This window comes from Cryptomeria japonica, chromosome 2 (assembly GCF_030272615.1).
Source record: "Cryptomeria japonica chromosome 2, Sugi_1.0, whole genome shotgun sequence".
In the NCBI taxonomy this organism is placed as follows: domain Eukaryota; kingdom Viridiplantae; phylum Streptophyta; class Pinopsida; order Cupressales; family Cupressaceae; genus Cryptomeria; species Cryptomeria japonica.
Window position 1 is genome coordinate 544,498,574 of NC_081406.1, and position 72,089 is coordinate 544,570,662.

The 72,089-nt window shown below is 38.8% G+C and overlaps 1 protein-coding gene across 2 annotated transcripts; it reads right to left on the minus strand.

Moving 5' to 3' along the window:
* Positions 1-1,985: 1,985 nt before the first annotated feature.
* Positions 1,986-45,160, minus strand: LOC131052332 (trihelix transcription factor ENAP2). 2 transcript variants are annotated; one of them, XM_057986970.2, is made up of 3 exons: positions 44,171-45,160; positions 6,120-6,198; positions 1,986-3,091 (listed from the first exon to the last, which is right to left on the minus strand). In XM_057986970.2, exons 1-2 carry the CDS (start codon positions 45,078-45,080, stop codon positions 6,137-6,139), a joined length of 972 nt encoding a protein of 323 aa, XP_057842953.1. In that variant the 5' UTR covers positions 45,081-45,160; the 3' UTR covers positions 1,986-3,091; positions 6,120-6,136. The 2 variants fall into 2 exon arrangements, with proteins under 2 accessions (XP_057842953.1, XP_057842954.1); XM_057986971.2 differs by lacking the exon at positions 6,120-6,198 and having other exon boundaries at positions 44,171-45,152.
* Between the last annotated feature and the right edge of the window lie 26,929 nt (positions 45,161-72,089).

Below are 72,089 nucleotides of genomic sequence, written 5' to 3' on the forward strand. Positions count from 1 at the left end.
TTTCTAATACCCTTTCAATAAAGTCGTTGGTCTTTCAACTCCTAAGGTTGGATGTTGTGAATCTTATCATTTTGCCCACCAACAATATCACCTAGTGGCTAACCAATGTAGCCTCCTAAATATGCTATCCCTACTTTTCTTTACCCACTTAGCTCTAAGGATTAATATAAAAAGATCAAATGCATTTTCAAAAGTACCCACTATCACGATTAGAGTCCATACTATCACGATTGGAGTCCATACGCAAGACAAAAAAAAAAATCTACATATGATTATGTTCTCTATCGTAATATTAGAATGTATCATAAATCTTATCTAAATTATATGCTAATGTGTTGAAATAGAGAACCAAGATAATAGTTTTATTTCATTTACACAAACTATTAACATTAAGATTTCTAAAATTGACCCTTCACCCACAAGATTGAATCGCTCAAAATTTTAATTTCCTAAATGTGCTCCTCTATATCTAAGCTTTGAATCTAGAAGATGGTATTTACTCCTCGATCAAGCCTTTAGGAGGACCAACCAATTCAACAACTTCAAAACAATAATCAAAGACGAAGCAAACATATAAGAATGCCCAAGTGTAATGGTGGCAAACAATTGTTAACGAAGTTTACAATTCACAAAGAAAAGAATCATCTTTAAAAATCACTTGGGAGAAGCTAAATTGATTTATCATTATGCCTTTATGCATATTCAAATGCTCCATAGGCTTAATACTATTGAAAGTACACAAATAGGAAATGGAAAAAGTTAATCAAAGATATAGAAGTCAACTCAAAAATAATAAGCAGTTCCCTCACTTAAAACCAGGGTCAGAATTTAAAATCAATAATGATAATATGATATATAGAGCATTAGGCTTCTATGAGTTATTATATTAGACACAGAGATCGTGACTCTACAACTAAACCACACATAACAAAAACAATTATGAAGACAAGAACGATCTAGAATGCATGAATCCAAAAGGGATGATAAAAACATAGACATCAAGGCAACACAAACATAATGGTCAACTTTTCAACATGAGATTAATCTCTTTGCACCTAACTCACGCATGCAAAACCATCAAAAAGAAATTGCAGAGTAAGAAAATGGTCAAAATGTCAACAAGAGAGCATTTTGACAAACATGAGTGCCACATGAGGGCTCACTAAGTTGAGTAGCATTGTCACAATGACCTAAAAGATCTATATTGAAAATCCAAATGCAAAAGTAACGACACTACATAATTATTTGCCTGCAAAACACAAGATAGCACTGTGCAAACCCAAAGCAAGATATTGCTTCAAAGACTTGCATGTAACATGTGTGTTCTAATGAGAAGCAATAACTAAAGCATCTTCATAAAAATGAGGCAAGGAAATGGGGTGTGCAATTTGCAGTTTACTTTCCCCTCACAATTCATGGATGCTATAATTATAGTGTATGACAGACTAGTTTCCCTGATAAACATTTAAATACCTCTATATAACTCAATCAAAAAATGAGTCATTCCCAAAGTGATTGAATTTCAGAATATGTAATATAAAAAGAGGAATATCAACTAGCATGCACTCATAAAAGTCGGACAATTCACATAAATCTAAAAGTAGATATTGCATGCTACATTGGGTATATCTACTTATTTAGCTAAAGGAAAACGGAACTCGTTAAAAATAGAATAGGACTTGCTACCAAAACTATATTAAATAATCTTTCAATCAGCTCATAAAAAAGTTTCAAGGAAAACCAATACAGTTACGTAAAGAATCTACTGCATCTATAAACTAAAATTTGTTAAACATACGAAACCTTAATTAGAATCCCGGACTCTTTTAGTTATTGAACTTTCATACGCTACCTACGGCACTATTTTTTGAAGAATTACTGATGTTATAAACAATGACAAAAGTTAAACCTTGATTATTTTTATGATCCCGTTGAGTTAGACAAGCCAAAGAACTAGTTTTCAGAGAATTGGAAATCATAAACAATGACAAAAAAAATTCATTAGTCACTTCATGATTCGATCAAGGATGTGAAAATTTTATAATACATAATCCACATGCCATGAAAGAGGACTTACAGATTAGCATTACAAAAATCAGAACATCTAGACTTCTTATCTTGTTGCTCCCGACTTCATCATACAGCTTTGCTAGAATTATCATCTCACAGCCTTTTAAGTCTTATCAACACAGGAAAGTTGTCTCCTGGAAGAGTTCAAAAATACCATTTACTGCCTCCAATCGGGATATGAAAGCCATTTTTTAGATGAGATGAAAAACTCTTCTTGCTGACAGAATAGAAAGCCTCGAGAATGATACATTATTTGCATAAGCCTTACCAAAAAGGCTTGGCCTAATGGCTAGCGCATGGCACAGTGCATAACTACTATCACGTATAGTACAATGAGCTTCCAATTTTCATGAATAATCTTTTACACAGAATGTTGCACCTATAAAGCTTCTATATTGCACAGTGGATGACGAATTCATGCTAACCAAGTACTTAACGATGAATCTTCTCCAAGATAAATTTGTAATACAGAAATTCACATGGATCATAGTCTGGATCAAAGTTTTCAATGTCCACCCATTTAACAACATCCTCTCCACTAAGCGAGGTCCTGCTGAGACCAGGGAAAGTGAACTGAAAATACCAAGAAGAGAAGACTCTGTAAAATGGAAAGATCGGGTCACAGCAACCACCATGGATTACAATTACAACAAAGCAAATTCCTTAGGTGCCAACGTGAAGATTCAGCTATACTTGGGCAATAACAAATGACATGTATATGAAGGCAATGTAATGTACAGACTTCTGTAGGCCGGAGCATTTTGAATTCTCAATCACTGCCTTGCATAGGCAGGTGATGTTTCTAGCTTTAAAGATTGCGCATCCACGGGCTGGATGGTACCCAAATGGGCAAGGAAGAGTGGATGAAAATATTTAGGAAAAATTGTCAAAATCATGAGAATTTCAGAGCTATGCATCCTCGCTACCAGTGCACAGGCATCATGTTTGCCTTTGATTAAAACCATTCAAGACAGTTCACAACGAAGCAGATTTTTGATGTGGCACACTTACAAATAGTGCTCTGCAAAACAAGACAATAATCAGATTACTTGTGCCTCATCAAGTGTATATATCAGTTTGAAATATATTAAGAAAGAAATAACATTAGCATAGATATCTTAAATACATCCATCTAAAAGATGCAGAAATTAACCATGACGCACCTATCTCTCAGCATCTTTTAGATGGATCTAGCATACATTTTCAGTTTCAATATTCAAATAATTAAAATAGTACAGCAACCTACATCACAAATACTAATAAAGTTAAGAAATAAAAATTTACACTACTACAATACCCACTAATTAGTAACCAAGCCCTTAATCAATTAACTATCCATTAACTCCCACAAAAACTTTCGCAAGGAAGTCTGTTCCATAAAATAGGCGATTATCTAAGGTCCCTTAAAGTTAATAGTTTAGTCTTTCGTCCATGTACACTCTTCCCATATAAAATATACACTGGTTTTTGCCAACATTGATCTTGTAGCTGCAGTCTCTTCGCTAAACATAAGAATCCTATCTGCACCACTTCCTTGTGCCTATCTTGTCTCCTCTGAGCTTTGTACTTCCAGGGTTTGTTTATTGCTATAAACTTATAAAGTACAATTTATTATTCAACGTATTTTGTAAGATCGGTTGCAAGGTTCCTCTCTTAACTAATCAGCTACTTATCTATAATAAATGTTTCAAGATGAAGTTAATCACAACCCTGTCACTTGCAGCCTCTTCACTAAATATCAGAATCCCCTCTGCACCACTTCCTCCCGCCTATCTTGTCTCCTCTGAAGCTTATATTTCCAAGGGCTTGTCTATTGCTATGAACTAATGAAGTATAATCCTAACAATTCAATGTAGTTTGGAAGAACGGTTCAAAGGTTTTATCTCATCTCAATAATCAGCTATTTTACCATACCGTGGTAAAATGTCCTTGTTTTCAGCCTGATTAGAGACATTAAAAGATCTTTAGAAGAGTTGAATGTGCAGATTGTGGCAGACATGTTAGTCAACTCATGGTTGGATGATTGACCTAGCACTCCCAGACATTGCCAAACTCTAAATGTCTTAAAATGAAGTTAATCATGGACCTGTCACCCACACTCGGCTTCCTGCTTATTTTTCCATTTCATCAACCAAGGATTTTTGTGTAATCTGATAGGCATCTTTAAGTGGCATTCCCATCCTTAATATTGAAGAAAGTATCATCTTCCCTACAAAATGTTATATCATCCACATAACAGCTGAATGTGGATGTGCATACAACCAATAAATGTACAAACTCAAACCAATACAGAAACAACTAACATGAAGAATTTCCCAACCTGGTTTGTGGCCCAAGGGATCCCATGTGGTAAAAACCCTCGAAACAGATTCAATTATGTTATGAACAAAAGCAAATGGAAGAATGACAGTGCAAATAACAACAATCAAAGCGCTTAGAAAAGAATGATTAATAACAATAGGATACCATGGTAAACCGTAATGGAAAGTTCTATAAGACAAGTTCTATTTTTAAATATTCAAGTGGTCACATGTATGCTGCATTTCATCCTCATTCAAAAATAGCTATGATGCATTAATATATTAGTATGGAAGACAAAGAGACATGACAACATTTATAAGAAACGCAACCACCCACCTACTGGCGTTTTGTATGCTCTAGAGTCTATACTTCCATTTTCTGGAAATTCTACAAAATAGTTAAAACAGAATAAGGCTAACATAAACTTTGTGCTTTGACCATGAGTGCTTGGGAAGGTCCTGAAACTAATGGAGAAGACAGCACGTGGCACCAAGCACTGCAATTGTACTGTGAGGTTAGCACTGCCATTGTACTGTAAGATTGTCAAATTAACAAATCATCCTAGATCAGTCATCTCTCTTTGATAAGCAAGTTGTTAAAAAAATGTGAATGATGTTGGCAAACTTAACTTTTTGACAACCATTTCTCTTTGTTCCATGTGCATTTGACTTGACCCGATTCACTTATGTTTGTTAGTATCAAGATTGATCTCCACTAATTGAATTTCTTCTTCATCATCACGTCTGCCCAACAAAGGTGAACAGTACTGGCACGAGTTCTGCATTCAAGACTAGATATAGACCAAGCTAAGCTAGAAGATTGGGCTCAAAGACATTGTCTCCAACCTTCTTACTGATAAAATATTGGCTATACATTAGAAAACAGACCCTCTGGTACCAACCTGTGGGCCTTTCCTTCTACAGACGAAGCCATATTCTGTTATCAACTATGAAGGCATGTAATGTGCAATGCTGATTGATCGTGACACTACTTGTCATATTTTGTAATCAACTTTGAAGATATGCAATGCCCGATGACGATCACGGCACTACTTGTGCTTAGCATTCAATTTCTTCATAGTACTTTGCAATTATTGCTCTCTGTGCTCAACAAATTTCACAGCTTTATCAAGTTACTTTATAATGGAGGAATCATTGTAGATGGCAGCGTAGAATAAGCTCCATCAATAGGTGCCAATGGTTACCAAAGAAAACATTAAGGGGTTATGTTGACTAGAACTGTGAAGAGCTCTATTATAGTTGTATTGAATGGAATGAAGAGTTTTAACCCAAGTTCAATGATTTGTAAAGTTTTACATATTGAGAAGATACATGATCATCTTATAGACCACTTTTGTTTGTCCATCAGTCCAAGGATGGAATGCAATATACTTTGCGCACTTGGTGTGTCCACTCAAAAATCTTCTCTGTCGATGGTAACCCGAAGTGAACTCATACATATTAAAAGAGCAATTCAGTTGTTTCTAGAGCTAAGATAAACTTTTTATGAGATAAGAAAACTGCCATCTTTAAAAATCTATCCACTAATAAATAAACACAATCATGACAATGATTGAGAGCACATGAACAAAAAACAAATCCATGGAACGCAACTACCAAGGTTTGTTGAGCATCAACAAAGGAGCATAGATTAGTGCTTTTTGGCCGCCAGCTTGGCTATAGTACAAGGAAGAATCTAGCATATTTTGGCAACATTTAACAAAAGCTGTGGTCAAAAGAAATACTTACTCAAGGCAAGAAGTCTCTTACACTCCAAAATGACCTTCAACCTTGTTAAAAAAAGCCTCCAATGTCAACTTCTGGCATTCTGCTTCATGCCAAACACAACCATCCCAAATGATACAATTATTTGGAATTGAATTACCATGTGTAATATCTCATAGATATCTGTAAAGTTTGAATCTAATTTATACAATCTAAGTGAAAGTTAATCTAATATCAATCAGCATATATCAAGCACAAAGATGAGAACTTGGACAAAGAATCTGCTCAAACAATCTACAAGGTTGGCATTTCCCTTCTCATACATGATGTTCAAGTACAGCTATTAAGATATGAAGACTGCTTTTTATGACACTTGTCTGCAAGAATTACAATGATTTGAGATCCATGTAAATTTGGTATCCTTTCCAAGTATCTAGTGTTTGCAATGCTTACATGCCTAGACAATGGCATGAACCTCTTGAATGAATGAAGGATATACTGTACAAAGTGTGTATTCAATTCTTTAATGTCTTATTACTGATTGACTAGCTGAAAATTTTGAGGCCACCTTCGTAACTTCATTCAATGACCAGGTTATATCAGAAAAAAAAGCACATAGTTCCAATAGAAAATTACAAACCCCAAGAAATTAAAAATTTCTGAGGGTCTTTGGTCTTTCCTGAATGATGTGGAAATTAGCCAAATCCACAAGTACTCCATGTACGTCAACAATATACCAAAAACATTATATCTCATGCACAACAAATGATAATTTTTCTATGTTTATATACAACTTGTGTGCCACCAAGTGTTGAGCAGTTGTCAAGTGTGATGTAGATGTCCCTTCAACATCTTGTTAAATAAATAGGAACTGTCATCAAGATAAACAAAAAATGAAGTAGTGAATGGCCATAGCATACCATTCAATATCCACATGAGCGTTTTTGAATTGCAAATAGTAAATAATGATATTTGAATCTTTGATAGTATGATACTTCACTATTGACTAATGATATTAGAGTAAATAATGATATTCGAATCTTTGATAGCATGATACTTCATCATTGATTAATGATAGTTATTAGCGAATCAGCGATAAACATAATTATCAATTGATAGTTCAAAATTTCAATACTATGTCATATATCAGATATGTTCAACATCATTCAAAAATTTGAAAATAATACAATCAAAAATTTGTATCTTGGTCTTCAAATTTCATCAAAAGCATCTAGATCAAGGTCCTCGCTTGGTTCAATACCATTTGAACCACAAGCAAATGGAGTGCCACTCCCACTAGGTACATCATGAGTTAAGAGCCTTGTGATTATCTACATTGACTCTAGCAAGCTCTACAATAGATGCATCCAAGTTGGTACACTCGGGGGCTATATCCTAATTCTTCATTGCCCTTTCCTTGTAGTCATCTTCCTTATGTAATAGGAGACACAAGTTGGAATGGATATAAACCAAGTCTTCTGATTTTTTTGCAGCCAACCAGTTACACTTCACTTTGTGGATAAAGGATAATGTATTCCAATCCTCTTCAACCAAAGAACTTGCCTTAGTTGCAACCTATTGAGTTTGGAGAGAAAACCAACACAAGTTAAAAATAAAAAATGCTTATTTTGTGATAAAATTTTGATTGCAAGGGACTGCAGAAACAAACAATCTTGCTCATGGAGGCATCATTACAAGCATCTTCACTGTATTGGTCTTAAAGACCACAAATACTATGATCTCATCCTGAGATAAACTTGCCAAACGCTTTCCTAACATTATCCACCACTTCAAGATCTAAGAATATTCTTTGGAATGCCCAATTGTACCCATTAGAAACTTCACTATCTTTATATGGTGCAATTCTCCCTCACAAAAAACGTACCTCTAGGCTATAATATTTGGGAGATAATGCATAAGCAAGGAGATGTAATGGTCTGTTCATTTTGTTCCATCGATGATAAATGATTATTTCCACACTTCACAAAAATGTTTCTTTGGTGTCATTCTCCTTCTGTGTTATTATAACCTTTATTTAATTATTTTTTCTATCATTAATTTCCCCCAAGCATGGCCGATGTATATCAGTAAAATCATACTAATGATAGGCTCAGTGAAACTCGAGACACAGTCCACATGAACCCACCAATCATCATCTAAGATCAATGACTCGACCTTTTGGGTCTTCTCTGAATTTGACTTCTTTCAAATACTATATTGGTGGTCAATGACCATAGTGTCCAATGTTATGATATTTCTTGGAAATCAATGCAAAAATAAAAAATAATGCAATAATCAAATAATAATATATGAATTCAATATTTGATGATATGATGGTTTGTAAGAAACGTCTCCTTATTTATATGCTTAACTATGTAGGGACATACCCCTTCATCCTAATTAAGAGTGTTTAAGGTACTAATTAAAACTAATGTTAAGGTTAAGCATGCCACAAGCGCTTATCCTTTTCATATTTAGGAATATATGATATTAGGGTCATACCATCCAATGCCTCTCACACTTGCACAAGTCGTCTCAAAACAATTGTGTGTGATGCAAATCGAGTCTCAACAGTAAAAGAATTAGTTAATAACATCAAAATGTAAGTAATTAAATTTAAAATAGATTAAATTTACCTTCAACAACTCCAAATTCGAGAAATTCTTGAAGATGCCTTGTGGCATACGATGGTTTGTCACAAACATTTGGATCCCCTCATCCTCAATGTATATATAGCTTCCACACACTCTATTTGAGCGCCAATTGCTTGCATCACCAAGTTAAGGGAGTATCAGTACATGGTGTCCAAAAAATGCCTCAACCAAGCACCTATTGCCCTACAATTTGTCACATTGTACATAATGACTAGGACAACATTATCAAACGCTGCATTAACGTTTATTAATGGTTGAATTTTCCAATATCTCCATCCATCAAAAACAATGAGGTTGATTTTTGCAATATTTCCATCCATCAAAAACAATGAAGGCTCCTTTTTCAATCCATGAATCCCTAATTGGTTTGAGTGATGACACTACAAAACAAAACTTTTTTCAATAACTTGGCGCACACCTTTTCATACCCAAGACCCACGTAACTTAAAAGTGCATTATCGATTGTAGCCACCATTTCCTGTCAATATGGTGATCTCACCAAGTTGAAAGAAAGACCATTGGAATAGATGCCACATGCAATTTTTCATCTGCAATGTCTCTTATTTCATTTTGAAATGCCTTGACCAATGGGCCTCTTTTGTGGAAGACGAGGGATCTTCTTGTATAGAGAGCATCTCCAAGAAAGGATTTTACGAGGCTATTATTTAAGGAGAATCTGTAGGTGGCTTCGATGATGTTTTTTCTACTAAAGGATGATATTTTAACTTTCTCTTTCACTCATAGCATCAACCTCCCGTTCTCTAAGAAGTGTCATAGTTTGTTCTTTTGACAACCCCTTCTTGTTTTGCCCTTCACATATTCTAATTCCACATGCACCTATAGCACATAAGTGAGCTTCCACTCGACCATATAAACTTTTAAATTGGACTCCCAATTGATTACAACTCCAAATAAAAGCCCCACCTCTTAGAAGTTGTTCAAGCATTGTAACGTATTTCCATAGAGGAGATTCTTGTGTACATATTTAAGTTGTTTATTTCCTTAAAGTCCCACTAAACTTGAACTAGAGGTCATTCCAAATAGAATGTTGTTATAAGAAATTACAAAATTTTAAATAAATAAAAAATGCTACCCTACAATATGTATAAACCAATAAATATTCAAAACAAATCCCAAAACATATTTTGGGAAAAAAATTGAACTTTTTTATTTAACTCTTTAAAAACACTCGAAAATTTTGTTAAAAAACCTAGAAGAATGAGTTAAAACTACTTGCCTTCGATCAATAGATATCTCCTTTGTGCAAGCTACATACTTCCCTCTAGCACTTTTAAATCCTTCTCCTTTGAAAATACAATCAGTCTTCCAAAATGCAAAAATAGCAAAACAAGAATGAGTTTGTATGAAAATATGTTTGTTTTTGTTTGTTTTTGTCAAACAACAAATATAGTGGGTGTTAATTTTAAGCAATCAGATGTAAATTTAAGCTATTGGATTATAATCACTGTGAATAAACAGTAACAGTAATAAAACACTAGACACCAATACCCTGGGAAAACCTCCCTCTTGGAGGTGAAAAACCCAGCCTTAAATATGATATGTATTATCTCAATTGTAGGCAATTACAACATAGCAAACTTATCTCAAATCGCTGTTCAAACAGCAAGATGGCGAGGTAATGAAGGATGCAGCCCTAATCAATAGCAAATGACCAAAAGAGGAGATCAGCAAATGTCTACGATAGGCTGGAGCAGAAGTGTTGAAGATCTTGACAACTTCGCCTAACAATATCCTTGACTGAATTCGCACAAGTGAAGAAGAGTTCGCTAATGTAGGAGAGCAGATTGTTTTTGCTAAGAATGATTGTATGAGAATGACTTCATCTTGAAGTGGTTTATATATCACCCTTTTGGCGCTAAACATCCTCAAGTCGGCTTACATGATAATTAATTAATGTTGTATTATCATTATACATTTCTCACATTAGATATTTGGGTCCAGCCCAATAGTCATTGAATTGCCTTTCCACGTTACATTTGGGCCCAGCCCAATAACATAATTAATTGCTTCCCACATTACATTTGGGTCCAGCCCAATAACAAATTAATTGAGGTAATACATATGAATTTTAATTGTCATTTGACAACATTAAAATTCGATTAATCAGGTATCCGAACTAGCTAACATTTTCAACACTCCCTCTTATCTAGGGAGGATATCTGCCATATGTCATGATCCATTCATGACTTTCATCTTGCATTGCCCGCAAGGATGAATGTATAAGCCCTATAGAGTATGTCTGAAATACAAACACATAAATATCATGAACTCATTTCATGATGTCCATCTTGCATTGCACGCAGAGGATGCATCCACCTTGCATTGCCCGCAGAGGGTGGAAGAGGTCTTACACCTCAGCCTTCTCCCAGAGAAGGACACGTTGTCGCCTTGCATTGCCCGCAGAGGGTGACTCCGAAGACACAAACAGAATTGCATCACATTGATTGAGACTCCCTCTCAATCAATGTTGTGTTCTCCACCATTCCAAGCTTCTCTCTGAAGTACTCAAACTTCACCCAAACTAGAGGCTTGGTGAGAACATCATAAAACTATTCATCAGTGCTGATATATTTCAGCGGAATGGCACCTCTTTGTGCCATATCACGAATATAGTGATAATGAGTTTCCACATGTTTTGACCTGTCATGAAACACGGGATTATTAGACATTTTAATACAACTCTGATTATCACAATAAATAATAGTGGATTCCCAAGGTTGTCCAAACAACCCAGCAAGAAGCTTGCAAAGCCAAACTACTTCTCTAGTTGCCACACTTGAACAATGTATTCAGCGTCTGCAGTACTTAATGCAACTGAGGACTGTTTCCTACTGGCACAAGAGATCATAGTGGAACCCAAGCTGAAACAAATTCCTGAAGTGTTTTTCCTATCGGTAACACTTCCAGCCCAATCAGAATCAGAGTAGCCTTCCAAATTGATTGTTGAGTTGATTGGTTACTTCAGCCCATAGCCAATTGTTCCACGCAAGTATCTTGGGATGTGTTTTGCTGCCACCAAGTGAACATGCTTTGGCTGGTTCATGAATTGGCTAAGTGAACTCATTGCATAGCAAATATTTGGTCTAGTGTTGACTAAATACATCAAGGATCTAATCAACTGCCTGTACTCTTAAGGATCTGCAAAATCAAAGTTAGCTACAGAAATACTCAACTTCTTCAAGTTAGTTTCCATAGGAGTAGACATAGGTTTACAATCCATCATACCAAATCTTTTCAATATATCAATAGTATATTTACCTTGACTTAGAATAATTTCATTAGGTCTTTGCCACACTTCTAACCCTAGAAAGTAATGCATTAGACCTAGATCCTTCATTTCAAATTCAGTAGCTAATTCTTGCTTACACCTAATTATGAGACTATCTTCACCAGTTAGAAATAAATCATAAACATATAGAACTAGAATTAGCATTTCACCACTAAATATTTTAAAGTAAATGTTAGGGTCAGCATCATTCTTATAAAATCCTAAACTGACTAAGTACTTATCAATTCTTTCATACCAAGCTCTAGGGACTTGCTTGAGGCCGTAGAGAGCTTTCTTCAATCTACACACAAGTCTCTCTATTATGAATCTCATAACCTTTAGGTTGTTCAACATAGACTTTTTCCTCAATAACACCATTAAGGAAGGCAGTCTTTACATCCATTTGATGTAATTTCCAACCTTTGGCTGCAGCAATAGCTATAATAGTTTTAATAGAAGTATATCTAGCAACAGGAGCAAATGTTTCTTCATAATCTATGCCTTCCTTTTGAGAAAAACCACGAGCTACAAATCTAGCTTTATATTTCTCTATACTACCATCAGCAGCATGTTTAATTTTAAACAACCATTTGGAAGAAACAACAGACTTACCTTTAGGTCTAGGCACAACATCTCGAACATCATTCTTGATGATAGATTGATACTCTTCGTCCATAGCTAACTTCCAAGCTTGCCGGTTCATAGCTTCTTCTGTGCTAGATGGTTCAGCCTCAATGATGTTGCACATCATTGCAACATAGTTAGAGAGTTTTTGAAGTCTCTTACTTTCTCTGAAAGTGCCACTAGGAGCTGCAAACTTTTCTGCATCTTGAATTGTGCTTCTCACCCAAAGTGGTCTTTTCTTGCTAACTACAATATCTCTAGGTCCATCAGTTGGAACCAGAGGCTCAAGAGGATCATCATGCTCAATAGGTTCAGGAGGCTCAATAGGCTCCCTCTGAATCTCAGGGTTAGTATCAATATCCATATCTTGATTATCATTAACTTCCTTATCATTATCAATAATAGAACCTTTAGATTTCTTGAAAGCAATATTTTCTTCAAAGGTGACATCCCTACTTACCTCAATGTACCTTTGACCAGGAATGTAGATGCGAAATGCCTTGGAAGATTCAATATATCCAACAAGGATACCCTTCTTCCCGGAAGGCTCGAACTTAGTCCTCTTTTCCTTTGGCACATGAACATAGACAGGAATTCCAAAGATCCTTAGGTGGTTGATATCTGGTTTGACTCCTGTGAAAGCTTCCTCGGGAGTTATGTTCTCGAGGACATGGTGAGGACATCTATTGTAAATGTACACAGCAGTCTTGGATGCTTCAGCCCATAAGACGGTCTGCAGGTCCTGATCGTGAATCATAGCTTTGGCAGCTTCAACAATGGTTCTATCCTTTCGTTTAGCTACACCATTTTGCTGAGGATTGTATGGAACGCAGAACTCCCTCTTAATTCCTGTTTCTACACAAAAGTCATTAAAGCTACTTGAGATGCATTCACCTCCATTGTCAGATCTTAACACTTTAATCCTATTACCAGACATATTTTCAGCTAGAGCTTTCAATTCTTTAAACCTACTTAACACTTCATCAGATTCTTTAGATTTTAGAAAGAAAATCCAAGTCTTTCTAGAAAAATCATCTATAAATGTAACATAGTATAGAAATCTGCTAGGTGAAAGAACAAACATGGGTCCACATAGATCAGAATGAACAAGTGCTAATTTTTCTTTAGCTCTACTTTCATTTTTGTGAAATGGACTTTTAGTGTTCTTACCTAATGCACAACCTTTGCAAGCATCATCATGAGATTGATTAAGTTTAGGCATACCTTTAACCATCTTTTCAAGTGAAAGAAGTGCCTGATAGTGAAGATGGCCGAGCCTTTTATGCCATAGTTCGCAAGAATCGGGGGCTTCATGAATGAGTGCTCGAATGGGGTTAGCTGAAAGCTTATACAAACTGTCATATCTATTTCCAATAACACGAGCAGATTTAATTCTAGATTTCTTAGGCCATGTAAGTACTTTACCCTCAGAAAATGCTACTTGATAACCTTTATCTTCTAGGGCAGAAATAGAAATTAAATTCTTCTTAATTCCAGGGACAAATAAAATATCACTAAGATGCAAGGACATACCAAATTCTAAATTTAAAGAAGTGCTACCAAAGCCTCTTACCGAATACTGAGCATCATCACCAATTAGCACATGAAGGTTGGACTCTTTCTCCATCAAGTCTGAGAGATGCTCTCGATATCCTCTGATGTGTCTAGATGCACCATTGTCTATCAACCAAGTGTTACTATCAGTTGGCACATTGCTGGACAAGGCAAAAATGAAGAGATAGTCTTCATTATCCTCTGAGTTTGCAACTTCATTCAGGTTGGCCTCCCCTTGCATGGGCGGATTCTGACATTCTTTGGCATAATGTCCAAACTTGTCGCATCTGAAGCAACGGACACGTGAAAGATCCCTTGGCTTCTTCTTTGAATTGAAAGCAGGAGGTCTGAAGTCTCTATCTCTTTTGAGGTTCTTCTTCTTCTCTTTTGAGGTTGTTCTTATTCCAATGGCCTCCCTTTCTTCTAACATGTTGAGATGCAAGCACATGTTGATCTCCTCCACGAGAGCCTTTATGCATTTCTCTGGCAGCAAGGCGTGACTCCTCTTGAATGCAATCTGACCGAAGGTGATCGAAGGAAGGGAATTCAGCTCTTCCACTTATGCTTTGAATGAAGGGATCCCAAGAATCAGGAGGACCATTCAAAGCAATCATGACAATATCCTTGTCCACAACCTCGCTTCCAATGGCGCTGAGTTGGTCCGTCAATTCTGAAATCTTCATGAAGAAGGGCATGACTGATTCTCCTTTGCACATTTTGACTTGAAGAAGTTGTTACCTCAATGTAAGTGTCCGGCTGATGTTGTTGATCTCATATATCCCTTCTAGATGTTTAAACATCTCTCGAGCTATCTTCAATTTGGAGATGACTGGAACAAGATGATCATTTACAGAATCAATAAGGAACTTCTTTGCTTTGAGAGCATTCTTGAATTGCTTTAGCTCTTCCGGATCCGAAGGTCCAATCAGATTCATATCTTCCACAAACTGTAACAGCTCTAATTCTTCAAGAGCAAGGAGGACACGAACCTTCCATGATGTAAAATTGAGTGCACCTTCAAGTCTATCCTCTACTTTCAGACATGTAACCATCTTCCAAAACGCAAAACTAAAACAGCAAACTGAAAGTGAAGGGCAACTAATAATCTGATTATTTGAATGAACCTAAAGCTCTGATACCATGTTAATTTTAAGCAATCAGATGTAAATTTTAGCTATTAGAATATAATCAAACTGAATAAACAATAACAGTAATAAAACACAAGACACAAGACACAAGACACAAGACACAAGACACCAATACTTTGGGAAAACCTCCCTCTTGGAGGTGAAAAACCCAGCCTTAATATGATATGTATTATCTCGATTGTAGGCAATTACAATATAGCAAACTTATCTCAGATCGCTGTTCAAACAGCAAGATGGCAAGGTAATGAAGGATGCAGCCCTAATCAACAGCAGATGACCAAAAGAGGAGATCAGCAGATGTCTAAGATAGGCTGGAGCAGAATTGCTGAAGATCTTGACAACTTTGCCTAACAATATCCTTGACTGAATTCGCACAAGTGAAGAAGAGTTCGCTAATGTAGGAGAGCAGATTGCTTTTGCTAAGAATGATTGTATGAGAATGACTTCATCTTGAAGTGGTTTATATATCACCCTTTTGGCACTAAACATCCTCAAGTCGGCTTACATGATAATTAATTAATGTTGTATTATCATTATACATTTCTCACGTTAGATATTTGGGTCCAGCCCAATAGTCATTGAATTGCCTTTCCACGTTACATTTGGGCCCAGCCCAATAACATAATTAATTGCTTCCCACGTTACATTTGGGTCCAGCCCAATAACAAATTAATTGAGGTAATACATATGAATTTTAATTGTCATTTGACAACATTAAAATTCGATTAATCAAGTATCTGAACTAGCTAACATTTTCAACAGTGGGCACATTTTAGAGTTGGAGACACTTTTTAAGTTTTGATTTTATGTTTAAATATTTAAAAAATAAAAAGTATTTTCATTTTGGCATTTTTTTAAATTATGCGTCTAGAGGTCATAGGAGCGCTGTAATGTCCCCGCTTTGAAATATAATTTAGTAACAAATAATAATAATAAAATTAAAACACAAGCATAAAAATTAAATTAAATTAAAATATAAAAGAATATAATTAAAATTTGATTAAAGTTAATGAATGGTCAAAAGGCACGAAATGATAAGTTGCGACTCCCCCACATGAGGTATAAAAGGGAGAAGAGAACTCATTTGAAGGGCAGATAATTTGGGAATCAGAAGTGCAGATCTGATTGTGAAACGTTGTGTCCCTTTCAAATGGCAGAAATAATGAAGAGTTGCACTCTTTCAAAGGGTGTGTCTCTTGCCAAAGGGCATACATGATGAAGAGGTGTGAACTCTCCCTCACATTAAGAGATATAAAGGAAAGCAATCAAAAACATCGTCTAACGGCACCATGGATTCCCAAATGATAAGTTGTGACTCCCCCACATGAGGTATAAAAGGGAGAAGAGAACTCATTTGAAGGGCAGATAATTTGGGAATCAGAAGTGCAGATCTGATTGTGAAACGTTGTGTCCCTTTCAAATGGCAGAAATAATGAAGAGTTGCACTCTTTCAAAGGGTGTGTCTCTTGCCAAAGGGCATACATGATGAAGAGGTGTGAACTCTCCCTCACATTAAGAGATATAAAGGAAAGCAATCAAAAACATCGTCTAACGGCACCATGGATCAGATCAGATCAGAACTGTTATTAAGTTACATCCTTGTTTGTGGTGGTATGCATGGGGATGTGCTTAATATGTATGCTTAATATATAGTAATATTCTTATGATGAATTTAATAATAATATTAATATAGACTGCAATATGTATGACAGTCATACTTAATTTCATAGTACATGAAAGACTATTATATTAATGGCCTATACTTTAATCATTCGCTGTTGCCTGCAATAGGATAGGTTGGTTTGTGTAGGGAAAGGCAGAGTAATTCGGTCACTAGATGGGTAAATCCCAAGATGGGTAAGGACATATATTTTTGAAGCCTCGAGGGAAAGTCCTAAGATGGGCATAAACATATCTTCCTAAAAAAACCTTAGTGCCCGCTCGTAGACTATTTCCAAACACCCTAGCACAGTAATTCCACTATCTTTTGTTAGGGTTAGGGAAGAAGTGAGGATGAACCCTAAATTTAATTAGTTATTTATTGCATTATTTATACTTCTAATCTCAATAACCTAATTTAAGACATAATGATGTTAAATGATGTATGTAACTATTGGGAAACTAGTAGCGTTCTTATAGGGGAAATTACAAGCGCCTAGGAGCAACAACGATGCCATTTATGATAGCGATGCAATCGTATCACTAGACAATACCCCACCCAGATGTGTACAAGACCGAGACCTTAACGAGGAGCACCCAATAACTTAGTTGTTAAAGCATTGATCAAGCTAAAGGGCATACATAGCCAACCATTCAAAGGAACTTTTCATGGCTTTGAAATTTGTCTTCAAATATCTATGGGTTAAAACAAGAATTTTGGTAATACCATAATTTGATATCAATCTTTAAGAAAAAATTTGGATCGCAGTGTTGTCCAATAGCTCCTCAACCGTTGGAAGAAGATAGCAACTCTTCACATTGATCTTATTGGGTGCTCAATCGCTAATTCACAACCCCCACAAGCCATCCTTCTTTGGCATGAGCCCAATGGGGCAACTCTACACACTGATCTTATTGGGAGCTTGATCGCTAATGCACAACCCCCACATGCCATCCTTCTTTAGCATGAGCATAATGGGACGGCCACAAGGTGAAGGGTTCGACCTGATATGCCCTTCTTCCATGAGTTCTTCAATTTTCCATTGGGTCTCTTTATTATCAAGTATAAATAGTGGTTTGGAGAGGTAATAGGAAGAGGTGATTACATGAAAAGTATCCTCCATGTGGTATTGCTTGGGAATTTAAAATGCTCACTCAAAAGGCCCTTCTACTTCTCTAGTACATTATTCCAATGTTGTTTTTCAATCTATAACTGTTTGGCACTAATGAGTGAAAAGATTACCGATCATACCAATATACAATATCCACCTAGACCTATATTTATAACATTCTTTGATTGCTTCATAGATATTACATGTCAATAAAGATAAGACATAGCTTTGGTAATTAGACAAAGTATGCTACATCAGGTATTGATTGGGACTTCCAAATGCTCTCTCAAAAGATCCTTCTATTTCTCCGATACATTATTTCATTGTTGTTTTTCAATCTTAAACTGTAGAAACCATTTCTAGTATGCAATATCTATTCAGACCTATATTTATAACAAGATTCTTGGGATTTGCCTCAGATATTAAATGTCAAAAAGATAAGACTGCCAAGTTAAAAATAACATACCTCTAATGCTACTATGTAACCAAGGATTCCATTAATGCATGCCACATTTCTCAGAAACTAAGATAGACATTTGCATGGTAGTTAGGATTAAGGCATTAGTAGTGAACTGTAAACTAATGAGAACAGTACTCTAATAGTTCTTCATCTACAAATCTCGCATACCAGCACACCAAAATTCTCCATAACAAGATGCAATCTCTATGTTATAACATTATACACTCACTTAGTCTATTGAACTAGCAACTTACAGAAATGCTGGAAATCTCTAAAATGGTATGGAAACAAGGCAGTTAATGTAATTGTAATGTCCCCATTTTGAAAAAGGATTTAAGAATAAATATTAATAATAAAATTAAAAGAATAAAAATAAAAATAAAATTAACACAAAAAAGAATAAAATTAAAATAATTAAAAATTAGTTAACTTTACTGAATGGTGAAAAGGCGTGAAATGAAAAGTTGTGACCTCCTCAAACATGAGGTATAAAAGGCAGAAGATAACTTCATTTGAAACAACAATTTTAACCTACAATCAGAAGTGCAGATCTGAGTTAAATAGTAAGACAGCAATGAGGGGACATGACCTTTCAAAGGGATATCTCTTTCCAAAGAGATGTGCCTCCTCAATGAGATATTAGGGTATAAAAAGAGTAAGCAATTAATATGAAGAAGGGGGGATACGGTGAAAAGGAAGAAATAATGAAGCATGGTGATTAAGAAAGGATTAATGGAAGAAGAAAGGAATGGGTAGAAAATAAGGAAGTGACTTTTAAGGACAAAATTGATGAAAGGTCAGGACCTTTCGAAGGGGTGGTAACTGTGAAAGGTTGTCGCCCTTGCAAAGGGAAGGCATGATGAAGGGGTGTGACTCTCCCTCACATTAGAAGTTATAAGGGGAAGAAGGTTTCATTTGAGAAGGAGAGTGGAAGGGGATTCCATTTTAGAGCAGACAAAAGGGCAGAAAGGAGGATATGGGATGCCATCCTAAAATGCAGAATTCGAGTATAAGCAGCAGACACATAAATATGTTATCAGCAGATTTGTAAAGGGGAGTATATGAAGTCAACGATGGCATAGAGGATCTGATATATCTTAAGACATAATCTCAGGCAATCCATCCAACTACAGTTGTGTGGTATGGTCATTCTGTGCAAAACCCTAAGTGCTATAACAATATTATATATATATATATATATATATATATGTTTCTGCACATCACTGTCTGCATAACTACTTCAGCATCTTTATGATTATTTACATATTGTTGACATGACTATATATATAACATAGCAAATGTAAATCAGACCATTATATTCTGCAGTTACTTCATGTAACTTATATATATCGCCATGCATTCTAAGTGTTTTCCATGCTGCGATAGAAGGAAAAGAGTCTGCAAGAGGGGTACAGTGATGAGGCATTCCTCTATGGTATGCCACCTCTATGAGGGATCAGATGGTCCCATGAGGCCAAGGGGGTACGGTGGGTACTGCCCTTGGGCCTAGAGGAGATGGTTTTTCAGGGCACCCTGTTGCAACCTCTCTCTCCTATCATGATGCATAAGTACAGGGGACCAATCATCAAAGGGAAGGAGAAGGTTGGCAAGATGAGGGAATAACGGAAAGGGGGCACCTCACTGGCTAGGCCACCTCATCTAGATGGCATGGGCCACATGACGCCAAGAGGGATGGTATATCCACTCTTGGGCCCTGGGTAGAGGGTCTGAGACACCCCATCGAGGTCACTTTCCCCTATGCTTTCCTACGGTTGAGCCTCCAAGACATTTAGAGTATTTAATGGATGAATCACAAGTTTTGTTACTGATCATGATCTAAATCAGTATAAATTAATTCTTAATAATCCTGCTGTGAATTCACTAATCTGAACTCTTTTCTGCTAATCTGATTACCGTTCAATTATGATTTCACAAATCTGATTTCTGAGATTATTGTTGTAAGAAGTTTCAAATCTGCTGCAGGGTTTCGATTGGGTGAAAGATATGTCCTAAATCCACTTATCCACTAGGAAATTAAGAAATTAGGGCAAACTTAGGGTATACCCAATTAGGGGACATAACAGTAACACAAAATTACATTGGAGAAACACACCCTTAATGGGTGAAAACTCCAGCAAGAGTGAGCTGGCTTCTCCTAAAGAAGAGATATGGAGAAACTCCACAGTGGTCTTGATGTATGATCTCTCAACTTCTCCTAAAGAAATGATACAGAGAAAGTCAGCATTGGTCTTGACATATTATCTCAACTCAAGCCTCACCTATACTTCAAAATGAGATTTCGCTCTATTTCTTGGATATTCAGTCAGAAGTCAAAGTATGAAATTTATCAATACATTCTTTACTAAATAATACATGACCTTAATGAAGTTTAATACACGACCTTAATGAAGTTTCGAAAGTTAGATATACTAATCATCATAATTTCTAAGAAGGTAATAGATTCCTTTCAAGGCCTATAAAACCATTATAAGTATCTACAAATGTAATGTCACCCTCAAGGGTAGTGCAATAGTTATTCAATTTATTTTTATAGAAAAGAAAAACCCACATAAGGGCAAATCTGATCTTTTATTGATCAGAAAGCTGGCTAAATTTGTAATATAGTCAAATGAGGCTTAGCCAGTTAACTAGTGCATCAACATTTATATTTCCTCCAAAATAGTATATCCAAATCTATATGTACCCTATGGTATAGTTTATACCTTGTTTGGCCTCCAAATAATTTATGATTTGATGAAGTCAACAAGTTTTAAGAGGATTGAACATGTTATAAATATTGAGCAAAGTAATCAGCAATCACAAAAGTTTCTTGTCCATGGTGTTGCTCCATATTCTCTATCTATCATCATAGAGAATTTTTAATGTTCGTGATTTTTAAAGTGACAATTAATTAAATTGATTTTATTAAGTTGTCAAAAATAAATAAAATATCTAAATGATGACTTAATATTAATTTATTTAGTAACAATAACATAATAAAATATTATTATGTCACTTTATTAAATATATTTCTCCAAGTCGGCCTATCTTCTAGATACTTCCTGTAGGGCTTTATAAGCAGGTCAAAATCTGGCTCTTCCTGAGGAGTGGATTCATGATGGAGTCCACATCCATGCAAATTTGTGAAGTCTCCTTTGGAGACAAATTTGGTAATTGTTTCAGAATAAATACAGAAGTTTTGCCAGGGAATCAAACAGTTTAGTTTCTGATCTTACGGTGAGTATATCATGCATCGGTCACGGCTTCATTAGTATTGGCAAATATTATCATAAGGAGCTGATTATTATTCTAAATGTTGTATTGGTATGGTATTTGTGGGTGCCATTGGGTATAATAGAATCTTCAGCCAGCGATTATTATTATAGTCATACCTTGGTTGAAACTGTGGACTCTATAATGTTTGCGGAAAGGTATTCTCCCTAAAGTTTGAAATCGCTATGAAGTGATAGTTGAGCATAGCCGTGGCATGATTAATACAACACATATTGATGCAACCCTTGGTTTGACAGAGGAGCTATTATTTCTAAAGTTCGGGCTCATTAAATATTTTATATATGCCATCATTGCTTGCTGAGTATTAGCGTGAAGACCAGCGGACCCATGACTGAACAGGAGTCTTATATTATGGTGTGAATTCATTTAATCCTGTTGGCAGTTAATTGAGGAATTGAGCATAGTGTAGTCACATAAATCTGTCCACTTAATTAAATGAATACTTAGTATTTATTTGATTATTTAACCATCAATTAATAATTAATTAAATTAATATTTAATTAATTCATCTTAACCCTATTCTCCTATTAATTAAATAAATTATTCAATTTATTTGATTTAATTCACTTAACCAAATTCAGACCATTAATTAAATAAATAAATCATATTTATTTAATTAAATCTTCTCTCACATTTAAATAAATTAATATTTATTTAAATCCTCCAAAATCCCACCTCTCACATTTAAATAAATAAATCATTTATTTAAATCACCTTTATCCTCCACCCACTTGCATTTTCCTACAAATACAAGTTGCACAATTATTTTAAATAAATAATTTATTTAAATCACCTTTATCCTCCACCCACTTGCATTTTCCTACAAATACAAGTTGCACAATTATTTTAAATAAATTATTTATTTAAATCACCTTTATCCTCCACCCACTTGTATTTTCCTACAAAAGCAAGTTGCACAACTATTTTAAATAAATTATTTATTTAAAATCCTATTTATCCTCACCCACTTGAAACCTTTAATGGTTTCCCTTAAAGTATTCAAACTTGATGGCTTTAAAGTCTTCAAACTTGATGGCTTCCTTCTATAGTCTTCTTAAGACTTTAATGGTTTTCCTTAAAGTCTTCAAGCCTTTAATGGTTTCCCTCAAAGTCTTCAAGCATTTTAATGCTTTATCTTCATTTTTCTCATTTAAATAAATTAATATTTATTTGAATATTTATCCAAATGCAAATTACACCATTTAATTGAAATAAATGATTTTATTTTAATTGAAAATACCAAAATTTCTCCCACTTGCATTTTCCTACAAAATCCACTTGTATGCCTAAACCCCTTCTAGATTCTTCTAAACCCTTCCTAATTAGCCTAATCCATCCCCTAAATATTGTCACATTCCTAAGCAAATTGGAGTCACTTCTCAAAGACTCCAAAGTCTTTGAAAAGCAATTAATGCTTTGTGTGTTCAACAAATTAACCCTCAAAGTCTTGGATAACCTTTGAAAGCTTCCAACCTTCAACCACTAAATGGCTCAAAGTCTTTGATAACCATTGAAGGCTTTCAACCTTCAACCACTTAATCCCCAAAGTCTCCAATAACCATTAATGGTTACCTCAAACCCTCCCACATGGTTAAAACATTTGTTTTGACTCAACCTCTACCCAACCCAAAGGTCTCATCAGGCCATTAATGCTTTGACCATGATTATCTCTTAAACATTTGCACAAAGGTTTATCCTTGGATTAACTATTAATCCAGTGGGTAATCTTAATTTAGACTTGACCCTTGCCTTCTAGATAACCATGAGGTCTTCTCAGGCCTTTAATGCCTCCAACCTCTTCTCTCAACCCAATCCTATGTTGAAACTTGTCACCATTTTATTGGTGCCAATTGTGCACATGGATCCCCAACTTTCAATCCTAACCCTTGTTAAGATTGCTCAATCTTAACCCTTCATTTCCCTATTTCTTCTATAAATAGAACCCTTCTCCTCAAGCAAAAGGAGAAGCATTTTAGAGTATTGTTGTTATACTGGCATTAGCATAGAGCTTTTTCATAGCATCACTATCTACTCTTGCATAGTATTTTCTTATCATATTCAACCATCTTGAATCTCCATATGGCATCCATGGCTAGTGCTAAAAGTTGAGAGCTACACTCGTTTGGGACTTGGAGAGGAGAGGAACAAGGGAGGAGCAACTATGAGCATCTTGATTAGCTATTTCATTTTATGTTTATATGCTTTCTATTTCATGCTTAATATCTCTCTTGATATGCCTGTTTAGGATAATCTTTTGTTGCTAACACTAACGTTTGTTTCTTGTGCTCTTGTGTGTGTTGCCATCAAACAGATTTTCTAATCCTTTTTGCAGAGCATCATTTGGTGAACCCGACGTGAATCCAAACACCAAAAAGATCATTTTTTTTTTTAACCAATAACATGTTTGAATGTTGAAAATGTCACACAGGTTGCGATTTTGACACTGTTTTGGTGCGTTTGGCATTATTTTGGCGCTATTCCCCCTGTTTCAGTGCTTTTCCCTTCTCTGTCTTTCCCTTTCTTTTAATACGTTTGTGTTAAATAGTGCCTCTGTTCAAACGCAGACTAGCGCTATTGTAACAAAACGTTGTACAAATCACTTTGTAACCAAAAAAAAAAAAAAAAAAAACCAAAAAAATAAAAATAAAAATAAAAATTTAGGCTTGTAGAAGCCCACCAAATAGGCGGATTTTACTAACTATTTTTCTCTTTTGTGCAGATTTAAATTAGATTAAAGAGTAGATTTATATTTTTTTACTAACTTGTTTTTGAAGTTGGTTTTAAAAATGAATTCACTTTTTATTTTGGTTTAAAATTAACTTCACATTTCAAATTTGGGCTTTTGAAAAAGAATCACACATTTGTTTGGGGCTATTAAAAAGAATTTCATTGTTCAAAGGTAAAAAGAACCACAAACTTATACAAAAACAACTTTATTTTTTTTGCAAGTTAGAAAACAAACTTCGTTTTGGTGCTTAAAATCAACAAGGCAAATTTTATTTCTTGCATCAAGATAAAACTCACAATCCACACTTCCATTTTTGGTGCAAATAAAATTCACAATCAACTTGTCTCATTTTCAAAGCAATTTTACTTCATGCAAACGTGTTTTTCATTAAGTTGACCAGGATTTTCAAATTCTAGTTTACTCAAACAATTGCCTTTGAAAATTAAAAAGAACACCATGATTGTTGGAGCAACATCTCCAAATAGTTAGATCACATTGCAATGATAGATTAAAAAGAACAAGTGTTTTTCGTGCTTGGCACACTTGTGCAAAGAGTTGGTCGAGTGGTCCTACTTCTAACACACACTATCCTCTCCCTTGGCTTTCGTGGTCCTAGGTGCAAGAGAAAAGTGTTAGTAACACTCAAAATTTTATCTTTTTAAGAGAGGCCTGCCAAGAGACACATCACTCTTGGGAACGACCTTGAGCGGTAAATCCTTCGAGCCGCTATAGAAATCAGGTGTGAGCGAAAGCTGTAGCCTTGGGTATAGCTGTTCCTACAGTGTAACTGGCCGAAAGGACAAATGGGCCCCACCACCAGTTACAAGGCTCTTAAGTGAGTCACTGCAGAATGAACTTATGTCCAAAAACATCGAACATGACTAAACACCTTTAAGTAGTAGCCCACCCGTTCTATTGATTGAGGATATTTGCGATATAATTTAGTGCAAGAGCATAGATGGTTTTGCTCCCAAGATACTCACCATACATATTTCCTTGAGTAGAAACATAGCTTTTTGAAAAGTCACTTGTGGCTTGATAAAAGTGGTGACTCCCCCATCATAGGGATCATCTATTTGTTATGCTCGTGCAAGACTTAGTATATCACATCCTTACCTGCCACGGCGGGATTCATAAGGTATGTAGTACCAAAGTCGAAGAAATATCAAGATGTGGGCTAAATTTATCACAACTGGCCATTTGACCTTAGGGATAAAAAGTGTTTGAAGTGTGTTCGTTTTACAGACCTAGTGCGAATTGAGCCGACTTCAGGCTTTGGAAATACACCTTAAAATACATCTAAAGGAAGGGTCAAAAACAAGTCCAAGAATTGGGTTGATCTAGACCCATAATCATTTGTGCCTTTGAGGCTACAATCTTGTGTTTGTGTGCTTGCTTTGTTTTCTTGTCAAAGAAAAATCAGAAAATCAATCCCAAAAACATAGTATTCATCCAACATTTCTCAAAAACAAACAAAAATACCAAAAACAAAGTGCAAACAACAAAGAGACAAATTTTGTGACCATTCTTCACATCTTGCGAAAGAAGAAGTGTCATCAGAATATCAACTTGAAAAGGAGACCATTAAGCTCAAAGGCTTTGATCAAAAGGAGGAACTTCTTCTATCTCAATAGACAAATCTTTGTCTCACATAGAGTCTTTCTACATCGCATGCGTCTATACCTTCAAGGTAAAACAAACGAGTTTGATTCAGAATCATTGAACCGCAGAGCTTTTATGCAATATAGAGCTCTGAGTTATCACAAAAATCAAGGAGGAAAGATTAATCCCAATTTCTTCCCAAACATCTGTATCACCTACAACACAGCTCGAGAAGTGCCACCAACACCTGAAAGAGAAGAAACAGAGTTTGTCCCATTTGTGACACAGAGTTTTTATTGAAAGTTGAAAACATTTTCATCCATCATCTCATTCATACATCATTATTCCATCATCAATTCATCCCAAAACTCTCAAAACATTAAGAGGTTCTTGTCCCAAGTTCTCTTTTAGATATTGCTTGAATCAAACACATCACATCACTTTTTAGATTGTTTCTACATCTAGGATAAGCTCATCCTAAGAGACACATCTACGCAGGTTAAAACTAGTTCATGAGTGAATCCTCTCATTACTAGGTAGTCAAAATCTGTAACACATCTCAGATTTCTCTACACCTTATCACATCCAAACTCATCAAAACAAACAAGCAATTCAAAGAAAGAATTCTGGTTACATTTACCTTTAGAGTGTTAGAGATCTACAATCCACTAATCATCCATCTTTCATCGAACAACTCATCATAATCTTCAATCAACTTCAACACAAACTTGCAAACAAAATGGCTCAAACCCGATCGCGATCAAGGCAACGAGAAATAGAAATTGAGGAAGAAGAGGACAACCTCAATGAATTTCAAGAAGCACTTGGAGGAAATGTAAATGATGAAAACCCAAGTAGTCCCACTCCTTCAACAATCGAAAGGGTTCAGCATAACCCTCACTTTAACAGATTATTTGATGAAATTCTCAGGAGCAATGCGGATGCTCACTTTTTAAGACTCGCTCAAGAAGGAGCCAAACTCCCCTCAGACTTTGATCTTGCCCAATTAAGACAAGCATCAGAAAGACAAAGTCACCATGAGGAGGAAAGAGGTAGAAATCACATCAGATATAACATCCCTCGAGGTAACCCACCACCTCCTCCTCCTAATGAAATGGAGATGTTGCGGCAACAAGTCGAGAATCTCGCCCAACAACTTCATAGTGGTGTTAAGACCAATCAATTCTCACTTAACGACATCTGTCCCTATCCGTTTGATAGGAATCTTTATATGCCACCCTTTCCACGCGGGTTCGAAACACCAAAATTTGAAAAATATAGAGGAAAGGGAGATCCCCGCGATCATGTCCGAGAATTTCATTCCGCTTGTCTCGAAGTTGCATATGAAGACACATACTTAATGCGCCTTTTTCCCCAAAGCTTGGGAGGAACAACCACATCATGGTTTTCCCGACTACCAGGTGGCATAAGAACATTTGAGGAACTCATCCAGAAGTTCCTATCTCATTACTCTTATAATATTGAACGCGACATCACCATGGCTGATCTATGCAACACCAAACAAAAACCAGGTGAACTATTCTCAGTATTCCTGCAACGATGGCGCCAAATGTCTAGCAGACGTTCTCTTCAGTTACCTGAACGAGAACTAGTGGAAATTTTCATTTCCAACTTAAACGAAGAAATGGAATTTCACCTGGATGTCAAAGATACAGATTCTTTTAACGATATGATCACCAAAGGTATAAAGTGTGAACGGGCACTCATCAAAAAAGGACTCATCAAAATCTTTAATGAACCCAAAGATGGTCCTCGCCCGCGCTTCAATAGCGATAAACCGAACTTCTGGAACAAGAATAAGAATATCGTCAACGATGGAGTTGTGGATGCTCGGACTGTCCAAAATGCACAACCTGTGGTTCGGTTTGCAGGACAAAATCCTCCACCTCAAAATAACACAAATGTTCTTCCTAATCAAGGTCGCATCACATCTCAGGATGAACCAAGACCTCGTCCACAAAAACAAAAACGCACATACACTCCCTTAGGGGAACCCATTGAAACAGTGATGCGACAACTCATTTCTCAGAATTTGATCACTCTACCTAAGTTATCAAATTACGAGCCTCAAGTCAAACCGGCATGGTGGAGAGATACTGAACATTGTGAGTTCCATCAAGGAAGAGGACATAAGACAAGTAATTGTCATCGATTGAAAGATCTCATTCAGGATCTTATTGACCGAGGAGAAATTGAAATTGAAGGACATGACCCAAAAACAACCAATAATGATCATCAAATGTTCAAGAATCCACTTCCATCGCAAGATCAAAGGGGTCCTTCCACTTCCAGACGAGGTCCTGATACCACTGATTATACGCAGGCTGCGTATAATTACACTGTCAATCACCTGTATGATGCCAGTGAACAAATTGCAACTATCACCTTCAAAAATCCCACCTCAAATTGCAATGTTGTTACACGTCGTGGCAAGGTCACCATAAAGGCAGCTCCACAAGGCACCACCTCCATCCCAAAGCAGTACAATCTTGTGGAACAATTAGACAAAACCCCTGCGCTTATATCCATCTTGGAGCTTTTGCGTCTGTCACCCTCTCATAAAACAATCTTGGATCAAGCACTCCAAGAGGCGTCAGTCCCTGCAAACCTGAACACGGACCAATTTCAAGCCATGGTTGGAAGTCTAAAGTCATCACCTTGTCTCACTTTTTCCGAAAGTGATAACTCTTCCTTCCAGCAACCTCATAACGCCTCACTCCACATTGAAGGCTTTGTCAACCAACACAGGATCAAGCGAGTCTTGATTGATAATGGAGCAGGCCTAAACATTTGCACACTACAGTTGGTCACAGCATTGGGCTATGCAGTAGAATCAGTGGATCCTCGCAAGAAGATCACCATCAAGGCCTATGATGATGCAGAGCGTTCATCCAAAGGAGCTGTGGTACTACCAATCCGAGTGGGCCCTGTGGTAAAGCACATCATCTGTCAGGTTCTGGACCTTCCTCTGCCATATAATCTATTATTAGGGAGACCTTGGATACATGCCATGCAAGCCGTTCCATCTACCTACCATCAATGTATCAAGTTCCCACATAATGGTGTAGAGATCACAATCCTGGGCGATGCAAATCCCTTTGCTTTTTGCCATAATATCAGCCATCAACCAGAGATTACTGTTCCTAATAATAGGGAAGCCATTTCCTCCACATCATATGTAAATCCCGCCTCTCTTGCCAGTTCAAACACCCCTATACCCAAGCAAGAAAAGCTTAAAATGAAAGTCGCAGAGGAAGGTCCTGGAGAATACAATTTGAGTCAGCTCTTTTGTGTGGGACAAATGCCCACTTCTCCTAGAACACATGGTAAACCACAGCAGTTGCTCCAGCAACCACTAAACACGCCAGCATGTGCCTTAACGCCTTTCATCCTTGGAAAGAGTCAAGAGGAAGAAACACAAGATGAGGACCTAGCGGACTGGATCTATAAGGATCCCATCACCACTGACATACCGCGAGTTACACTTCCTACGGAACAATATGGCAAAGGCCTCCTCATTATGCAAAGAATGGGGTATGATGGTCAGAGTGCTTTGGGATACTGCAAACAAGGACGACATGAACCTCTGCTACCAGAATTCAAGCCCAAAGGTAATACAGGCCTTGGCTTTGAAAAAGAGATCCTTCCTAAACTCAGATTCAAAGGAAAACCCAGCAAACCATTTTGCCCACCTACTGCAAAGAGGATACCTTTCATAATCAAAGCACCATCAAGCACTATCCCCACTGCCCCATCGAGGCTCACAACCCCACCGCAACCATCACCAGTGCCAAAAACCCCACCAATCGAACTAGTAATCCCATCCACAGCAGTCATCACATCAATAAAACCATTCATAGCAGCAACTGTATTGGAACCCGTAGCAGCATCTATGGCACCAGCCATTCCAATAGAAGCCACTAAATCAACACTGTCGATACTTCCAGTGACAAAACCTTTAAACCCCATCACAGTTCCTGCAGCACCGATCACCTCAAAGGTATATAAACCAATCACACCTGTAGTATTCAACTCCAGCGACATCCCAGTATGGTATAGCAATTGGATGCTGGAAAGTGATTTAGAGACCGACTCACATGAGTGGGAATTTGATTCTGTACAGCTTAACACTTCAGATGAGGAAGACACATCACCACCTCCACCACGCAAAGACATTCCTGTTTACGGAGAAGCACAGATAAAGACCACTTGGGTACCTGAGCTGGAAACATCTTCCACAGACCCTACGTCTCATCCTACGCCTAATTCTGACAGGGAGAGTACCATCAACGACCTTCACCACACTGTCTTAACCCTCACTGATACCTCTAACGAACTTAATCTAATCGATGAAGTAATGCCCATTATCCACCCTGAACTCATCGAATGGAACCAACCAAATCCCCCATGTCTTGACCTCTTCCAAAATGATGAGGCTATCATTGACTTTTTGGAATTAAGGGATAATCTACCAAGCGGGGATCACAAAGCTGGATTCGCCATTCAACTTAATAGCGCAACATACTTCGGGGCGGATGCCAAACCCTTCAGCTGCAAAAATATAACATTAAAACATGGATCTTCCAGTGAAAACCACACTGTGGCACTGTTTGATCCAACAAAAGTAAAAAGAAAGAGCGTATCCAACGGTGAAAACCTCTCTGAGGCACTTGAGGATGAAGGGTTTGACATTCTCCCTGCTAGTACACAACAGGAACGATCGACGATTCTCATTGAGGAGACTAAAGAATACAATGTGGGGACTCCTGAAAACCCTCATATCATACATCTGGCATCTCTTCTCACTCCAGAGGAACAGCCTCAATTTATAGAATTCTTCCAGCAGCGTCAGATCAACTTTGCATGGTCATATGCAGACATGCCTGGGCTTGATCCTGATTTAGTCATGCATCATCTCACAGTAGCAAAAGGAGCCAAACCTATCAAGCAGAAGCTTCGTAAGATGCATCCTCAGATTGCCGTGCTAGTCAAAACAGAACTCAAGAAACTCCTGGATGTTGGTTTCATTAGACCAATTGATTATGCAGAATGGATCTCCAATATTGTGCCAGTTGGCAAACCAAAAGGGGGCATCCGCATTTGTACAAACTTCAGAGATCTAAATAAAGCATGTCCTAAGGATGACTTCCCTCTACCAAATATTGACATCATAGTAGATTTGACAGCAGGACATGCCATGCTTTCACTCATGGATGGCTTTTCGGGATACAATCAAATAAAGATCGCACCAGAGGACCAACATAAGACAGCCTTCACATGTCCATGGGGCACATACTGCTGGAATGTAATGCCTTTTGGTCTAAAGAATGCAGGAGCGACCTATCAAAGAGCAATGACCACCATCTTCCATGACATGATGCATACTATAATGGAAGATTATGTGGATGATTTACTAGCAAAATCACTTACTAGAGAAGGACATCTTCACATCTTAGATAAAATCTTTGATAGACTGGAACAGTACCATGTTCGACTCAACCCAAAGAAATGTGTCTTCGGAGTGACCTCCAGGAAGCTTCTAGGATACATTGTCTCAAGCAAAGGCATTGAGGTCGATCCAGCAAAGGTTAAAGCAATCATGGACATGCCACCTCCAAAGAATATCAGTCAGCTAAGAACACTACAAGGACGGCTTCAATCTATCCGCAGATTCATTGCACAATTGGCTGATAAGTGTCACCCATTCACACACCTGCTACACAAGAACATCCGCTTTCAGTGGGATGACAGATGCCAGCAAGCATTTCAGGCGCTTAAAGACTATCTCATGAATCCACCATTGCTGATGCCACCAGATCCAAGTAGACCATTATTGCTCTATATCTCAGCAACAAGTACAGCATTGGGTGTACTACTGGCACAACATAATGCAGAAGGAAAAGAGTGTGCTATTTACTACATCTCTCGCACACTTGTGGGCTATGAACTCAATTACACACCTATTGAGCGAGCTTGCCTAGCAGTAATCCTGGCAGCCACTAAATTGCGGCACTATCTGTTGACACACAAGGTACAACTCATCGCAAAGATTGATCCACTCAAGTACTTACTCAGCAAAGCAGCATTGACAGGTCGTTTGGCCAAATGGGTAATGATTCTAAGTGAATTCGACATCAAGTATGTGGACCGTAAAGCTATCAAAGGGCAGGTCATTGCAGATCAGTTGGCCGATGCACCTCTCATAGGTGATCATCCTCTCATTTCCAATTTTCCAGATGAAGAGATATTCATGATTACAGAAGCACAGTCATGGAAATTATACTTTGATGGTTCATACACTAGGCACGGCTCGGGGGCAGGCATTCTGTTTATCACACCTCAAGGTGATAGCATCCCGAAGTCTTACAGGCTCACATTTCCATGCACAAACAACATAGCAGAGTATGAGGCCTTGATCACAGGACTCAGGTTAGCCGTACAATGGAAATTACAAGAACTACAAGTATATGGCGACTCACAACTGGTCATTCGACAAGCAACTGATGAATATCAGACCAAAGATGATAAACTCATGCCATACAAGCAAATGGTGGACACTCTAAAGACATCATTTACTACTATCACTTTTGAGCAGATACCAAGAGATCAGAATCGAGCTGCTGACGCTATGGCTACTATCGCATCTCTCCTAGATCTTCCACAGAATTCAACACGCTACGAGTTCTTGGTCGAACAGCTTTGGATCCCCGCTTATGATATCCCCGAATCCGAAATGATATGTCGCCTTGTTGGTTCCGAATCCCCATGGTACGGTGAGTTCTACACCTATCTTCGCGATCATACCCTTCCTCCCAACCAATCAAATAACCAACGTAAAACCTTCATTCGCCAAACTGCTCGATATACCATTATTGCCGAAACCCTATACCGACGTAGTCTTGATGGTACTCTCCTTCGATGTCTGGAACAAGGTGAGATAACAAAGGCTTTGGAAGAGGTACATGAAGGAATTTGCGGGACTCACTCAAGTGGTCCATCACTAGCCAAGAAGATCATGCGAGCTGGATACTATTGGCCCTCTATGGAAAAGGATTCCTACTACTTTGTCAGGAAGTGCAAGAAATGTCAAGTTCACGGTGACCTGATACATGCACCAGCACAAGAACTGCAACCAATCACAACACCATGGCCTTTCTGTCAATGGGGCCTTGACCTTGTGGGTAAGATTCATCCATCTTCATCCAACGGCCATAAATTCATTATTACCGCCACCGAATATTTCACCAAGTGGATCGAAGCTGTTCCACTTACCCAAGTCACCGGCAAGCAGATCGCCTCATTCATCCTCAATTACATCATTTGCCGGTATGGTGTGCCCATGTCCATTGTCACAGATAACGGTCTTCCTTTCAAAAATCAGGATGTCCGTGAGCTTTGTGAGAAATTTCATATCCAACACCGCTTTTCCACTCCCTATTACCCACAAGGCAATGGTCAGGCCGAAGCATCCAATAAAAACATATTAAGAATCCTAAAGAAGACAGTCAATGATGCCGGTCGTGATTGGCATGTTCAATTGAATCCAGCATTATGGGCATATCGAACTAGCATTCGAACCCCTACAGGTGCAACTCCTTATTCATTGGTCTATGGTGCAGAAGCTATCTTACCTATTGAGGTCGAGATCCCATCACTACGAGTTTCATTGCACAATCTCATTGATGATGAAGCATACAGAGTATCCCGTCTTCAGGACTTGGAGTTACTTGATGAGAAGCGACAAGCTGCATACAATCACCTCAAAGCCTATCAGCAGCGCATGAGTAGAAGCTACAATCACCGAGTTAGACCTCGTACATTTGAGGTAGGTGATCTTGTTCTTCGAGAGAATCCTCGCAACCAACCAAACAGAGAACATCAAGGCAAGTTTGAATCAAATTGGCTAGGCCCATATGTTGTCACTACTGTATTTGGGTCCGGGGCATATCAGTTGGCTACATCAGACGGAGAACCGCTCGCAGATCCAATCAACAGCATGCACCTCAAACGGTTTTACACATAAGCTGTACAGAGCATCAGGCTCCCCTGCCTATCAGAAAATACCAAAAAACATTCAGAAAAATGTCCTGAAGAAAATATAAAAACATTCAAAAAAGTAAAGAAAAATCATGCATCCAAACGGTGAACAACCACTCCGGTGGCACCTTGGGTAAGAACGATGGTGAAAACCTGGCAAACAGGCGCCACTCGTAAAGGCTATGGCTCCATTATCTTTCAGACTTGTGGCGATCACATCTACTTCATACATACATCCATCCATCCATCAACCATGGCTTGTTATTCCTCTGCAATTATGATAGTACTCCATACATCTTGCATCCCGCTTTTTCATAGTCATGTCTAAAAACTGGGGGCAATACCCTTAACCTATTGATGGAAGTGGATTCTACATTGTCTTATGTGTCATTACGCTCTTCATTCAGGCAATCATCAAAAATATCAAAAACATTCAAAAATGTCCCAGAAAATATCAAAAACATTCACAAACAATACAAAATCCAAAAACATTCAAAAATGACTCACAAAATCCACAAACATTCAAAAACTATTACACAAAATCCAAAAACATCGAAAAACCCATTGAAAATCACACAAAAACATGGCAACACCTTGTACATACCCATCCATGCAGATACCAAAATAAACAATGACAAACTACTCACACAATGACCATTTATCAATCGACCACACAATCCACATCCAACAAATCAGAAACTGTCTTTAAAAACAAGGATGCATCCTTCCTTACCAAAACAAAGACAAAAGTGACATTTTCTTTGACAAGAAAATTATGTTAAGCTATCAAATGCTTGGTTGATTTGTGAGTAATTCATTTGTTTATCTGTATCGGGATCTTTTCAACATTGTTTTGTATCGTTTGTGCATTATTTCCGATGAAGTTCTGGGGCATGTACTAATGGTGTCTACGTGGGAAGTTCACCAAGCTACGTGATCTTATGCAAAATGCAGTCATAGATCACTACGGCTTGCTGACTACAGCGTATATCTCGACCATATGAGCATGAACCATTACCAAGGATCCATATTCTTTATTCTTTATGTATATATTGTTTGTTTACAGGTACAATGCTCATTCTTTGGTTCCTCCTCATCCAATTTGGATAAAGGTTTTTATTTCTTAGTACGGTATGCACTTGTCTCAGGATATGATCAGCCTAAGATCAAGGAGGACGATCCAAGTCATGCATGAAAGGAGATAATCCTTATCTGTTCCGCAAGCAATACTCAGGTCAACTTGATCCATTATATCAAGTTGCTTGTATTAACTTGCTATATAAAAATCCATGTAAGAAATACTCTGGTCATCTTGAATCTTTATGTCAAGTTGCTTGTATTTTCTTACAACATTTTAAAGCTCAATGATGAAAAATAAAGCACCATGGATCGTCATTCCATCTCATCTGTATATATTGCATTTCGTTGCATTCCACCCATCCATACATTCATAATAGCTGCATATCATGCATACGTAGTCATAATAATGCATACTCTATTTTACTCATCTTCTTCCATAGGACTCGATCCTAGTCCTCCATATCTTCTATCTAACATCAAATCCCCCCTCACCCTCCCTATCTTGATCGTCAACATCATCCTAATCCCTTCATCACTTCCCATCCTCACTCATCCACAAAATTAAGCCAGTTACTCTGTCTACATAGATACATCGACTCCCACACACCTAGACTATCAACAGATACTCTGATCAAGTATCTTCGGGTCTCAACAGGTAATCGATCATGGTAATCCTAGACTACATCAGGCATTTATCATAATGACCTAGTCTCAACGGGGCTGCTATGATTCACCACAATCATCCATCCCACGCACACACTATCAATTGATCAACCAATCAAACACAATCTAACAGACAATTACATCAATTGTCTACGTCTCAACGAGTATTTTGCTTCATATACCTTGACTTCATCGGGCAATTACATCAATTGTCTAAGTCACCATCAGGTCACTTTGATTCACTTACTCAGACTTTATCATGTCCAAGCGACCAACTGACATCAACTGTCACGCTTTGACTTGACCGGGGCAATTCAACCGATTGCACCAGATTGTCCAACCAATTTTGATCAATTGTATAGCATCAATCCAAACCCCACACTACATCTGCTATGTATCTCTTGCATGACCTCAGGGTACTCGCTGGCTTGTTGTTTCTTCATATTCACTCCATTTTCTCTCATTCTTTCATCATTAGTTCTAATTTCTTCTATTCTACCTCCCTTCCACTTTTCATTCTTTTTCGAGAGATCGCCCGATTTTTCAAAAAAAAAAAAAAAAATTCGGCCCATCTCTCGAGGGGGCATACCACCCATTAAATTTACATTTTATGGGGCATTTCTTCACACCTATTTTTCTTTCTTTGAAACGATGCGATAAACTGCACCGTCTCAAAGAGGGGCAAATGTAGTCACATAAATCTGTCCACTTAATTAAATGAATACTTAGTATTTATTTGATTATTTAACCATCAATTAATAATTAATTAAATTAATATTTAATTAATTCATCTTAACCCTATTCTCCTATTAATTAAATAAATTATTCAATTTATTTGATTTAATTCACTTAACCAAATTCAGACCATTAATTAAATAAATAAATCATATTTATTTAATTAAATCTTCTCTCACATTTAAATAAATTAATATTTATTTAAATCCTCCAAAATCCCACCTCTCACATTTAAATAAATAAATCATTTATTTAAATCACCTTTATCCTCCACCCACTTGCATTTTCCTACAAATACAAGTTGCACAATTATTTTAAATAAATAATTTATTTAAATCACCTTTATCCTCCACCCACTTGCATTTTCCTACAAATACAAGTTGCACAATTATTTTAAATAAATTATTTATTTAAATCACCTTTATCCTCCACCCACTTGTATTTTCCTACAAAAGCAAGTTGCACAACTATTTTAAATAAATTATTTATTTAAAATCCTATTTATCCTCACCCACTTGAAACCTTTAATGGTTTCCCTTAAAGTATTCAAACTTGATGGCTTTAAAGTCTTCAAACTTGATGGCTTCCTTCTATAGTCTTCTTAAGACTTTAATGGTTTTCCTTAAAGTCTTCAAGCCTTTAATGGTTTCCCTCAAAGTCTTCAAGCATTTTAATGCTTTATCTTCATTTTTCTCATTTAAATAAATTAATATTTATTTGAATATTTATCCAAATGCAAATTACACCATTTAATTGAAATAAATGATTTTATTTTAATTGAAAATACCAAAATTTCTCCCACTTGCATTTTCCTACAAAATCCACTTGTATGCCTAAACCCCTTCTAGATTCTTCTAAACCCTTCCTAATTAGCCTAATCCATCCCCTAAATATTGTCACATTCCTAAGCAAATTGGAGTCACTTCTCAAAGACTCCAAAGTCTTTGAAAAGCAATTAATGCTTTGTGTGTTCAACAAATTAACCCTCAAAGTCTTGGATAACCTTTGAAAGCTTCCAACCTTCAACCACTAAATGGCTCAAAGTCTTTGATAACCATTGAAGGCTTTCAACCTTCAACCACTTAATCCCCAAAGTCTCCAATAACCATTAATGGTTACCTCAAACCCTCCCACATGGTTAAAACATTTGTTTTGACTCAACCTCTACCCAACCCAAAGGTCTCATCAGGCCATTAATGCTTTGACCATGATTATCTCTTAAACATTTGCACAAAGGTTTATCCTTGGATTAACTATTAATCCAGTGGGTAATCTTAATTTAGACTTGACCCTTGCCTTCTAGATAACCATGAGGTCTTCTCAGGCCTTTAATGCCTCCAACCTCTTCTCTCAACCCAATCCTATGTTGAAACTTGTCACCATTTTATTGGTGCCAATTGTGCACATGGATCCCCAACTTTCAATCCTAACCCTTGTTAAGATTGCTCAATCTTAACCCTTCATTTCCCTATTTCTTCTATAAATAGAACCCTTCTCCTCAAGCAAAAGGAGAAGCATTTTAGAGTATTGTTGTTATACTGGCATTAGCATAGAGCTTTTTCATAGCATCACTATCTACTCTTGCATAGTATTTTCTTATCATATTCAACCATCTTGAATCTCCATATGGCATCCATGGCTAGTGCTAAAAGTTGAGAGCTACACTCGTTTGGGACTTGGAGAGGAGAGGAACAAGGGAGGAGCAACTATGAGCATCTTGATTAGCTATTTCATTTTATGTTTATATGCTTTCTATTTCATGCTTAATATCTCTCTTGATATGCCTGTTTAGGATAATCTTTTGTTGCTAACACTAACGTTTGTTTCTTGTGCTCTTGTGTGTGTTGCCATCAAACAGATTTTCTAATCCTTTTTGCAGAGCATCACATAGCAATCGCAAGATAAGGTGATAAGTAACAGGGTTGTGAAAGACACGAATTTGCCTATCAGCACCACTGCAAGCACGCTATTCCATCATCAATCTGTGCAGGCGGTACACAACAATGCTAAAATTCAAGGAGGCAGATTAGACACAACTGTAGAGGGAGTTGTGGCATCATTTCCAGATCCTGTAGCAATTTGCAGGGTACTGTAATGTCCCCTTGTTGAAATAGGATTTATTAATAAATAAATAATAATAAATTAAAATATAAGAGAATAAAAATAAAAATGAATATAATTAGAAGTTAGTTAAGTTCAATGAATGGTCAAAAGGCATGAAATGAAAAGTTGTGAAGTTTTCATTTGAGAAGGAAGGATCCATGGAATAGAACAAAATATCTGAAGCATTAAAAGCAGATTTGGGAGCAGACCTAAATCAGAATTAAAAGAAAAACCTGTAAGAATGATATGAACATTTATCAAAGAGATCAAAACACAAATACAAATCTGCAAACATTAATAAAGCAAGCATTGAAGGAAAAGAAGAGGAAACATTAAATCAATAACCAAAGAATCAGACATGATAGAATAGAAAGGATTCTCATACACACACACACACACACACACACACACACACACACACATATATATATATCTGAGTATAGGCAGCAGATCAGATTGATATAAACAGCAGACTTGTGCATTTAAAGAAGGAAACAACATCACATTGAATATATCCAAATTACCAGAGTAGACTGAAAATACATAACCTGCAATAATTCTACAAGTATATTGGGCAAGATTTAGTGTTCTCCCAAAAGGGAACATTACAAGTGGTATCAAAGCATGTTCCTGCCAGCCTAAGGGAAACTAGTTAATGCAATTAAGTCAACGCTTTAAGGGCTATCGAAAGAGAAAGGAAGAAAGACAATTACGTAATATAGATGCAATGTTCGACGGTGAAACGAAAGGAAATCCAAGTAAGAAAACAAGACACGATGAGGAAGATCTTAAAAGCATCCAAGCAGGAGAAGGGACAATAAACAACGGCAGCTTTGCAGAGGAGCCAATCTAGTAATTATGGCGCCCTCACATCCCCAAGATCTATGGGACATAATAAGCAAATGTTTGAAACATATTGCAGAAAGTTTATGACACATCAATGAGCGTACAAGAGCAAAAAGATTGGGGTTGGGCATACTTTTTGACTCAAAATGGATTAGGAGCAGAAGGATTGGGGTTAGGCCCACTTTTTGACTCAAAATGGATTAGGAGTAGAAGGATTGGGGTTAGGCCCACTTTTTGACTCGAAATGGATTAGGAGTAGAAGGATTGGGGTTAGGCACACTTTTTGGCTCGAATTGGAATAGGAGCAGAAAGATTGGGGTTAGGCTCACTCTCTGACTCAAAATGGATTAGGAGCAAAAGGATTGGGGTTAGGTCCACTTTCTGGCTCAAATTGGAATAGGAGCAAAAAGATTGGGGTTAGACCCACTTTTAGGCTTGAAAAGGATTAGGAGCATAAGGATTGGGGTTAGGCCCACTTTTTGACTCGTAATAGATTAGGAGCAGAAGGATTGGGGTTAGGCCCACTCTGACTCGTAATAGATTAGGAGCAAAAGGATTGGGGTTAGGCCCACTTTCAAACTAAAAATGGATTAGGAGCAAAAAGATTGGTGTTAGGCCCACTTTCTGGCTCAAATGGAAAGATAGGATTAGACCCACTAAAGGGATCTAACAACATGTGTATTTGTTTGTATACTCTGTGACTGCATATATTCCTGTGTATGCTCTGTGTTTGTGTATATTCATGTGTTTACTTATGCTTTTATGTGTATGCTCCATGTTTGGTTCATAATTTATATGTTCTACAGATGTGAATAAATAGAAAGATATAGGTTGCATTTGAGGTCATAGCTGTGTGTCATGCTTCTAATCCTCATCTTAATATATGTTAAGATCACGCATTCTTTAACACAAAAAGATATCCATAGCATGGTGCAAGCCTTGGGTCAACCAAATTAAAGAAGAAATACCAATCTCCAAGGGTTGATTTATTCAATTCTTAGAAACCTACATTGCTTGAGGACAAGCAATTTTGAAAAAGGGCGGACTGTAATGTCCCCTTGTTGAAATAGGATTTATTAATAAATAATAATAATAAAGTAAAATATAAAAGAATAAAAATAAAAATTAATATAATTAAAATTTAGTTGAGTTCAATGAATGGTCAAAAGGCATGAAATGAAAAGTTGAGACTCCCTCAAACATGAGATATAAAAGGGAGAGAAGAGAACTTCATTTGGGAAAAAAAAAAGAAAAAAGAAAGAAAGAAGGGAGCAAAGTTTTTAAGGAAGCATTAATGGGAAGATGACTTAAGATGACAAGTAAGTGACTCTTTCAAAGGGGCATCAATGATGAAAGGTTGTGACCCTTTCCAAGGGTTGTACTGGGTGGTACTGGTGAAAGGTTATGACCATTAAGAAGAGGTGTGACTCTTCCTCACATTGGAGGATATAAAGTGGAGAAGTTTTCATTTGAGAAGGAAGAATCCATGCAATAGAACAAAATATCTGAAGCATTAAGTGCAGATTTGGGAGCAGACCTAAATCAAAATTATAAGAAAATCTGGAAGAATGATATGAACATTTATCGAAGAGATCAGAACACAAATACAAATCTACAAACAATAATAATGCAGGCATCGAAGGAAAACAAGAGGAAACATTAAATCAAATACCAGAGAATCAGACCTGATGAAACAGAAAGGATTCTCATACACACACAAACACACACACACACACACACACACACACACACACACATATATATATATATCTGAGTATAGGCAGCAAATCAGATTGATATAAACAGCAGACTTGTGCATTTAAAGAGGGAAACAACATCGAATTGAATCTGTCCAAATTACCAGAGCAGACTGAAAATACATAACCTGCAATAATTCTACAAGCATATTGGGCAAGATTTAGTGTCCTCCCAAAAGGGAACATTACAGGGAGTAGCAATTTGAACGGGTACCGCCTTTATATAAAAAGGATATGATATGTAATTTGAAGTTTTGAACTCACTCAGTATAATACATTGAGATGATATTATTCTGTCAGCAAATACTTTGGACTATGAATGCAATTTTTCTGTGTGGAGTGATTATTTGAGCTGTCTTTCTATATTTTAATTTAATTCACGGATCTGTTCTGGGAACTATTTGAATTTTCTATTAAATCTGATAAAGTATTTTAGCCTACGGGACTTTGGTCTCTTCAGAATTCTCTATCATCTTTTGAAATATCTTTCAAGTTGGCATCTCCAAAGTTGTTCTACTTGCCATTTGCTAAGATTATAAAGGCGTCTCTTCAGAATTCTCTATCATCTTTTGAAATATCTTTCAAGTTGGCATCTCTAAAGTTGTTCTACTTGCCATTTGCTAAGATTATAAAGGCGGGTAGGATGAAGAAGAATTCAGATGGCAAACTCCAATGCTAGTAGCATGATATTATTCTGTCAGCAAATACTTTTGACTATGAATGTAATTTTTCTGTGCGTGGTGATTATTTGAGCTGTCTTTCTATATTTTAATTTAATTCACGGATCTGTTCTGGGAACTATTTGAATGCTCTATTAAATCTGATAAAGTATTTTAGCCTACGGGACATTGGTCTCTTACAGAATTCTCTATCATCTTTTGAAATATCTTTCAAGTTGGCATCTCTAAGGTTCAAATACCGAACCCAGTAACAAATTGGCCTCCAACTAGAAAGCACCCATCCAGCCACTCGAATGGAGGTACACCGGGGCATTGGTAAGCACAAATCTATGGATTGGTACGCCTTTCTATTATTGTTGAGCAACCCTAGGTGCTAGAGTCGCTCATATGACTGGTGAACTGACCCCCCATGGGTGGGAAACTATAGTTCCTGCATGTGGATATAGTGGATGTTGATCTTCTCGATGGCATCTTTCGGCAGGCCCAGGTGGGCTATAGAAGCTCACTCATGTTACGTATATAGTCTGGAGTTGATCCCTCCCCTAATCATTAAGTCGATAGGTGACTGGATCAAAATAAGAAGAATCTACTGCTTCTGGGTCTACTACTGGGTCTGTTCTACTTGCCATTTGCTAAGATCATAAAGGCAGTTTGGATGAAGGTTAACAAGTCTCAAGATGATCAAATTGCCAGATCTTACTGAATCACCAACAATAAAGAGGTATATCGTACATTCCAACATAAGACACATAATTTACCATTAGAGGATAAAGAACCACTCTCGTTCATCCATGTAGATGGATATAAAAAAGGTGATAAGCAGGGGTCAATTGAATTGCATTCAGTTTGTATAACATTCTATTCAACTTAACTCACCTTAAAGTGAATTTGACCAACTTTTCATGTTATGGTTATAATTTTCCAATGGCAAACAAAATTAATAGCCATCTGATTTTGTTCATCACCAGTTCATATGTAATTGTATAACTTTGTGTTAAATAATAAATTAAAACTGAACAAAAAGCAGACTACACACAACGGCGCTTGTTATATCTAAAAGTAATTGTCCCCGAAATCACTTTCAAGAGTCCTTGCTACATGTAGAAGTAACTGTCCGTAATACATATTCAATGCATTAAAATTAACACTGAAATATATATTTTTTGAATAATAAGATCACAATATAGAATACCTGAAACATCATAATTAACCTGAACACAAAAAAATTGGGTCACCCACAGACCCAAAAGGTAGATTACATCTACATATCCAAAACAAGAATCAAGGAAATAACTCACAAATATCTCCCAGTGGAATTGTAATGATTTAAAATTTCGATATAGGTGGAATTATCTTATATGTAGAAACAGAACACTCTTGGTAAAGAAATTACATGGATGCAAAACGCTCAGAAAATTAAGTGTTATCATAAAATCAATTGGGAGGATTACGACTGTATAAAGCAGATGGAAATTGGTCAAGTTGAGAGCGAAAGAAAACATTTTTTCTAAAATTAATCCAATCTTACTTCCTGAGGCAATGAATATTAATGGGCATTAGCAATGTATCTTCAGAAGGACCACAAAACCCTACTATAACAAATTTTAGAGAATGCAAAACACCAATAGGAAAGAATCATATAGGGAAATCCTTGTGACTGTCAAGAAAACAATATAAGAATATGTAGAGAGCAATACAATTGTGAGGGTTTTGACCTAGAGGGCAGTTTGTTGCCGTGCGCAATACCCAAGTTCAAACCCCAGTAAGCATGTTAGAAATAAAGATACCCATGTTTAAACCCCTGTAGACGTAGAGCACTAATGTGTATGAATGTTCAATTCAGGAGACCCATTCTGAAACCCAGATTGGCAAAGAGCGCTACTGCGTGAAAGTAAAATGAATTTAGAGACTTGGCCAGAGGGCATTTCAGAAAATCTCTCTCTCTCTCTCTCTCTCTGAAATTAATTTTTTAATATAGCTTAAAAAGCATTAGGTCGAAGATAAACTTTTTTAAAAAAAGAATAAGCACCTGTGCTGTTCTCTTGCTTTCCATGCTTGATCTTTGCAAGCTCCAACTGAGTTTGCATAAAAAGATGCATCCTTTGCAACTCCAAGTCTTTTATAAACTCCATACGCTGCTTCTCCAGATCTATTATCTGCTGCTGCTTTAATACCTCAATGCGCTCATACACCTCCCCAAACTTCACGATGGCACTCGCCACTTCCTTGAGCGCCACCACATGATCAGTCTGCTGCTGCCTCCTATCATTCACCCAGCTTTCGGTCATATCAGGGCTCTCCGTATTGTTCATACGCTGCTGGTGACTGTTGTAATTATTAACCCCAGCGTTGGGAATAAGCATGTCGGGAGAATGCGTAGCTGCCGTGAGCAGAAGCGGGGGAGGAGGATGAGGAGGAGGAGGGGAGTAGTGATTAAGGGGCTTGTGGTGCTGCTGGAGCTGGAGTTGGTTCTTCCGGGAGGGCCCTATGAGGTCATCCATTCGGTTAAAAAGCGCCCATTTTGAAGCGCCACCACCCAAGATCCTGCTTTTCTCCACCTTGTACTTCTTTTTCAGCGTGTCAAGGCGATTCTTGCACTGCACATCAGTCTTGGGCTGTTTGCTGTTACTTCCGGGCCTTGTATTAACGGCATCCGCCACCTCCTTCCAGTGCTTCTGTTTTAGGTTACCACGGTTCAGCTCCAGGTAACGGTTGCCCCAGGCTTCGATCAGCGTCATGGTGGCGACCTGGCTCCATACATCGTCCCTGCCACCGCCGCCGCCCCGTTCGGCGGGTGCTCCCACCGCCGCCGCCAATGGTTCTCCGGCGGCGGCGCTCCGGAGGGGCAAGGAGAGGGTGAGGCCGTTGGAAGAAGCTACGCCGCCCTCCGCGGCGGCTCCGTGGTGGTGGAGGCGGCGAGAGTTGTTACCGTCCTCCATTAAAAGGGGAAAGAAGAGGATAACTGGCGAAAGACGGCAAAAAGCACAATGTGAAAAGAGCTTTCCTGGCCTCTTAAATTATTTGCGACAACGTGGGATGCAACCGGCGGTCATCGCGATTCACGCCTTTGTTTAGGGCCGGCGAGATGGGCCACACAAACTGCCTCCATCTATTGGAGTGGCTTACCTGTCCAAACAAATTTGATTCCGGTTAGTTGTAAGGAAAGGAAAGGCAAGGTCCTTCCATGGTGTCTTGATAATGTTCATAGGAGGTTTATTATAGAATAAGAATAATTTTTTACGACTAACAAAAGTCTATGGGACAAACTGTCAGATCAAATTGGTTTCCGCAATTTCAATCTCTTCCTATGTAAGGTGATGATGAGCACCCCCAACTTCTTCACTAACCCCTCATTAAATAAATTATACCAAGAGCCAGCTGTCAAGATATTCGCATAACTATCCGTACTGTCCTTATATGCATCACATTCCAAAATGAAATGTTTTTCAGTTTCCACCTCCCCGGAGGTGCAAAAAATACACTCTTTCTTCCCACACTTCTTTTGGCCTTTTCCAATACCTGGTTTTTGAACGAAGTTGATGAGAGTTAGTTCTAAGTTGAGCAATAAGAATTTTAGCTTTCCACGAAATATTAGCACCAATGTACACTTTTTGATGAAGGTCAAAAGTGGGATTGAACTCATTGATATAATACTGCTTCTTTCTCCCTAGTCCTTTACCCCAAATGCACTTGCAGAACTTATCCATCACAAAAATCTTAATCTCCTTGCTGGTCGTGGGACAAGTATTCCATTTACTCATCCAAGTTTTGTTTTGCCGCATCCAAGTCTTCTTTCTTTTGCACAAAACCTTGCTGAAAACAATATTAGGCCATCTGCTTTCTTTCATTTGCTGAATTCTTTTTAAGTACCTTACCAGACAAATTATAGCCATTGCTTCAATTGGGACAGCCCCAGTTTCAGCTAGCATGATATCATAAGGGACCATGCTTTTGATTTTGAACTTGCTTGTAATCAAACATTTCTGAATTTGCTTAATTCGCCTCCATTGTAAATCTGAAGTACTACTGGCCCACAATTCACATCCGTGAAGAACCACTGGAAGCACAAGAAGCCCAAAAAGAGTTTGGGTAGTGTTCCAATCCCACAGCTCTGCTTCTCTACATCTATTTTGAAGAGCATAAAATGTTTTCCAACCTCACAAAGTCCTCTTCTTTCTACAACAATCCCAACTCAAGTTTTTGCCAAAGTCAATTCCAAGATATTTGTAATCAGTGACTTCTTCAAGGATTTTATCTTCAAAGTAAAACTTATGCTAATTTTGTTTTCTTCTGTTAGAGAAAATCATGATTTTAGTTTTGCTAATATTGACTTGCATCCCGACCACTTTGCAGAATCTTTCAAGAACATAAAGGTGCTCTTGAAGGCTAAATGAGATCGTTTGCATAGAGTAGAAGCCTAATCACATACTCTCCCAAGTGAATACCATCGCCATCTTGTGAATTCAGCCACTCTTCAAGCTCGTCAATGTATAAGCCAAAGAGGGTCGGGGGTAGGGGGCACCCTTGTTTGACCCCAATATCACTCCTAAAGCTCTCAGAGATGCCAGTTGAGGTTTTTAACTTTAACCTCTTCATAAAGCCTATGGACAGCCGCTCTAAGATGCAAAGGAATCTCAAGCTCCTCCATCCTGTGTCAAAGCTTATTTCTAGGGACCATGTCAAAAGCCTTTTTGAAATCAACAAAGCAACAAAAGGCTTCTTCCTTTTTCTCCCAAACCTTCTTAATGATATGCCTCAAAGTAATACAATGATCTATTGTAGAATGTTTAGGCCTAAAATCAGCTTGTCCCTTTGCACGTTTTTCTTCTACTTCTGCCCATTTGCTAATTTTGTTTTCTATCATGCTGCCAAAAAGTTTTGCAAATAGAGGATTAATCATAATGGTCTTGTGGTTGGATGGGTTGTTGACATCACCACTCTTGAAAAGAGGAATAGCAAGGCTAGTTGTCCAATCTTTAGGGAAACCACATTGAATGATGCCATTGAATATTTTCATAATGTGCAGAGCGAGAGTTTTCATACCCCATTTTAGAAACTTAGTTTGAAGCTCAAACAAGTCTTTTGCTTTTCCAACACCCAATTTCTTAATTCCCATCTCTATCTCTTGTATGGTGAACAAATTTTCCGTAGTATTGACCAAGGGGGGGATCAATCTTAGAAACCTACTCATAAAGTTGCCTTGCGTAGTCAAGCCATTGGGTAGCTGTGATATTATTTACTGTTTGCTTCTTTCGCGGTTGAAGCCCTTTCCAAAATAACTTGGGGTTATTTTTACCAAGTAAAATAAGCTCCTCTCTCCTTGTGATGGTGTAATCAACTTTTTTTCTTCTTAAAATTTGCTTGTAACTTTTAATGCGTAATTCTAATATTTTTTTCTTTCAGAGATTTCCTTGCCATTTTACATTCTTCGTCAAACTAAGCATTGACTGGAAAACAATTTGTATTTGATTTCTTAATTTTTGCTCTCTTGCACTCTACTAGTGCACTATGAATTAAATAGGTTAACTCGTGACTATGCAGCTCGTGACCCAAAATTTTCTCCTTCTTAAAAAGCCTCTCAAGAGTTATCTTGAAGGTATCACAGTTTTTTGGGTCAAAAGAATTCTGCCCTTTGACTCAGATTGAGGAAGATATTGAGAATCCATCCCTTGTCGTTGTTTTTCAGCCCAAGAAAAACTTAAGTAAATTGGTTTATGGTTTGACTTTAAATCCCAGTGCTGCTCACCAATCAAAACTTCCTCCATTTTTCGCATAAACTATGAGAGCCAATTGCATAGTCCACAACGCTTGCCCCATTGTAAGTATTACATGTGAAATTTCCAGACTTTTCCCATCTGCTAAAACCTTTACAAATGATTAGATCAAAAGTGCTACACAAATTAGGCAATTCCTCTCCAAAGTGGTTGAAACCTTTGTTGTCTTCTGAAACTCTAGTCCATTGATGCTTTCTTAATTCAGTGAGCCAAATAGGATTGCAATCTTCTGAACAACAAAGAATGCTAGCTTGTTCACTTGCAGTCCTAGTGTTAAAATCACCTACCAAAAGGACTTCCCCTTGCTAGATATAAACTGCAATGTCTTTCTTTAGGGCTGCAAAGGGGTCTTTGTGATCTATTCCATTTTTTTGTAACTTTTTGAGACTTCCGGTGCAAAATAACATGCAACAATTATAATGATGTTATCATTTTCACAAATTTTGAGCCAAAGGAACTGTTTATTTGAATCTTCTCTTTCAAGTTGAATGATATGACCTTCTTTTTCTCTTACTAAAACCATTATACCCCCGTGCCCCTTGCCATTTCCCGTTGTCTTATTCCACACTGCCATTTCGAATATCCCTCAAACATCGAAGTCCTGCAACCCCCTTCATGTGTCTCTATGAGACAAATAATGTCTCTACCTTCTACAATAGGTCCTAACCCAGGGCCACGCCTCCAAGGATAACCTCTATAATTCCAACAAACTACACTTAAGAGATCCTGGGTGGAAATTGATTGCTATTTGTTTTGGCCCACGAGACTCAAAGTCGAATCTTCATTCCTATTTGCCCATGTGGGTCTTGTTGCTCCGCTTCCTCCTAAACAAAATTATGCCATTTCTTTGCTCTGAGTTTGTTGTGCTGAATTATAATAAGAACCAAAATGGGCAATAACAACTCCACCCTTATATAACCATGCTCTTCTACCCTCATCTCTTGCTGCTCTAACCTTCACCACTTCCGCTCCTCTTTCCTCTTGCTACTTGATAGTTAAATCTTCATCCAAAAAGAAGTGAGAACCCCTCAAGTGTTGCTTCTTACTTAAAAGATTTTTCTTGTCACGAATGCTTGACATGATGACTTTTATCAGTCTAGTTCTCTCCTCACATATCTTACCCACCCTCCACGCTTGGCAAATTTGTCCTTGCCAAACCTCCATGTCCCTCAGAAAATTAGTACGTTCATCTCTCCCAAATTCTTTCACACCTTTAATAATTACATTTGTTGCTCTACATTGCCTTTCTTTAAGCTCTATGTCTTGTCCATTACCAGCTGGCACGTTTTCCTCTACCCCCTTATTAGTAGCCTTGTCACTAATTTGGGCCCATGTTTTGGAATCTTTTGGGAAACTTCTTTTTTCCACTTCTTTTCCTTGTACTTCATGTAAACATGCTCGTAGGGGCATTTGCCCTATCACCCCGGGAGCACTAGAAGTTAACACACCTTTACTTTCACCTAATTGAACTTTCAAAGATTGACAAGCCACCTTCATGTCTTCCCACTCCAACTTTCCTCTTCTAAGCGCTTCATGCAATGTTGTCATCTGCTTCTTTAAAATTTTATTATCATCCACTAATGAATGATTTGATGTTGTTAAAACAAAGAGCGAATGGTCTCTTTGCTGCTCTTTGAATTCCAACGTCTCTAACCTCTGCCTGCCATTTATCAATTCTTGCACATAAAGGTCAGAGCACCGGGTGAGAGGAGTTGTAGTGGGACTGTACATGACATAATCCTTGAAGTCATTGACGTCTTTGGACCTACAACAATCACATTGTTGCATAGAAAACTTGCTTGAGTTAACCTTGTGTTTAGTGTTACCTGCTTTTACATTAAGAGATTGTTTCCCTCTTGTTTGTTCCCATTTTAGATGAACAAATCCGCATTTTAAAATACCTCTATATTGTTTGGCATTGACCCATAACCACTTCCCCCCTTTTGATTGAGCCAATTTTCACTTGCCCTAGGTGGTTTGTTTCAATTGAGTCTGAGTTTTCTTTCCCATTGACTATGCATGGTGTTGGTATGTTATCCATTGATGGAACTGAGACAAAGGTGTAGAGATTTTGCAACAAAAATAAAGAAAGCCTATTTTAAATATGAAACTCTACAACACACTGACCTATGACTGTTCGAGGTCCCGCCTCTGAACCCCCTGCTTGCTTCAGCCAAACCCAATGGATATATGTGGGCCCTGGTGACTATCTCATGACGGTGAATCCTTGTTTCGGTGATTGTTGTGATGCGTTGTTCTTTATCTCGAGAATGCCTCACCAAATAACACATGCTCGGTTCTATATTCTCGTCATTCTTTGTGGGAGCTACCATGACTTCCTTCGTTGAAATGCAGGGCCCTTCGACGCCGCTCTCGAAAAAGAGAAAGAATGTCCACTTTTCTGGTTAACAAAGCCCTCGAAGACTGCATCAAACAAAACTCTTGGAAACCACAGTGCAAAATCCTCTCTGTCTAGGTTCTCTCAGTTTCTGTGTGTTGCCTGTGTGTTCACCCTTTGGATAAATAAAGCAAAAATAAGAGGAAATATCACTTGTCATAGTTAATTTCGCACACTTGAAGATCTCAAATGGTATGTTAGATTTTGATTTTTTTGTTGTTGTTTTTTATGTGGCTTAACTATTTACCTATAGCTATTGTTTTGGATTCTGGGTAGTAAGGTAGTCACGATGCACATTGTGGGATTTGTTGTGGGTACACAGGCCAAAAAGTGGTTATTTCAGAGTGTCACTTTATATACCTACTTAAAGATTCCCCAATAGCCATGCATTGTAACCACCTCAAAAATGGTCAATATTTATGCACAAATGCCTCAGTAGTTGTGCGCTATGGGTACGTTGAACAACTCCTCCAATTAAAGTCCAAAAATGTAAAGTCGGTGGCTATTGGTACATGTGAAATTTATTAATGGGCTTTTCATTATCATTGTTTTGTTTCTTTAAAGTTATTAACTGAGAGGTTGAGTGAGCAAGGAGAGAATGGTAATTGGAACATGGGCGGTAACTAGTGTTCTTCCCCTTGTTTATACGGGATTAGTCAAGGATATCAAAGACAAACATGTCAATATTATGTCACTTGTTTTTTTAGATACAATTTATTCAGTGAGTGAATTTTGGAGAAGTTGGGGAGGCTCTTCATCTCTTTGAATAGGAAAAGGATTGCTATGGAGAAAAAAAATATAGCAATATTGATTGTCTCATAGGCTATTGTTAGTGTTGTAGATGCTAAAAGTTATTAGTTCATTCATCATTTCATTCAAATAGGAGGCATCTAATTATATTTCAATATTTGGTAATATATATTTAATTTTTTACATTATCTGAATTTTTGAATTTTTTTTGAAAAGACGAAGAGTGTCATTTTGGTGTTTTCTCTTTTGTTTTTGCATCTAATGTAAATAGTTGAACTATAATACATTAATTGATAATATAGGGAAACACTATCTACATAGACAATTAACATGTTGACCACAATGTGTCAATTGTTAAGCCTTCCCATTAGCTCCACTTTAATAAAAATTGCAATAGTCTTTTATAACTATTTGGCATGTGAATTGTCTTAATCTTGTAATCCACTTATCAACTAGCTTTTTGCATCCCAAACACCCCAATTTCATTACATTCCTCATCATATTATCACCTTGAATGTTCAAACAAATTTGATCTTGGGTTAGTTGTGAGGAAAGAAAAGGTCCTTACATAGTGGTAGTTGAGAACGCTCATGGGAGGTTTATTCATACATGTGATTGGCTCGAGGACATTAAAGATAAACACTTTGTTTACAATTTATTCAATGAGGGAAATTTGATAACTAGTTCATCTTCGAATAGGAAAAGGATTGATGTGTAGAAGAAAAAAATACCAACACTAATTGTCCATAGGCTTTTTTTAGTCTTGTGGACATTAAAAGTTATTCATTTATTCGTTATTTTATTCAAATAAGAGGCATCTAATTATGTTTCAATATTTGGTATATATTTCAAATTTTACAAGATTTGAATTTGTGACCTCTTTTTGTAGAGATGAAGAATGGCTTTTTGGTGTTTTCTCTTTTGTTTTGCATCTATTGTAAATGGTTGAACCATAATATGTTAATTGTTAATAGGGGGAAAATACTCTCTATTGGAAACTTGTGTTGTGTTGTGTTGTCATTGATGTCAAACATGTTGTCATTGGTGTCAACCTATCTGGTGTTATCATTAATGTCACTATGTGTGTTAATGAAGAGGAAGTTACAATTGTTTAGCTATGTGGATTTTGTAGATGGTTCAAAAATGAGTGTTTAGATGTTGTTACGTTGTATGGTGGTGATATTGAGTAAGTATGAGGTGTTTCAAGAAGGCTACAGTAGTGGAAGCTACAATATGTAGAAAAGATTATTCAATGTCTTTATGGAAGAATTCTCGACATCCCTCTGGTTCTTGATGATGATGACTTGTGGTTATAGATGTAATGTCTATATTTTATGGATGTTGTAGTATCATGTTTTCAAGTCCTTAATTGCTCAAATGATGTAGCTAGTTGTGGTGGTTTGCTAACAATGAGATTGTCTGTCAAGATTGGTTCAAAGAATGCTATGCACTACTCTACTATGTTGATTCAAGTGTTGCATCTTGGTGGACATGTTCATATGGTTTGTGCAGTGTTTTGGTTTGGTTTTTTGGTATTGGTTTAATCAACAAGTGAAGTTATGTTGTTATGTATTCAACTCTATTAGATGGGTTGGTCTCTAGTTGACACAATTAATTTATCTTATTTGGATCATGTTCTTTTGGGTTGTATATGCATTGGAGTTGAGTTAGAATGTTGATATGGGTCTCACAATAGCATGTGAAGATCCACATCGAATATTTTACATTGGGTGATGCCTTTGGGCTAACTGGTTAACGTGCTTCATCATTTTTCTACATGTTACATTTGATGACAACTTTGGAGGAAGTACTAGTGTATGTGGTTCATTAAAGTCATCTTAGGAAGATGTGTTATGATGTATTTAGATCCCCTTTCTCCTAAAGTGGACTACATTGAGTATTTTTTGGTCTAAGTGGTCAACTTTATATAATTCATGTATATTTTGTCTGTGGTTAACCTAGTTGAATGTTTCAATGTATAACCTTTTGTGAATGGGAATGAGGATGTGTGTTTTGGAAAATGGATTGTTGTGAATTGGATGTGAATGATATGCAAGAAACAGAAGTGTGAATTTCAATTTGTGATGAGCTTTGGTGATCATATATTCAATATGACTGTGTGTTGAGATAGTGAATGAAGTCAAATATGTTTGTCATGATATTATTCACTTGACACAATGGTTCAAGGATAGTTTCATGATTAAGAGATCTTATTCATTACAATTCATTATTCCATGTATCTACTGAAAGACGGTAAGTTCTTTAGCAGCCTATGCAATTCTTTGTATCTTGCCTTGAGATTGTGCATCTCAATATTGCAAGTCCCTTGTATCTTTCCTTGAGGTTGTAGGCCTTATTTTGTAAGTCCAATTGGGTGCAGTGAAATCCTTGGCTTTGAGCCTAAAATTTTGTAATCAGTTATTCATATTCTAAGTGTGATTCTCACTATAATTTTTCCCTCCTTGGGTTTGTTGGCAACAACAAGAAGGAAAACTAAGAGGGGAGGGGGGGGATGAATCAGTTTTCACCTGATTAAAACAATTAAGCACAATCTCATATCACTAACATAAGACTAGTTAATTATGTGTAATTGTTTTGGTTAGTTGGCAACCGAGGGGTGGTCGTTGCGGTGTGACAGTTGGCGCTCGCACCCCCTCGGTATCTTTATATACTTCGGAATGTAACTTGCAACACACAATTATGAATGGAATAACATCTCTTTATACTTGTCTGATATCTATGGCGTTATTATTCTGCATTACGTGCTTTATGTTTTAAGTTATTCACTTGAGAGGGCAAACATTTGGCGTCATTGCCTAGACGTACTTGGGAACGGAAGATGCGGATGGCGCACGGACACGATGGGCCTACCCATTGGTAAGATAAACCCAGAGGCCGACGACGGGCGAACAAAACTTTACACAGGAGAAGACACTGCAATGAGAGAATTTTCAATTCTGCTCCAGGTAGCCATCCAGACCTATGTCCAATGAGAGGCGACGGAGGCGGAAATCCCACCAAGTCCCGTGTGGACAGCGTTGGAGGTGAGCCCGACAGTAAATTGGTTGATGAACCATCTTCCCCGGTTGCTTGCACAGGCATCGCTGGCACAACAAGCTCGCCTAGAGGAGATTGCCCAGGAAGAGCGACGCCAACAGATCCTTCAACAGTACGAAGATAGGGAAGCAGAACGGGATGACACCGGGCTAGGAAGGAATTGAACCTTGAATCTTCTATATTCAAATAAAAGTGTCATTGACACGAGTTGTATTTGAGGAAATGAATTAATAAAGACGTGTTTTGATTTATGTATTGTGAGTTATGGAAATGTGCGACAATCAATGCCCAACCTATTGAATAAAGATAGAAATAAAAAAGCAGAAACGGACGAGTGGGAGGCCGCGCAGAGGGCCTTGATTCTGGAGCAGCAAGTAGAATGTAGACGGAGGCTGAGGCAACTTGCCGAAGGGTGGCCCGAGGGGAACCAAGGAGGTGTCACGGAAGGTGCAGAAGTCGATGGAAATTTCTACGCGTTGTCAGAGCACTGTAGGGTGCGGAGCCACGAAGAGTTTCTGGAAGAAACATGGTTACGGCGAAATCTAGTCGAGGAGACTCGGGATCAGTTTAGAAACTTATTCCTTACACCACGGAGTGAGGATCACCAAGGAGAGCAAGGAGTGGGCGTGGGTGAGAACAAGGGGGAGGGCAACCGTACAGCTGTAGGTGCGACGCACGACAGACAGAACACCGTACCACCAGTCACCCACGCAGGACACACCACGAGCGCTGGAGGGAGCGGCGCAGGGGCTCAGACACAGCAACAACCACCTCAGGGGAGACGACCCCCATCAATGGCAAGCAAATAGAAACTACCGAAGTTCAATGGCGATGGGAAGGAAGATCTTGTCCGCCATTGTCGAACGTGCGAAACCATATGGTCAGCAAACGGTGTTACCGATCAAGATGAATGGGTAACACAATTCCCAACAACCTTGAGGGGAGTGGCCATAGACTGGTACTCAGATATGAACAAGGCCAAAGTCGGCACATGGCCTGACCTGAAGAAGGAGTTTGGGATAGAGTTCCGCCTCCTGAGAGATGACAATGAAATAGTTGTCGAGATCTATGGAATGAAGCAGAATAAGAATGAGACAGTGCGAGCTTATAGTCGGCGGCTGAAGGAACTACTAGGAAAAATAGAGAGTCAACCAGCAAATGGGTTGAAAAAGCGATGGTTCGTGGAGAGACTAAAGCATTCCCTCTGAAAGAAGATGAAAATCGTTCCACCTACATCGTACGAAGACGCATACAATAGAGCGATGGATCTCAAGAGCGAGACCAAGACATCGAAGAAAAAGAAGAAGAAGGATAGCTCGTCCGAGGAGGATGACTCGTCACAGGAAAGCAGCAACGACAGCGAGGCTAGCAAATGGGTGCAAGCGCTCCAGAAAGACATGGAGCGAATGAGGAGGGAATTCAAAACAATGAGAAGCACCGGTCGGACTGAATGGGACATATGGTGCACTGAGTGCAAAGAGGAGGGGCACACAAAGGGTACTTGCCAGAAGAAGGCATTCTACGAGATTTGCCAAGTGATGGGACACTCCACCAAGGAGTGCCCATACAACATGAAAACCCAGAATATGCAAATGAACCAGGTGTTGTTCACGGAGCAGACCACAACGTCTGCACCAGCGGGTACGGGCCAACAAACAAACACAATGACATCATCTGGAGGATACCGGGATAACAGACGAGGCGACGGAAGAAATAATAACAATAATAGAAACCGGATCCAGTATGACGCCAAAGGCCGACCAATGATCCAGTGTAGGGCCTACAATCAGTGGGGACACTTCACCCGCGATTGCACAAAGGAAGCCAACCCTCAGCACCTCTGTCGATGGTGCGGGCTAGGTGACCATGAGGACGCAAATTGCTCGAAGCCTAGTGTAAACCTTCTAAACATAGAACCCACGGAGGCGGAAGTATTGGCAATCACCAGGGCGCAGGCCAAAAAGACTGCATACCCAAATCCTCGCACGAAGACCGAGAGGGTGCAGGAAGCAAGAGACGAGATCAAAAAGGAAATGGCCGCACAAAGGTAGAACAACCACTAGACCACAAGTTCGCTACGAACGAGGGGAGAAGAGGAAATCTTACGACAAATATTGCAGATGGAGGTACCCGTGAGAATTCAAGACCTCCTGGAGACCATGCCATAGCTAAAAACCGCTATCTTAAACTCTGTACCTTCACAGGTGAAAATGAGGGAGGTCGTGAGCCCCACAGCTGACTCTGCGTTAAGGGAGGTCCTAAGCCCCACGGTCGACCCCATGTTGTTGGTAGTCAACAGCGGACGCCAACCGGCGGTAGTACAAAATGGGCATACTGGGGACTACCTTGATAGACATTATTGTGGACAGAGGGTTGGGAGTAAATGTGCTCCCAGAAGTGACATGGAAAAAACTGGGAAAGCCTACGTTGTGGCCCCCCACGTTCAACCTACTAGGGGCAGATCAACATGGGATTAAACCCCTTGGTACCCTCATGGGCCAGCAAGTGATGATTGGCACGCAGCCCTTCGTGCTAGATTTTGTAGTAATTCCCTTGAAGCAAAAAGGGTATGACGCCAACCTCGGGCGTGGGTGGCTCATTGCAGCAAAAGCGAACCATAATTGGAAGCGTAATACTTTGTTCTTGGAAAATGTGGGGAGGAAGTACGTGATCGATCTCCGTACGTAGATGGTGAGTGAGGAGTTGGCATCCTCCTCCGACTCAGAATCTGAGGGAGACCAGTTGACGGAGGGCGAAGATGGATGCCGCATGGAACCTAGTGACGAAGGGGTGTTAGAACTGGAGGCATGCTCAGGGGACGACGGGGACTCCTTGAATGGCCTCTTCCATTGGCAAATGAGAGATTATGAATTATTTACACCCTCGTGCAATGTATTGAGCATCAAGGAAGAACTAGATATATTTCCCCCAGAATATGGCGAGTATAAGGAAGGGGAGGCCTCGGTGAATGAGACGTCGACACACCAATTCCCGAAGGGGGAGCCCATTAAATATCAGGAAGCCAATTTAAAGGAGACAAATCTCGGGGGGATGAGTGATCCCAAGATCATCCTTGTCAGAGATGATTGGAATCCAGTGCTGAAGGTCGCAGCCTTCAAAATTTTCCTTGAATACAAGGATGTCTTTGCATGGACATACAAGGACTTGAAGGGCGTGCCCCCAGAGTTGTGTGTACACCGAAAAACATTAGTACCGGGAGCCCAACCGGTAAGGAAGCGGCCTTACTGTATGAACAAAAATTATGCTGCACAAGTGAATGACAAAATTGAGCGGATGTTGGAAGCGGGCATAATCTTCAAAGTGCAGACAAGCCAATGGGTGTCTCCCATTGTGATTTCCCTCAAGAAAGAGGCCAATCAAATCCGGATCTGTGTAGACTTTCGGTGCCTAAACGCTGTCATTATTAAAGACCCGTTTCCCATACCCTTCATCGACAACATCTTGGAGGAAGTAGCTGGACATGAAATCTATTCCTTCATGGATGGGTTCTCTGGATACAATCAGATATCCATCGCGGAGGAAGATAAGTTGAAAACAACCTTCATGGTGGAGGACGGTGTGTACGCATACAACCGAATGCCCTTCGGTCTATGCAATGCACCTGCCACCTTTCAGCACATCATCTTGCACATCTTTGACAAGATGTCGGTGGGAACTTCAAAGCCTTCCTGGATGATTGGTCTATTTATAGTGGACAGGACATCCACTTAAAAACCCTTGGGGAGTGCCTAGAGAGATGTCGAAGGGCACGGTTGGCCCTCAACCCGAAGAAATGTAGATTCATGGTACCACAAGGAAGATTGTTGGGACACATTGTGTGTAAAGAAGGATTGAAAACAGACCCAGACAAGATTCAGGTAATAGTAGAAATGGAACCTCCTACGGACGTCACGGGGATAAAGTCCTTCCTTGGTCATGTGGGGTACTATAGGAGGTTCATCAAGAACTTCGCTGAGGTGTCCCACCCATTGGATAAGTTGACACGGAAGGGGGAACCATACATCTGGACAGAGCCACAGAGCAAGGCCTTTGAAGAGCTGAAGACAAGGTTGATGGGAGCACCCATACTGGCATACCTGAATTGGGATAAGGAATTCCATGTTCATGTGGATGCCTCAAACTATGCCATCAGGGCTACATTATCCCAAGTAGGAGGACACAGGTTGGACCACCCCATTAATTTTGCCAGCAGGTTGCTCTCGAAGGCAGAAAAGAACTACAGTACCACAGAACATGAAGCCCTTGGTATGGTCTATGACGTACAAAAATTCCGTCATTACCTCATGGTCACACCATTCACATTTTACGTAGACCACCAGGCACTCATGTACTTGGTAAACAAGCCTATTATCCAGGGGAGAATAAGTCGTTGGCTATTGCTACTATAGGAGTTCACATTTTTAATTGTGGTAAGACCAGGGCGAAGCCATGTCATAGCCGACCAGCTATCCCGGATTAAGTCGAGGGAACTTCCAGAGGGAGTAAATGATGATTTTCTGGATGCACACTTGTTCCAAATAGCTGTACTCCCTTCGTGGTACAAGAAGATTGGAGAGTACCTATCGACGTCCCGATTTTCAAAGGGTATGCCTCTAAGGGAATGGAGAAAGCTCGTATTAAGGAGCAAGACTTTTTCGCTCATCAACGGGTTACTCTACAAAATGGGGCCGGACCAGGTATTAAGGCGTTGTGTCATGGGGGAAGAAGTCTCAAGCATATTAAGGGAGGCACACAAAGGACCCGCAGGTGGACATATGGGCCCAGACACTACAACCCGCAAGGTGCTTCTGGCAGGACTGTGGTGGCCAACCGTACATCACGACACCAGGGAGTGGGTCGTGGGATGCGACACGTGCCAACGGGCGGGCAAACCTCTGAAGCGGGACTTCATGCCCCTCAACCTGTTGCACGCACAAGAACTCTTTGAACAATGGGGACTCAACTTTGTAGGTCCTCTTAAGGCCAGCCGCACACGATGGTGCCGGTACATTGTGGTTGCGATAGAATACTTGACCAAGTGGGTGGAGGTAAGCGCTCTCCCAGATAATTTGGCAGTAAGCACGACGAAATTTATTTACGAACAAATCATTACGCGATATGGTATACCTATTCAGTTGACCAATGACCGGGGGGGCCACTTCGTGAACCATGTCATACAGTTGTTGACATCAGAGTTCAAGATTTTTCACTCATCATCGAGCCCGTACTACCCACGTGCCAATGGCCAGGCGGAGGCCACAAACAAAATATTGGTATCGGTAATTTACAAGTCCTGCGGGGTAGAAAAGGAAGATTGGGATGAGAGGTTACCCTCTGTACTATGGGCCTACTGAACGACTTACAAAGTGACCACGGGTCAGACTCCGTTCCAACTCGTGTACGGGTAGGAAGCGGTGGTGCCAATGGAATTCATGGTGCCAAGCCTTCGCATTGCAGTAGAGAACAAACTCGGGGATATGGAAAGCCTGAGGGAGAGACTGTATGCCTTAAGTAAGTTGGACGAAAAAAGAATGCTGGCACAATGGGCCACAGAGACAGCCCAGCAAAGACGAAAGGTCTGGCATGACAAGCACCTTTGGTGAATGAAGTTTACTCCTGGACAGCTAGTGTTGAAATTCAACGGGAAGAACGAAATTAAACCAGGGAAATTTAAAGTGCAATGGCTAGGGCCCTTCAAGGTACGCCAAGTCAACACCAATGAAGCGATCAAGTTGTGGACGCTGGATGAGAAGGAGATACCAGACGCCGTCAATGGGTCAAAATTAAAGGTTTATCACGAACGGAGGGAACCTGGACCCTCTAGTCAGGATGTTTGATAGTCTGTCTTAAAAAAAAAAATTTAAAATGTGTGGGGCCACCATACGGTGACCACACCGAAGGTGGAACCACCGTGCGGTGGTCACATCAACGGTGGGGCCACCGGTGGTGGATGCCACCGTGCGGTGGACACCCGCTAACATAAACCCCTGCACAAACACAAAAACGCAACAAGCAATAGAAAGACGCGCCCGCACAGCCCCGCACACACCGCACCAGCATAAAGAAGACCACACAACTACGCAAGGGAGAAAAGACCGCCACACACACAAGTAGACCATGCAGCCCACGCCAAAAAAGAAAAAAAAGGGAGAAGGAACGCAGGGGAAAAGAAGGAGAAGGTCGTTACGAAGGTGTCCAACGATCATACGATTTTTAATCAGAATTCAGTTATACCAGAGATTAATGGATTCAGCAGGGAAACGAAGTTGGAAAAAATAGCTGCAGGTGCTTCCTCCAGTAGCAGCCAGAGGGATAGCAATACCAAGGTTTTATCATCAGGCGTACGTGTTGCAGGCAACACCATGGATGTCAGCACCCGACAGAAGCAAAAACAGACAACACCACAGGCTGCCCTACATGCGAAAAATACATTAACACCCCAGAACATCAGCTTTGAAGGGTTGAATGGGTCGGAATGCTGAAAATGGTGGCAGGACACTCCCGACAATGATCTGGTGAAGCAAAACCTCCATAAGGCGAAAGTAGAGTGGGCTATTCGGATGTCCGTGTTTCCTATCCGCGAGAATGAGGGTGCCCTACGGTTCATGGTGGACACCTTCGACAGACACACATGCACCAACACTTTTGAATACCTTGGGAGGGATGTTACCATATCCTTCAAAGCGAGGGACTTCATGAGGGTATTCGGCATTCCAGGCAGACAGGGCAAGAAAATAGAATTGAAGGCTAAAAAGATGAAGCGGGAGGAGAAGGAGCGGTGGATCAAATTAATCTCCAGGAACTTGACGACAACAGAGCTGGACAGCGTGGCTAATGCCACGAAGGGTCAGGGAATCTATAAGACCTTTGTTGCAGAGGGCCACTGGTGGTGCATTATGGATATCATCAAGAGCAGATTGATAGGGTCGGGTAGGGCGTCGGACATCGCCCTCCCTCAGATTATGCTTATGAACGAGTTGATGAATGGCATCATGTATGATTGGGCCGCGTTACTCGCAAAGCACATGTATGAGTTTTTGACGATGCAACATCGCACATTCTATATGCCACACTATGCTATAGGGTTGTTCCTAGAGGCCACGCGGGAAGCAGTGCCAGAGGCAGAGTTGGAGGTACGGCCACAGGGACCGTTGGCAGCAGGTGAGCCTCCAATAATGTATTGGAGGCACTTGGACATTGGGCACTCTTCCACGAAGCGGAAATAGGCGGTAGATACGACCTCGGCTTCAGGGGAGCCTGACAGCGGGAGGGATTCCAGTAGCATAGAGGAATCAAAAGTGGAAGAGGAGGATGATAGCAGCAAGGCAACGGAGGAGCGGGTCCTATTTGCCCCACCCCTGCTACCGATGGGCATGCCGTTGCCATCATCTGGAGTAGGCGACACCTTTATTCTGGCCTTCAGACAGAACCGCACGCCAGTTACACTTGGCCCCCTACAGCACCAGGTAGCATCATCGGGCCCAACCACGACGACACTTACAGAGGACATGGAAGAGTCAGGGACGAAGGAGTCACCGCATCAGGTAGTAGTCACCGAGGAGCAGGGGCTGAGGGAGGTAGTGGATACAGAGCCCCAGGTACGGTTGGACGTTGTGGGGACTAAGGTCGTGGTGACTGTTTCGATGTCTTTATTGGAGGAGCCGATGATAGTGGTCCATCCCCCGGTCGTAGAGACGCGTGTCGATCCGTCGATCGTGGCTATGTAGAACTGGCTTACACAACAATTTCATATGACATTGGCACAGCCAGAGGGAGTCGTTGTATTCTCATCGTGTCGAGAGACTAGAGCAGAGGTAGTCAACTTGGGCGATTCCTCTAGCAAGACACATGTGCTAGCAGTTGGGCACGTGGTAGGAGAGGTCATCTCTGCCATCCGGAGGCCAGGGGAGGGTACACCATTAGTGGCGGCAGAGATACCTTCACAACAGGATGCGGTTGTGTCAGCTCCGCCAGAGACTTCACAGCCTTCAGAGCAAGAGGGGGAGGATATTGAGGCCTATCTAGCAGACATGGTGACGAGGGGTAGGCGGGTAGTGGCCACTGCTCAGATGCAAGCATTGCAGCAGGTGGTGGTGGAGTTGGAGAGGGCCCTAAGGTTTATGCAGGTGGGTTGTCCCGCAGCCTTTACTACATGCTTTGAGTCTCAGGGTTGGCCGACTACTGAGACGGAGGAGATGCTCCAGGCTTGGAGTGTGCGTAAGCCCATTGTGGAGAGTCGGGTGACGACAGTTGTCCGCAAGATGGAGCAGGTCTACCGGGACGTCTACTATGCCCTAAGGCATGCCCAACATGAGTTGGAGGTCTTAGAGGCTGCTAGAGTCACGTTGGAGAGGGATGTGGCCACTCAGCAGACCTCCTGGGTAGTAGAGCAGGCCCAGTTGTTGGCTTAGCTAGAGATGACCCACGTAGAGAAGGTGGAGTTAGAGACTCGCTTGTCGGCAAAGCAAAGTGAGAGGAGTCTGTTGCAGACTCGGTTGGTCGATATGACAGCGACAACGGATACCAAAGAGGAGCTGCTGGAAGCCGCGCATATGGTGAAGACGTCTTTGGAGAAGGTCTTGGTGGTGGAGCGGGATGTGACTGCCCGTACTCAGTAGGTGTATGAGCTTCGCGCCCACTTGGCGGCCCAGACACCGGCGCCTCAACCTTCTACTTCAAGGATGCTTCCCCAGCACCCTCCTTAGTTTTTTCTAATGTATATATTGTATAGGTTGCATTGTCTCTGTTTTTGTTGTTAGTCGCTTGGAGACGACTTTTCTTTTTGGGGGGGATGATGTTAGCAACATTATTGTACATGAACATAAGACTAGTCAATTATGTGTAATTGTTTTGGTTAGTTGGCAACTGAGGGGTGGTCGTTACGTTGCGATGGTTGGCGCTCGCACCCCCTTGGTATCTTTATATACTTCGGAATGTAACTTGCAACACACAATTATGAATGGAATAACATATCTTGTACTTGTCTGATATCTATGGCGTTATTATTTTGCATTATGTGCTTTATGTTTTAAGTTATTCACCTAAGAGGGCAAACACATATCAGATCAACTGCATCAAAAGGAAAGATAACAGTAATAATATCAACACACATAACACTAATATTTTTGACATGGAAAACCCGGTTAAGGGAAAAACCACAGTGGGAACCTACCCACAATGAGATAATACCCTACAGTAGTATGTGTGATATTACAATGGGGAATACACATGCATTCAGACACACTACCTAGAGCTCACTACTCAAATTACGATGACCTAGAAGGCTCCAACCCTCGAGGAAGATTCACTACCTTACAATAAGATTCAAACTACAATCCGGAAAGAATGAACTGCAATAATAGCATTTGTTAATGCTTGATGACAGTTTCAATTAAGCACAAATGTTTGCTCTTCATGAATCTCTGCACACCACATCGAAAGATAATTTATCTTGATTGCACATATACCACTCTCTGATAATGAAAACTCAACTCCTCTACACCAAATTACATGAATATTACACCCATTTATACAATTCATCAACCTTGACTACAAGGTCGACCAAACCCATAACACCTAATTACAAAGTTACATCACACGATACATAAATCATCGGACAAATTTAATGACATGAATAGCATAACATGGACCTAAATCAAATCTCCAAACTCTCATTACCATTGGAAATCACGCCAAGACCAACCGCAACACGTTACACCACCAAAATACTGCATAACACGAAGAACATCACCAAATCATGAAAATCACCAAAAAATCGCACAATAATCAATTCGAATCACCAAGACAAATAAGACATGATTAGGAAACACCAAAAAGCACATTAGAACCATTCGCAATAGATGCACCAACACCACTTATGCAAATCTTTTGTAATGTACGTAAACCGTTCAGCTCACAAACCCCCCTCAGCAAGATGCGAAGACCACAAAAGGGCGTACGGTGGTGTTTGTGCTAACCGTACGGTGAGGTTGGTTCCAAGTCATACAGTGAAGTTGGTACCAAGTCGTATGGTATGTACAACACCATACGATGAGGTTGGTGCCAAGTCGTATGGTATGTACAACCCCTTCGTCCGTGCAATGGATTTGGACGTCGAAACTACTTTATTTCGACCGCGTTCAACTCCACAAATATTTTATAATGCGTAGTGCCAGATAAACCATATAATCATATTAACACAATTTGGTATAGAATGAACACCAAACATGCAAGTAGAAATTCAAACTCAGTAATGATAGCACTTCAGATTACAATAATCTTGGATTTAGGGCAGAGCAGAGTAGGGTGAGAAGTTACTCCCACCAAAATTGCATATGCCAAGTAGGGAGGATCTTCCACCTCCAAAATGGCCGACAACAGAATTCCAATTCCAATTTGTACATACAAAGAAAATACCAAATTCACACATCATACCTACAACTATGCCAAACTCGGCCTTATAAATGGGCTCCGGGAAGTTTCCCGAAGGGTTACAAACGACTGACACAAAAGTTTATTATTTTATTAATTTGGGCCCCTTTATTTAGTAATTAAATTAATTAATTAAATAAGTCCTTATGATATTATTTAAAATTTAGGACCACTTAATTAAGTCACTTTATTAAAATTGGGGATATTATAGTCCTCCTGGCCCAAAGATTGCTTGCCCTCAAGCAATCCGTAACTATCTGCCATCTGACAAGCTCCATGATCCCATACCATGTGCGGATGCTGGTAGCTGTATCCGCTGAAATCTTGACACCACACCATGACTGCGAGCACCACCTGCAAATCCCCAATCAGCTTGCACTGCTCCATTCTGATATACAGCTTACCCTGCTCAGAGTTGAGGAATAACTCATCAAAATCCAAATTGCTTTCTTCATATAGATGCCACTCAAAAGGAGAGATGACAGTCATGCACGCCTCATGCCCAACCAAAGGATAAACTTCGTATTCAACCAACTGTAGAGATTGCTCCTGTAAGAGATTATTGAGCTAGAGTCTACATCTCCATAAAGTTGATCAACCACTTTTGGCTTGACAAAATTCATACAAACATCTTCATCCTTGTAGTTGTCATGAAAGTTTAAGTGTTCTCCACTTGAAGGGACAATTGTTATCTCTGGCTTGTCCATATCCTCTTGTCGTTGGGGTGAACATGTGGACTTGTCTTCATCTTTCTTTGATTTTGATTGAGTTCCAAATTCAGGATCCAACTCCTCTTTTCTTTTCCTTACATAGTACCTATCAAAGGATTCAGTAGCCTTGATCTCCTTAGGTTTACTTGAGTATTCATCAAAGACCCTGATAACCTCCTCATGCACAAGTATACTTTTTCCTATCAGAACTAGATATTCTCGAAATGTCAGAAGATTCTTCCTCTTTTGATATTTGTTATACCACTTGGTGATTTTATTGGTAGCAATTTCATTATTGCTTTCTTCTATTTTTGTAGTCATCCCAAGCATTCCACAGGTTGGCAGGATTTTGGCTTTGATACCACTGTAATGTACCTGAACCGTTCAGCTCACAAACTCCCCCCTCGGCAAGATGCGAAGACCACAAAAAGAGCGTATGGTGGTGTTTGTTCCAACCGTATGGTGAGGTTGGTGCCAAGCCATATGATGAGGTTGGTACCAAGCCATACGATACATACAACACCGTACAGTGAGGTTGGTGCCAAGTCATACGATATGTACAACCCCTTCGTCTGCGCAATGGATTTGGATGTCGAAACTACTTTCCTTCGGTCGCGTTCAACTCCACAAATATTTTATAATGTGTAGTGCCAGATAGACCATATAATTAGATTAACACAATTTGGCATGGAATGAACACCACACATGCAAGTAGAAATTCAGACTCAGTAATGATAGCACTTCAAATTACAACAATCTTGGACTGAGGGTAGAGCAGAGTATGGTGAGGAGTTACTCCCACCAAAACTGCAGATGCCAAGTAGGGAGGATCTTTCACCTTCGAAATAGCTGACAATAGAACTCCAACTAGAATTTGCACATACAAAGAAAATACCAAATTCACACATTATACCTACAACTATGCCAAACTCGACCTTATAAATGGGCTCCAAGAAGTTTCCCGAAGGGTTACAAATGACTGACACCAAAAGTTTATTATTTTATTAATTTGGGCCCCTTTATTTAGTAATTAAATTAATTAATTATTTAATTAACTTAATTAAGTTACTTTATTAAAATTGGGGACATTACATCTTCATCAATCAACACACTAACATCCAAGAACACTCAACAACAACAACTGGGATAAGAAAGATAGCTTCTGGAGCACCAAATCATGAAATATTTGATACATAGATACACACGAACATCCAAAACATTGTCCCAAATCTGCAACACAAGATGCAATCATATCAGAGCTCACTGGATAAAAAACTAGACTCTACTAGCCACTGAACAGAAAAACCAGAAACCTCAAATGCAATCACCGAATCAAGTGATATAATCAAGAAGAATTCCGGTTCACTGAAACCAATTCTCTGCAACACCAAAACACATGAATATGTTGACATCAATGACAAACAACATATCCTAGCAACAACAATGTTCAACAGGGTTTTATACCTAAATTTGGTGTTCTTGTGTGTTTTGTGCTTTGTGCTTTCATGTTTCATAACTGTAGAGATAAAGTAATTGTGGTTTGTAGTTTAAAGAATTATAAGTGAGTTGTTTTAAGGTTAGGACTGATTCACCCCCCTTCTCAATCCTATGGTGTGTTCAACACTCTCTACATAAAAAATCGACATATTGATCACAATGTGTCAATTGTTTAAGCCTTCCCCTTAGCTCCTTCGCTTTAATAAACACTATAGTAGTCTTTTATGACATTCAGACATGTGAATTGTCTTGAATCTTGTAATCCACTTATCAACTAGTTTTCTACATCCCAAATGTTCAGATTTCATTCCAATCTTCATCATATCAATGCCTTGAATGTTATTGTATCAACACTTTTGTCTCTTGGACAAGATTATGTGTGGTAGTGTCCCCAACATTCAAAATTTTATTTTTCTAGTTTAAGTGCTACCTTTCTCATTCCATGATATACACGTCCTTTTTGCATACAAAGGTAAAAAACAATCATGAATTATTCATAAAAGATAAGAATAATTGCATGAACACAAAAGTAAAAAAGACAATCATCAAAACACATAATAAATAATTATAGACATATAAGCATAGCACAATAGAAGACATGGTTGCACTTACACATGCCTATGTCAATCATTACATATTTTGCACTTTTTCAGGGGTAATCACTATCCAATCTTTTAAATATTTTGTGAGGATTAATTGTAATTGAGGGATTTTTGTTATTCAATTGTCCCTAGGCAAGCCTCCAAAGGTGCATATGGATTACTATTTTATATATATTCACAATTTGAAGAGATAGAATTATGTGTCATCATGCTCTTGAGGGAATGATTATCCAATGTTTCAAATATTTTGTGGTGATTAATTGTAATTGAGGAATTTTTATTACTTAATTACCCTAGTACAAATATCTAAAGGTGCTTATGGCATCACCATTTCCTACATATCATAGGTTGAAGACAAGTTATCATGGATGAACTTGCATCCATACAACACACCACCATAGTTATTAGGCACAATTGCAATCATATGAACACTATCATGTTGGAAGAGGTAGAACCAGACATGATTGTGCAAAACTAATATGAGGGAAGAGGCAAAGAAGATAGAGAGGACATGCAAGTTTCTAATAGAAAAATTCAATCCCTTGCATTGTAAAGAAAAACCAAATCATAACAATACCAATATTTACACAAACTAAGTTTTTCAAACCATATCTCAACATTTTTGTTCTGTGAGAAACCATTTCTCTCTTTGTACTTTAGAATTCAAAAGTGTACTTAATATTTATTATGTGTTATGTTTGTGGTGTTTAGATTATGGATTAAAGAATCCAATAAAAAGGATAACTCTATATTATTTTAGATTTTGGTGAACTTGGCATCTTAAATATGTATTTTTTATCATCCCTCCTAAATATTATTTTTTTATCTACATGTTTCCCTTAAACTTAAGGTTGAGTTTTATTTATTGTATTAAATTTCTTAAAACCTTAATCCTTATTATCCTTACTCTTATTTCTCTTTCATTTTGTATGGCTACCCATTTGTATCTTGTTTCCCTCCATCAACAACATAGTAATCTCCATTGAAATCCACTTCTTTATCATCATCCCTTGGTCCTCAAACACATGTTATCCTTTTATGGGGGTATGCGCAAGATTAAAGGGGTCCAAAAAGTGGTGATGTGAAAAAAAAAGTGTTTTTCCTTTGCCCAAAAATGTGAAAATCTGCTTTGACTTTTTACTTGGGTTGGGGAAAAGTTCATGTTCCCATGGTAAAACCCATGGCTAAACGAATATCCATTTTGTATACAATTTTCTTTTTAAATATTAATATTATTATTATATTTAAAATGTAATATATTATAATATTATATATATATTATAGGCTCAATCTATGATTTGATTCCTTCGTTTTTATTTTCCTTTTCACTATTGATGCCTTTTCAAATTTGATGGAAGTTCAAAGACCATTGAGGTTTTAAATTTGACACTCGCAAAAGTTCGTATAGAGAATGGTGGTCATGTCAAAGACCCCAAGGCTTTGGATTCTTGAGGGGTTGATTATTCCCCTCCACCCCCCCGGTCATTGCTGGCCCAGGGCTATATTGATCTGATTGATAAGGACAATGCTTTCTTTGATATTGTTATTATTGACCCGTCAATTAGATCATCCAACCCTAATATGTCTCTCAACCTTGCCATTGTTGGGGAGGTTGATGGTAATAACTATGAAGACTCCCCTGAGGATGTCATTTATGAGTAAGAGATAGAGATAGAGTTGAATTCCAACAATGCAATCACTAGCGGGGATATTGAGCACGAGTTTGATAATTCATAAGAAGGTGAGCATGGCGGTGGGGATCCTAGTATGACTACTATTAAAAAGAAACCCACCAGACCTAGGAGAAAGAGAGGGAGGCCTAAAGGTTATAAAGGCAAGATATCCCCCTCCCTAAGAAGATTGATGCTAAGACATATTTTCCCAAGTTTTTTAGCAGTTTTAGGATTGCAAAGAACTCTAATTAAGTATTTTTGTAGTGACGATGAAGTGCATCTCTTGGAATATTAGAAGGCTTGAATCCCTCAATAGGATATATATTGTGAAGAGGTTCCTTAATCAACATAGGAATGTAAATTTTGTTATGTTGCAAGAAGTCAAAGTTGTTAACTTTTCTTTAGAAGTGAACTTAAATTTAATTTGGAAAGATGCATATCAAGTTATCACCAAACATAAGAAAGGAAAAGGTGGTACAATTCTACTTATTAATGCTAAATAGAAGGATGCAATCTTGGAGTCTAGTTCCTCTTCGTATAATAGAATTTCCTAGGCTACTCTCAATATTTATAACACTAAAATTAGAATTTGTTTGGTCTATGCCTCCAATGATTATAGAGAGAGATCAGATATGTGGTAGTGGATAAGCTCCCTTCCAGACATCCCCTGGATTATAGGAGGAGACTTCAATATGATAGAATACCCTGAGGATAAGGTGGGAGGTGTAAACATGGAATGGAAAGGGAGGGAAAAGCTGCAGTGGGGGAGGATGAAGAATAAGAAGAGGCTCTTTGATCCACTAGAAGGATTAAGGAAGGAATACAAGGGGATATGGTTTACTTGGTGTAACTTTCAGAAGGGCCATAAAAGAATCTCTTGTAGGCTTGATAGGTTCTATGCCAATAAGGATTCCTTATCTTTTGTTCAAGATGATAACAATGTATTTGTCTCTGTTTTCCCATGCTCTCTATCAAACCACCACCCAATTGTTTCCTAGATTTGCTTGATTGACAGGGTCCCTGTAAGAACTATCAGGCAAGATAAGTTCATTTTGAATACTAAACTACTAGAGGACCAAGATTTCCTAACTATTGTGTACATGGTTAGGAAGGTTAATAAGTGGAATAATGGCCCTATTCTGAGTATCAATAGATGAAATTGGAATATAAATAGTTGGCAATGCTTTCTCAATATGGTTGGGAGGAAGAAAGCTAAGGATAATAGGAACATGGAAAGAATTATGACTGATAATCTTCAAAAGGTGGAGTATTTAGCCCAAAGAGATCCTCACAATGCTAGATACTCTCAAACTATGGCTCAATCCAAGGCTCGACTGAAGAATTTGCAGCAAATCAAGATTGCAAGCGCCAAAACTAGGGCAAGACTCAACTAGTTGCAACAAGGTGACAAAATGTAATGCCCCGCTAGGAACCCTGAAGGAAAACCCACAAACAAGGGTGAAATATATAATATATAATATATATATATATATATATATATATATATATATATATATTATAGTATAGTATAAACATTGTGAGATTTTGCCAAGATCAAGAGGCAATGGAAAGCACAAACAAGAGAGAACAAAATAGATGATAGAAATAAACTGTATTCTATCAAGATGAAAAATATGATCAACTAGATCATTAAGCATCGTTACATACAATGAATATGAGCCTCCTTATATAGGCAAGGCTAGGGATATGTGAGCACACAAACATGACATGTGGCTCAATAAGAAACAAGGGTAGGTAGGAAATAGGTGTGAGTAGGTAGGAGAAACAATATAGTAGTCCACATGAGGTGGATCTCCCACTGAATGTGGAGTGTAACAACAAGATCAACACCATAAAAGGTGGAAATTCTCCTACACACACTATCCCAATGTGGCACAAATACCCAAGTGTCTCATACCCAAACTACTATGAAATGCATTTCCTAAGTAAACTTAAGTAAAGTGTAATAATATCCATGATGAATAATTATTTACACCAACACCCCCCCTTAAGTGCAACTTAGGGGAATGCACTTAAGTCTATAATGCAACTAAGCAATGTAAGATGGGTCCCAGCTACTAGGCCATGTTAGGTACCCATGTACAAATGCAAATGCATGCAAACCAATGCAATGAAATCTCTCACAAAGCGGGGAAAGAGAGAAAAACCCAATGGGAAAAAACCCTTCCCCAAAAGAGAGATGAAAACATACAAGAGAACTCTCATAGAAGAATGTGAGGAAAAAGTCCCCCCCATATGAGAGAAGAAGAGAAGCTAGGAAGCCCCCCCTCAATGTGGATTCTGCACCAGTGATAGAAGCTCGATGTATGAAGAAACTGCTCCACGAATGGCGAACAACATTCCTCCCCTTAGGAAGAAACAAAACCAAAGGTGTATCCATGAAGTCTCCCCAATCATGAAGGGAAGATGTATGAAGAAAACTCATGATGAAAGGAATCTCTGAAAACTGCTCAAGTGTCCCCATGTCAATGCTGAAAGATACCCCCTCCAAAGGTGGTAAACTGTGCCACACTACTGATAGCATATTCTGAGAGTAGACAAAAAATAATGCACTTTCAAAAAAAATGGCACCTGAAAAGGAGTTCGTATGAGCCTGAACGGAGACCTAAAAGTTGCAGAAACGGGGATTGGACAGGTACAATCACCAAAAACTAAGAATTCTAAAACATTTGTCCATCAAAATCAAAAAATAATTCCACCACGTGAAATTACACGAAATTCTAGTCCATTTCAAAAAAAATTGCACCAAAAAAGGAGCAAAAATGAGCAATATATGGCTATTTGAAGTTGAACTGCAAAATCAAAAAGCTCAATGAGAGGGGCCTGCAATTTTTTTTTTTAAATGATGACGTCAGCAGGCTGCGAGGTTAAATTTGATGGTTGTATGACCATCGCCCAAACTTCACGGCTGACTGGTCGCTAACGTGGCGTTGACTGTGTAAGTGATTTGGTAGGTGATGTGGCAGCCAACTGGGCTGTTGATGTGGCAGGGTGACTTGGTAGCCAATTGGACTACTCACGTGGCACTACTGACG

Bases quoted from the DNA above. Each gene is read 5' to 3' on its own strand.
- LOC131052332 (XM_057986970.2), bottom strand. From the start codon at position 45,080: ATGGAGGACGGTAACAACTCTCGCCGCCTCCACCACCACGGAGCCGCC. The intron at 6,199-44,170 runs GTGCTTATTCTT...GGCATGAAGCAG, and splicing joins AAAGCAAGAGAACAGCACAG to AATGCCAGAAGTTGACATTG.